Raw genomic sequence first — 70,425 nt, 5'->3', positions numbered from 1 at the left:
CGAAGAGTTGACTGAGACTGATCACTCAAAACCCGTTCTTGTGCTACCACTACCAGGGCAAGATGCATTGCACAAAATGTCACGCACAGGTCAAAGTCAAGGTCAGGTCAGGTCAGGTCAGGTCAGGTCACCATAGACGAACTATAAAATAGGATAGGTATGTACGACACATGTTTATTATTACGGGACATTCTACGCATAGAAATCAATGGAAATATTCTATTAATGTTATAAACCATATTGAGATGAGGCTCAGGTCGAGGTCAGGTCGAGGTCAGGTCAAGTTTGATCACATTTGAAGTATGGTTTTAGACAACAAAGGGTACCCATCTGATGCAGTTTTTCATGGCGAATCGAACGAATGGCGCTATTTTTGATCTTGTGCAAGATCTAGAAATCTAACAAAGTTCATTTTTGAAATTTTCTGGTCCTAGCGTCTCTAAACTTTGAATGACTCCTACAATTGTAAGCTTATTCCTCTAAAAATGGTTATAAGTATATGCACATATCGTACTTTTTAACGTATATTGTTTTTTTTCGATAAGGTCAATTTCTTATTTTATTACGATTTTCAAATAAATAAATTATTTGGGTAAAGATCTGAAGGTTTCAAAAAATCAAAAGAGAGATTTGAAAGGCAAACTTACTCACGCACATTTTTTTTTTTTTTAGTCTTGATTCATTGAAAACTGAGGATATTAGAGGCGGTTTATAAAGTTGTGCAGTTCTTGAAGTGTAAATTGAGTGGCATGATGTTTCTTAACCCGGCGGCCGCTGGGCCTCCGCGCCACCCGCCGGCCGCTGGGGGGGGGGGGCATATAGTTGCCCCCCCTTTACTTCCGCGGCGATATCGTCGCAACGCGAAGAGATAAAGAAGCGAAACTTTGCACACATCTTCCTGAATACCTAGCCGAGGTTGTGTCCAAATTTGGTGTCGATCCCATTTGAAATGACGTCACAGTGACGTCATAAGTCAAATTATAGATTTGCGACTCTCAGTTTCCTCACGATACATCAGGTATATGGGACCGAATATAAAGGGCCGATTATTGGTTAGCAACTAGATGGAAGTGTACTTATATGTTTTAGGATGACAGCAGGTGCTGTCTAGTTCATTTACAGTTGAGTTTCATGCTCAGCGTCATCAGAAACGGTCCATATCGGAAAACGACAGAACTTTATGACGTCACTGTGACGTCATCTTAGATGCTACAACCACCAAACTTTCTTCAAACATTGCCTAGGTATTCATTTGAAGCTATGCCAAGTTTCACGTTCGTAGCTCATCAGGTTTCGGAGATATTCCACAAAACGTAAAGGGGGGGCAACTTTATGCCCCCCCCCAGCGGCTCGTGGGTTAAGTGTCATTTAAAAAAACGACGGATTTCGTTCACATTTTCAGAGGACATGTTATGGTGATGTTTTAAAAGGTACTGAAAGTTAAACGTCGCTGACTTCACGTGTTTAGAAGCTATTGCCTCCCCTCCCCTAGCGAGGCGCACATTATCTGTCAAACGAGGGAGGCTCATCCTCTTCCACACGTCATCTCAGTCCCACGCACAAGGGGGAAAAGCTCAAATTATTGAGCGCTCAAAATATTGAGCGTGTGACGTCAGAGGCTTCCATAGGCGTAATGCTGAGGGCTCAAAAAATTGAGCCGTTTCAGGAACACGTTTTGCAAAAGCAACTCGCAACACCTAGGGAGAAATGGCAACACCCTAGGAGAATCACTAATGGTGCAAAACAGATTAGGCTTTCATATTTTTCACTGCTCAAGCTTCAATGATTGGGGGAACACCACTTTATAGGTCGAAATCTTACGGCATACCAGGATGACTTAAAAACAGGCCAATATTTATGTCGAAATAAAAGTTATTTTTTGTCCATTCACGTTTTTTACTAGGGTTCTGTTGGAAAGAGCATTTTTCATACTACCCAAAATGATTGCGATTCAATTTCACATTACCCATATCGGAGAATATTTTTCATTTGGCGGCGCCGTTTGTTTATTTCGTCGCGACGTCTCCGGTCGCGTGGTTGTCGTCGTCCTTGTGTTGAAGGTAAGTTTTTATCGTTTTAGTTGTACTTAGATGTTAAAAGGTACACTGAAAAGTTTGAATATGCTGTAATTTTAAATTTGGAAACACGTAAACGTCAATCAAATCACGTTTTCCTCGATTTGCGTGCAGATAAGTAACTGTCGACGAAAGTGGCGCCATCCGATATGATGTTTTGAAGGAAGGAGACACAACATATTTACGTGAAAATTTTTGTTTTTTAGTGGTCTAAGTGCTTCAAAGAGGCTGTGAATGTTTTCTTCACACAATTTTTCATTAGTTATGACGAGGTAAAAGGTAGTTTCAGTCTTAACTTTCATATAATTGACATTAAAACATATGATAGTCCACTGCCATCAGTGATTGAGTACCTTGATATTTGGCATTTCTTATTAATTTGAATGTATTCTCTATCCATATGTCCTGATAGTAAGTGACAATACTCTGCCAATATGTTTCCATAGTTTTCACATTCATTTTCCAGTCCTTTACATAACATCACAATTTATAATCAACAAAACTCAACTCCTTCATTACTTCACAACACTGACAGCATGACAGACTGACAGTCAACTATTGTGTGGGTGAATGCTGAAACAGGATAGCCACTTTGCTAACTGGCTCGCTCATATGATCCTTTATATCATTTCCATCTGAAGGATCGGAGTCAACGGAAAAGGAAGGCCACTTTCAAGCCTCAAGGTCTAGGCCGCCAGACGCCAGTCGGCAGTCACCACCAAATTTATAATAGATTAATTCATTATTATACTTTGAGACCCTTAGGTCACTGCATCAGCATCACATTTTCAGTTTCAATATAGTAAAGGTTTTTATTTGTATGATGTGAAATATTTTCCTGAATCAGAATTTAATTATCCCTAGGTACCTGGTAGAGGTTTTGGATTTAATGCTCATTGTTGGTGTGCAGTCAGGATTTTTTGACAGGTCCAGATAGGGAATCCTGAGCAATTTTATAGTAAAGTGGTCTCCTTATAATCACCACACATTTTATCAAAAGCATTTGCAGAATTCATTCAATGAAGAATTTTATCAATGTTCACCCATTTCTTAGACGACCTAGGCTGCATCTTTTTTTAGTTCCTGTTGTATGACATAGTTTCCGTTTTGTTCCACTGCATAAAGAAAAAATCGTTTGAGATCACCAAACAGCTTTTCTTTTTCTGGCAGGTCTGCACAACCAAGCGGTCGCTGGCGAGGACGTCGGCCGTCCCTGTGGGTAAGGTCATCTGCTCAGCCTTTGTGGAGATCAGCAAGACGTCACCAAGATGAAGACTTCGCTGGAGCAGAAGCCACTGACCCGTGTCCGATCGGGCAGGTCATGCTCGACGGCACGAGCCACAACTCGAACGACTCGGTGACATCAACAACATGGTGGAGCAGGTGAATGAGTTTGGCGACGTGTTGTGCGACTGCAAGAAGGGTTGTCTGCGTGTTCTGGCCGGCGGAGCGGCGACGCTGCGCAGTCTGTGCTGGCGGTGAGCAGCTGGCCGTGGTGACCGCGCGCGCCCACATGCGCCGACAACCTGTGCGGCTTCGACGGCCCGGGACAGCCCGATGCCGCCCACTATGCGACGCCGACCGCGCACTGTCTGCACGGCCACATGGAGGTGTGCCCGCGCCTTTTGCCCGCACGCCGCTACCTCGCAGCTGGTCTGCAACCACGCCGTCGCCGCCTGTAGCCCGATAACAAAACGGCTGTCTGATAATGCCGCTTGTTCTTTGTGATGTTGCTACTGTGATCGTTGCTACTGCTGGTCTGAGACTCGATGTTTCCATTCGTCCTTTACATGTTAAAGGGACCCTCCCACCTTCAAAAAAGTTAATGAATTGGCATGAAAGTGATGTCGCTCGGTTCAGAAAGAGCAAAAACGAATATCTACCAAATTTCATCGAAAAATATTCACCGGTTTTCAAGATATTAGACTTTTACTTTTGTTTACTTTTTGGGATCTCCGCTGTTCCTAGCGACTTTATTTGAAAGTGCGACATTTGTTGCGCGCAAAGCAGCATATACCACCGCGTGCTACAAAACGTTTTAGTCAAACATTTAACGGACGTTCGAAAGCCTGATGACGTCATCAGATTCCCGTAATGGTTAAGAGATAGGGACCACGCTGGTCCCACCCTGCAAGTAAAGGGAAGAAATTTCTTGAACACCATAAAGCTGCGGGGGTTGCGACCAGGATAAATGGTGGTTTCTGAGCCTGGCCGCAAACTTGGCTATCTCAACTCAAAACTAATGTTAAGGTGGGAGGGTCCCTTTAAGGATTTGATAATGATAAGCTTAGTCCGAGCTTAGGTTGTTTATATCATTTGTTATATGGCATATTTTGGATCAAAGCAGTACGACACTGCCTCCTGCTTTTGTGATGTATGCTGGCAAGACGCAGGTTCCGGTCGCAGGTCACCCGGACCCGGTTCCAATGTGGTTGGGCTGGCATGCGATAATGTGATGTTGTTTTGCTCGTCTCTGTGTTCCACACTTGATGTTTGTGAATCTAACCCACATTGTATACTGTATAGTATTTTTGTTTGTTTGCGGCCGATGGCCTTGTAAGTTGTAACCGTGGCAATACAGTTTTTCCTGCTATAATTCTCCAATATTCAAGCGTGGGTGGATATCTTTCTGTATTCACGTATTCCCTTCTCCCAGTACAGTCAGAGAATATCAATTACAGTATTCATACGGATTATTCAAGCCTTGTATAATTATTTGAGGTGTGCCGAATCCGAAAGACCGATAAAACTACTAGCGGAAATGTGACATGATGCCATGGGTTTGTGAAAAGTTTAGGTACCACGTAGCATTCAACTTCCTGCATTTCTGTTTCAACTCAGTTTAACGTATTTCAACGAACATAACATCAAAAATGGCAGCCAGTACCGGCTTCACCTGTCACGGAGAACGCTCAAAAAATTGAGTGTAGATGCTGGCCGGCACTCAATTTTTTGAGCGCCAGCTGACTGCCGTCTGTCGTGGCGCTCAATTTATTGAGTATCGCGGTCCCGAACGACAAGTGGCGCTCAAAAAGTTGAGCGTCTTTAGGGCATTTTCTTTCCAAAAACACCGATATAAATTATCACGGCGAGTGTTCGAGAAGAAACCTTGTTGCTCTCTCTTGCCATTGATACCTTATTTGGATACGATATTTGCCGTAGTGTGACGCTAAAGGCATTGTAAAATACCATCGTTTCGCCTATTCCTTCATAATGGGGCCCGCTCAATTTTTTGAGCGCTCAATTTTTTGAGCTTTTCCCCCTTGTGCGTGGGACTGATCTCCCCTCGTACCGTTGGCCCGGAGTCCGGCCCAAACGGTAGGTGATAGCGCAGTGGTGTCGCCTGACGCCGGCGGCCGGCGGCCCACCGTCAGTGGGTCACAGGGCCGATAGCAGGCCCGCGGGGTCGCCTATCGGAGCGGGCACGGCAGACCCCCATCAGCCGCCACGCTCCCTCCGCGGGACGGCAGTCGACCGCCGCCGGGACCACATCTGAGGCGGCAGCGACGATAGTTCCGCCCCGGTTCTCCGCACGTGAGGGTGCGACGAGAACGCGCACCTGCCAACAACGCGCCACTTCTCCAACACACACCGTTCCGTGCTTCTATCCTCAGGATACTGAAATCCTTCTCCTCCACGCCGCAACCCCCCTCCGGGCTGGACAGGCAACTTTATCTCATGCGGGCTGCTCCCTTGGAGCGGCACCGCTGCTCCCGAGGGAGCGCACCCCGTAGCCGGGTGCAGTGAGTGCCTTGGGGCTGGGTGGCCTGTCCTCTGGACGGGCTCAGCCCCGGCGACTCACTAGGGTGCCTGCCCAGACCAATGTCTCCCCCTATATCCTATCATCCTCCCGGCTCTGAAATGGTCTCATTGGACCGAAAGGGCCTAACCCAACAAAACAAAAACTTCTCCAACACAGTTCATATAGCCGCACCAACCATCAGTCCACCACTGCTCGAGATCATGCTCGCAAACCATGCCAGCAGACATATCACTGACAACATCGTGACTTCTCCACCACTGACAGACCGTGCAATCTGTGATGGTATTCTCGAGTCCCCGTTGAGGCCCTTAGAGGCCGCTGGGTCTCTCAAAGACTAGTTCTCAGAGGTCAGGCCATTGCGGGTCTTCGAAGGCCGACGTCAGTATCCACTCCTCAGATATTGGCGTGAGGCCCTATGAAGCCAGGATAAAATTCAATACGGTAAAGCATTTATTTCCGACTATTAGTGAAAAGTGCATTGTGCCTATTATTTATCATTGCTTGCATTTATAACTTGAATCGCTCATTTTTAGCCAACTTTACAATCCAACCTTACCCTTCAAAAGTCAATAAAAACGCGTTAGAAGGTAAACAGAAGCCACCTCTGCATGGCCGAAGCCCTAAGGGCCCGCTGCGATTAAGGAATTCAGGTGTTGTCCATCTGAACTGCACAGTCACGTGACCCATTTGACCTTCGGATCCAATTCTGGTAGTCAATTCTGGCGCTTTTGTTACCATAGCGAAAAATATAACCCCGTGTTCAAAGTTTTGCTGACGACTAAGATTCTGCGTAATCTGGCCAATGACGTTCGAGAACCGCGGCCAAGCCCCGCTGATCTTGAACGTGATTGGTCGGACGGCGTTTAGAATCTTCGTCGTCCGGGAGACTGCGAACACGGGGTAAGCCAAGGGGTAAACAATCTGTGCGTGGAATGGGGAGTGGTGAATGTGTAAGGGCGATGATAGGCTGATTCGTCGATTTTTATTTATACTTTTATCCTTATTATACATTCTGATCATTTTGTTTATGTTCAGGAGTTTTCTCTGTTGATTTAACATCAAAAACTTTGTGTTTTACTGTTAATGCCAACTGCCAAGTGCCATGTTGATATTGAAATTGGGTTACAATTCCATATTCACCTGTTTTTCTATGGCCTGTTGTGCATCATATTATTGGTAATGTGAATATAGGTACTCCATACACTGCTATTTTTGGGTATATATTAATGTCTGACCTGATTTTACTTCACGTCTTCACTTCACCTTATATTTTCTTGCAGCAACAGTTATCACACCATTATTGTGCAAAAATAAGGGTGGTGTTTCACGACACTTGCCAGCCACTTTTGATTTCCATAGAGACATCAACAAGCCTATACCTCCAACAATACCAGAGGTTGACGCTAGCTCACAGATTGCGCTGGCAGCGCCAGCGCGCCCGTGAAACACAGCCAGGGGTTTCCTCTGTAACGTCATTGTTGTCTAGGTACTTGGGCCTTCATCAATTGTTAACAACTACAAAAATTGGAATTAAAAATGTCCAGGTATTGTGAGCATCAGCCGAACAGGGAAGTGAATTTGGCTACAGCCCATCTTGCAACGCCTCAGTGAAATTTAACGAGAAACTTAAATTGAGGGAGCAGCTACATAACTGAGGTAAAGCCCATCAATCCTTGTGGATTTACCTACATAACTGAGGTAAATCCACAAGGCACTTTGAGTTCAAACTATGAAGTGACTCCAAGCGAAATATAACAGAAATTGGGACTTTGTGGAGCTTAGAAATAATCTGCTTAGTGCTGGATGAATGTTTTCACTTAAAATAAACACCACCATATTTGAGTCATGAAAAAGTGTTTGGTAAGCATAAGCTTGTAGCATAAAAGATGTTTGTGAAATGTCACTAGATTTTAAAGTGTTAGTCTCTGCACATTGATTCTCAGATTGTTTGAATGATGAAGTCTCTGCACAGTCTCTGATTGACTGAATGAGCTCTGCAGTCACAATAATGAAGTTCATGGGAAGATATGATTTGTAATAAAAGAATAATATTTTGAGTTGATTTTACCTATTCTGTGAAGATCATAGCATGTTAACAGCATTCCAAACAGGGCATGTCAAAGGTTGGATGGATCTTGCGATTTCCTTGAAGTGTGACTGTTTACCATATGTTGTTTTTTATTCAAAGTTATTGTTAAAGTCAACCAACTTATGCAACATTGAGGATCATACTTGAGCTTTGGAAACAAGACATATTATGTAGTTATGCTGATCTTCTTTTCCAGTCTTTGATTATCACTTAATTTCATTCACTTTTGATGTAGTGAAATTCATGATCATTTTAATGACAAGCTACATTTGAAAGGGGAATATTTGTTTCTGGTCCCTAAAAAGCTGTTTCTGGCACCTAATTGCTGATCAGCCCCAAAATGCTTATTCGACCCTAATATCTGAATCTGGCACCTAATTGCTTCCACACAGCCTAAAGTTGCCAGATCGTCTAGTTGAACTCCGTATTTGCTGTTTGCTGATTCAGCACCAAAACCAAAACATCCAGCACCTATTTTAATCCACGTTTGCCTACCTAATTCGCGTAATCTTCCTGATTTTATGTATCCTAACAACATGAACGTTGCATTCGGTGATGTCAAGTGCCATTTTCGCCAGTGGAGATAATGATTAATGCCATTTCTAGCCAAAAGAGAATCACTGGCCAGCTATGGTGCAGCATAGCAAGACGCTCCTATACCAGCCCGCTATGTAGAGACTAGAGATTATTGCACCCTCAGCCATTTTAACGTGAGAAGTTTGGATCCGTCACTTCCAGCCAGGCTCTCAGGTCATAAACTTGAGTAAAGCAAAATGTCAACTCTGAACAGACACGCCACGCAACCGGCCCTCTTTTCAATATTATTAGCTTTCTGCAATCATCGTCTGACTCCATCTCGATCAAACGCAGCATCCGGTTTCTACAGGGGCGTTTGACTGACCGGCCACACAATAACCAAAAAAAAATCAAAGCTTCATGCACACATATGCCATACGTAAGAAACGGATGAAAAAGGCACAACCACGGCACAACTCTGCGCGGCAAACAACGGACAATGTCCCACGCAAGATCCCGCGTTTCTTCAGCGGCCTTGAACGGAATGAAAACATTACATTTCTTTTTTGGAGCTATTTGATGACGTCAAAAAATACAATACCCGTTTTAATGGTCAAAATCGAGACAATTACTCACAAAAATGTTTCCCTTTAAGCATTACAAATAAATACTTTTAAATATTTAAATGACATTATTTTTTCAAACAAATTAATATTATTTGCTTACTTAAACGTCATATACAATGCTGAGATCACTACGGGGCTGTCTTAGAGTGTAGCTGCACTGGCAACCTTTAGGCTAGACTCCAGGGGTCATTATACCAGAACAACATGATTCTACCAGCCAGTAGTTCATTTTTCTACTAGATTGGTGCTACGCTCAGCATTTAGGTGCCAGATTCAGAAAAAAGAGTAAGGCGTACCGATGAATAGGTGCCAGAAACAGCTAATTAAGGTCATTTTCCATGATTGGTGCTGGTATCCACCAAATAGGTGCTGAGGACCAATTTTAGGGCGAGTCAGCTTTTAGGTGCCAGAAATAGCTTTTCTGGGACGCAATTAAATGGCGTCCCATTTGAAATGTATTGTTGCTCCCTTTTTTACCATGCATATTTTTGTGTCTTGTGAGGTCTCATATCAATATAGCAATAACAAGAGCAGTAACATGCATAGTTTGCTTGTGTTGTCATAACTTTGTACAATATTTCCAGCTTTATAATATGCAGTTACCTCACATTGGGCATCACACATATATTTTTTCCTGCAGGAGGAAAGACACAGAGCCAACTAGTGACTCATGTTTGTGCTCCTATCACTTCACCCCTGGGGAATCAGTGCCTACACCCCTTGAGTATAATGGTCATCGAGGGGTGCTGTCCTGACATGTTCACTTTCTGTTGAGAAGGTTAGAACAAATACCATGTGTGTCATTTAGTTGCATATATAATACCTTCAATCTTCATGTTAAGTCTGCATTAAGTCTAAAGTCTGTAGCCACCCTTAATCCTAGGTTGTTGTGACCTTAATCTAGCCTGGGTGAATATCTTGCTGTACTTAAAGCACAGACTGCGCTACGCCCCGGCACGGCGGCCGGGGCGCCTCCCCTGGAAGAAAACGGCATCGGGGAGAGGGGACGGACGGCGAGGAGCCGGGGAAGGAGCGCGGCACCGTCACCCCACAAGCCGCCCGCAGCACCGCCGTTATTCTTGTGCCTCTTGGGCGCCGCCGACGCCCTGCGGTTGGGGAGCGCATCCCAGACGGGCGGGAGCCGGGAGGGCCGCCTGCGCCACCCGGCCGGCGAAGCAGCAGCCCGGCCAGGCGCGGCGGGCGGCTGGGTAGCGGCCGGACTGAGACGAGTCCCGAGTCGCTCCATGTCTGTCCCTTGCGAAACTAGTACCGCCGCCGCCCAGCCTTGATGGGTCACTACGAGGAAAAGGCGAGCCCGCTCCCAGTACCTGGCGTGGAGCTCCCGCGCGGGTACAGTCGTGTACAGGTTGATGGTCCCCTACTCTTTATCCACCGGGTTCCTATGGCTCAGCATTGGCAGCAGCCGCCTGGTACCGGTAGGCTGTGCCGCATGACCCGAGAGTGAAGCGGCACAGTCTACCCACGCCATTTGACATCGGCTCGGGTCGCCGGGTGGAGCGCTTTGTAGACTGTCGCGTCAGACCAGCGCGGGGGGAGGGGCTCGTCTCGGTGGTTGGCGTGGGCTGGCGAGTGGTGTGGGGCGTGTTGGTGGACCATGGGGGCTGGGCGGGTGTGTGTGGTCACTTGCTGCATTGCACATTTTGCGTCGCTTAACAATTGCATTCCTGTTTTTACTAAGCACAATGCACGGAAGATCCAGCGAATATAATTTACTTGTGCATTGTGCAAAACGTGATTTGGCACGGTATCGAGGCAACCATAGGTCTTGTGCCACATATATGCATGATATTTGGGCAACGCTTATGAAAATGGTAGATTGATCGGATTGATACTGGATGTCAATTCGTATGCTAAATGTCGACATGTATTAAATGAACGAATGAATGAATCAATTAATCAATCGACGATCGACATGTAGATATAAAACCGTATAAATGGCTCGCAACCACTTAAATCAAACCAGATCCTAACTCGGAAAAGTAGCCGGAGCCCCGATGAGGCTCGAACCGGGACTCCACGTTGAAAGTTCTGCCAATGATCCATCATCATTCCACCAAGCTAGAGCGACCGGCACCCGAAACCACAAAAACATTCATTGACTTTGCTGCCGACCTCCCGGCCCCGCCGCCCGCCCGGCCAGACTTTGCCCCGGCCGTGGCCACCATCCGGTGTAGCTCAGCGTAGGTGTGCTAGACTGTCAAACTGACCGGTAGTGAGAGGCCCGGTTCGAGACGCTTCGCGTGCTGGATGTTTATTTCTGTGTCCGAGGCTATGCGATTAGTCCACTTTTCAGAAAGATTATTTGGTGACAGGTCTGTTTTCTTTCTTTGCTGCAATTCATGAGGAGACCGTATGGACCCTTACCTGTCCTTCCGCACCCCACTTGGGAGATGGGTGTTTGAACCCCCCTGGGTTTTGTGAATATCTCTAAAGAGATTTTTTGGAGGGTGGATTACGATCGGTTCTACGCGACAAGTGACCACTCACACCCAGCCCCAGGTCCGCTCACTCCCTCCCCACATCACTCCCGCCCCACACCACACTCCAGCCCGCCTCATCCACCGAGCCGAGCCAAATAGACAGGCCTGACCCTTCCCCCCCCCCTCCCCCAGCCGGTGTAACACAGCGTCCGGTCAAATCGCTCTACCAGGCGACCCGAGCCGGTGTCATACAGTGTGGGTAGGCTGTGCCGCTTCACTCTCGGGTCATGCGGCACAGCCTACCGGTGCCAGGCGGCTGCTGCCAATGCTGAGCCATAGGAACCCGGTGGATAAAGAGTAGGGGACCATCAACCTGTACACGACTGTACGCCGCCTCACCGATGGCCCCTGGTCTTCTCTCTCTCTCTCTCTCTCTCTCTCTCTCTCTCTCTCTCTCTCTCTCTCTCTCTCTCTCTCTCTCTCTCTCTCTCTCCGTCTCCGTCTCCGTCTCCGTCTCCGTCTCCGTCTCCGTCTCCGTCTCCGTCTCCGTCTCCGTCTCCGTCTCCGTCTCCGTCTCCGTCTCCGTCTCCGTCTCCGTCTCCGTCCCCGTCCCCGTCCCCGTCCCCGTCCCCGTCCCCGTCCCCGTCCCCCCCCCCCCCTCTCTCTCTCTCTCTCTCTCTCTCTCTCTCTCTCTCTCTCTCTCTCTCTCTCTCTCTCCGACGCCAAAACCGGCTCACAGCGGCGTTCATGTCGGCCGGGGCGAAATGATTTGATGAATTATTTCATAAAGGCATTAACAGTGACAAAAGACAAAAGTTCAACAAATTCTACGCATGAATCATCCAGTAGGTACTGGCTTCGAGAACAGTTAAAATGAAGATGCACAAGAAATCGTAATTTCCCAATGACATGACATGGCTGTCGCAATGCTTAGCCGCAATCACCTCTTTTTGTAGTTTAAATGGTAAGTAGTTTTTGAAATTATCCGATAAAAATCTAAAATTGATACCATATGAAAGACCAATCAATTCTACACATGAATCAGGGTGTATCTTTGAGAAAAACTTGAAAGTTTAGGTGTGATAAGAAAAACAAATAAAAATGAACCATTTCCCCATAGACTTTACATTGGCTCCAAAATCGCATGGATCCAGAATTTCTGGAAGTGCCCTCGCCACAACTGCACGTGCGCTGCGCTCGAAAATGATCACGTGACCAAATCCAGATGAGATCACCGTATTTATAGTCACCGTGAAGGAATTGAGCCCCTCGAGCCTGTCAAAAAAAAAAAAAAAAATGCCACCTTCCGCCGCCGTCCGCCGCTGCTGACTGCTAGCATGTCATCAGCTGCCCCGCGCTGGCGTCGTCGGTGGGCTGCCACAAATGACGCTGTCCGTCAGGCGACTCGAGTCGTTTTTATAAGGCGGTAAAAAGCAGGGCGCTGTGTCTTGATGACCACAAAGGGCAACGCGTTGATCTGAACTAAAACGAGACTTTTTTCTGAACTCAGATTAGCGCGATGTTGATCGTTCATTAAATGCCTATCCACACCAGTAGGTACTCTGTAGGTTTGCAACTGCAAGACTTCATGCTGACTGCTGTCTTTTCTGATCGTCTGCCATCGTCGGTGAGCATGAACCATCTCGGACCGACGGGCATTACCTTATGATAACACTGGAGTGTCACTGTGAGCTACACCAGCATTGCGTACTAGCATCAATGGTCAACATGCGGCAACAAAAAATCGATGGAAGTGAACCATACAGGTACCTATTGGCATCGGCATTGCGGCAGACCGCAGTTATGGCAGCTGCTCGATAAGTGTCGCCCGCGATGGCCTCGGCAAAAGATGGCTGCACGAGCCCGTATACTAGTTATCTCACTGGAATGGTGATGGTCAAATAGGAAGCTGTGAAGGTCGATTAGAGAGCATGTGAGCCACTGTCCATTATAGCTCGGTGTAGCAACTTCTCGCGTCTCTCGGTAGTTCAAATCAGCAGCTGAGGCGCGGCGCTTTATGCCAAGAGCCAGAAAACTGCATCTATTGCGGTGCGTTAACGTTCGATTTTTGGTAATTGGTGAATTGGATCGAAGGAAATAGTCGCGGTTTGCTACACAGGTGATCGCGGATCCTCTTTAGCGGGAACACAGACTTTTATGCACTCGTAACAACTGATGAATCCCTGCTCTCACAGCCGGGTTTGTCCTGTCCGGTGTCACGGGACAGTCTAGTGTTGTGGATGTTTGGGCGCCCTGTTCCGCAAACGGGACTGTTCTGTCCGGCGTTACCGGACAGTCTGGCGGCAGGCGGTGTCAATCTCCGGGCGGCCGTTCCGGTCCCACTCGGCGTGCGAGTCCGGAGAGACTGCTCCCGGCCGTCACAGGTGCCGTATTTGTATGCGCATATCAGCTGGCCACGACGTGTCGTCAGGTGGCACGGTCACCTTCAGGTCACTGACCTGGTGACACGCTGACCGACGGGCCCGTGCCGTGCGCCCCTTCTGCAATGTCGTCCGACCGCACTGGGCCCCCTTCCGTATTGATGATGCGCCAGCACGGCTGGATGGGGCACGGGTAGAGCCAGCGAGGGTAACCATCGATATTGACGGTCGGCTGCTTATTCATTATCACGCCATATCATAGCCATAATGCTCAAAATTTAATATTCACCTTTACAATTAATGGGGCGAGGGATCGGATGGACACTCGGACGATCGCAACGAAACTCTAAGCACCCTCAAGTAAGTCAGATTAACAAATACCCCGAAAATTTCATGATCATATTCCTGACCCACGCGACCTTTGACCTGTGACCTTTTCCTTGAGACTATACGAGGCCGGAATTTCAATGCAGCGTAAGCAAATGCCGGCACATTATTCGTGCATTTCCAGATTTCGTGGGATTAGAAACGTGCCAGCATGAAAAATGACGTTTGTCTCATGCCTCATGGTGGGTGTCAAGTTCACTTCAAGGTCAGATCAAGTTCATTGACCTTTGGTGACCTCTGGTGGTTTTTTTTCGTGTTTTACTTTTATGGTAGCCAATTTCTTAGCTGATTTCGAAAGCGGTACTCAGTTGCACACTACAAGCAGTTTGGGTGCCCACGCCGCATGTTACAAAGCTGCTATTGGTGGTCACTGTTTTACATCTAACCTGCTATGAATAGCTGGCGGGACGCCTACTGCAGTTGACCTGACCTGACCTGAGCCGACCCACCCCAAATCCAGGAATGCATTAGGTATCTTTATCAAAAAATAATATGAAATCCGAAATCAGGGCCCCCAAAACACAATAACAGCATCGCTTTAAGAAGTTCTAGCAGGTCACGATTTTTCCGACTGCTGGGTCATCGACCATGCCCGTAAGTTCAATCATAATTAATGACCCAGGACATTGAAATTGGGTTTTATCGTCTCGGGGGGTCCAACAGACTCTCCAGTATGTTAGCGGCTAGCAAAACACCAATACGAGAGAATGTTATACCTAACATCCATTTCCCACCCGGATAGGATGTGAGTCTCACACGAGAGCTTGACGTGTTTTCTTTTCGGCTACCGCATTTTATAGGGGAAGGTGGGGTAAGACGGACCAGCTAAGGTTTGAGGACGCATATCTTGCTACACTGCTCTCGTAATTCATATTATTTATAGTCTTCGGAATGCTCAATCCTTCCTCTGTTGATATGTGTAAAGACTAAATTTCAAATTAAAGACATCTAGGTGGTGGATGCTCTTAAAGAGGGACATGTCAAAAACTCAGACAAGAAAAAACGTGGGGTAAGACGGACCACCCAGCAGTGCCTGCTATCCGTTCATGTGTGTTACACTTCTGCTCTGTACTCTTGTAAGAAAAAGTAACCAGAATGGTAAAATAACAAAATGAGCCTTTATTCTTTACTCTTGTGTGATGGAAGTGCATCTAAAAGCTGGGAACATGTGTGTTGATTGCCGTTTGGCATGAATGCATGCTAACTGAGCACTTGCATGCATGGCTCACATGCAACAAAGACTCCTTCCTGAAAAATTAGCTTACTTAAACTTGTGTCAATGTTTTGGAAAAAAACTTTCCATATGCAGGGTACAATGGACCACCGCAGGGTAAGATGGACCACAGTGGTCCGTCTTGCCCCAAATCTAAATTCTGTCATTATCATGACGTATATGTCAAATAGCCCAACATTGCAAAACCTTGCCTTTCCTAAAATGTGACTATAACTAAGTTTATAACTTTGTTCTTCACAGTTAAGTGCAAAATAGAAACTAATCATGCAAGAAAGGCGCCGTAATTGAATCACCCGTAGACCTCTTATATTAGATCGGTTTGACGAAAAACAACATTTTTCTCAATAACTCAAAAGCTATGCATCCTAGCAGCATGAGCTCAAGGTGGCCATTGTTACGAAGGAAAACAAACATAGTGAGTGCATAAAGCAGTAGATACCAGCAGCGGTTCAGCCGGGAGGGCTGGTGGTCCGTCTTGCTCCGCTGGGCCGTCTTACCCCACCTTCCCCTACAGCCATCTATCAATTGACATTAGCGCCAATGCAGTAAAAACGATAGGCTCTTCAAAGCCAAACCATCCTAAAAACAGTTCAAACTATTAGCTGTGCAAATTGGATAGGTACAAAGCAGTTTGTCATACTGAATCAGACCTCATGATGTGACCCGAGCACAGGCGCTGTGTGGAGGTGCTATGGAGGTCACTAAGTCAGGGGTCACTCGCACCTATACACGGAAGGATGGGGTGGCGTCGACCGAGGACAGGGCGCCGTCGGCCGCTAACGGGACCGTCCTATCGGGCCAATCGGCCGGTCCTGGCTCGGCAGGACACCGCTCCGGCCGGACGGGAGGGGCGCAGCGCGGCCCGCATCACACGGAAAGGACAGACTATTTAGAGGAGAATAGGTGTCATTACCTTCCGAGAGCAAGCGTTACATTTTGAGACACATCCCTCAAGCTGAAGCGATTGGAACCGATGGCATTATCGTATGTCGTAAGTCAAGTTACCACTCATCCTTTGATAACATTTAACGTGTCTTATCAACCAGTTAATGGACGAGTATGGACTACGAAGCATGAGCCATCATACGGGAATATGCTACGGGAATTGGCACCAATTCACCCAAGCTAAAATCAACATTGTGATGCAACCAACACGGAACCTCTATAGATAGGTATACTTACACAAGCAGTTTTACACCTCGCCGTGCCATTTGCCGTGCATGACAATATAGTCGGGTTGTGGCAGTGTCGCGCGGCCCGGCCAGCGCGGCCGCGGCTGGCTGGTCGCGGTGGCCCCACCCGCTCATGACCCGGTCAGCAGTGCTGTGTTGCCCCTCTGATTAGCACCAGCCGTGACGGCGGATGTGGGGTGGCCCGCCGCAGTCCCGCAGTTTGCCCTGATACGCTCGACGCCTGCGAGCCGAGCCGGTGTAGCGCTCCCATCACTCTCACACAGGGCCTCCTCTAAGGATTTTTCACTGGGTGGGCAATTTTTTTTCGCTGCTCCATTGCCTGAGGGCGGATCCAGCCACTTGTTTTGGGGTTCAACCAATTTCAAAACCTGTGCCGGGGGGGGGGGGTGAGGGGTGAGGCGAAATAAGCTGTGCCATTATCCCGGCAGGCGGTGGGCCTCCCGGCCACCTTCCGCGCGGTGGGTGGGGGGGGGGGGGCATTTTTTGCCCCCCCCGTATCTCCGAAACTACTGGACGGATCCGGAGAATTCAAACAGCGTTCGATAGCCCTGTCAAGTTTGTTGAGGGAAACCAAATTTCATTGACCTCGAGGTCACCGATGACGTCACAGGTCAGGTCAAAGATAAAATGTTTCACCGTTCACGGGGCTTCTAGGGAAAGCGCTATAACACCGAGTAAAACGCATTTTGTCGATAATCAGCGATAAGGCGTCAATTGTCTAGTACATATGTTGCTATTAGAGGTCACTGGTCATACCAGGTCAGGGCACAGGTCAGGTCGCCAAGGGTCACCACATGAACCCAACTTTACTAAGGTTGTGCGATGCATGTTTTATGGCCAGTTTTTCATTTCCAACTCAATGGTATTGGCTATAAGACCATCAGGTACGGTTTAGGTCACTTTCTGGTGGAGGTCAGGTCAAGGTCAGGTCAAAAAAGGTCAAATTTCAAAGTTGATATTTTTGCATAAAATGGGTATCGATTCGATGCAGCTCGTCACGGGGAGTCTAATGGTGGTCTTTGTTTTGCGCTATGAGGTCTAGAATTGCTAAAAATTGAGTTTGCAAATTTGACGCCATCAATTTTGAACAGTTTTTTTCGCTATAACTTAGCTAAAAAAAAGAGGTATTGATCTCAAATTTGCTATGTAGATAGAAGGCGGTAGGGACTATCAGATAGGTATATTCCGGTTTTTCCGAAATTCAAAAAACTTTTGGATTTTTCGGCTATTATATTTAAAAAAAAAAAATATTTTTGGGGGTCAAAATCCAAAAAAAAAATCAAAAACCGAAATAGCAGTTTTGTAGCCCTCTTAATTTCACACCTTTTATGTCGGAACATTTTTCTGTATCTCTAAAGCTGTAGGCCTGACAGCTCTTCCCGCGAAACCTTTTTTTGGGTCGAAAATGGCAAAAATGGCGTCACTCTGACGTCATTAGCGGCGAACCTATCATAGCCTTTGGAAAAATTTTTGGTCACCATGTGCGCTAGCTACTCCCGGGATGGTACTGAAAGTTTGGTGACGATCGGCGCAGCGGTTCTCGAGATATATCGAAAAAACTAAGGGGGGGGGGGCAAAAAATGCCCCCCACTGCCTGGAGGGGGATTGGAAACAAGATGATAGTTTGCAAAGATAACGTTTGTCGTGTGTTTTATTTTTATCCCTCGCCGGCACAGGCCGCTTTGCGTCCTTCGACGGCGCAAGGGGGGGTCGAACCCAAGCGCAAGGGGGGGGGGGGTGTTTGGCCCCTAATTGAGCTAGAGCCTCGCGGAAAAAAAACATCGTGTAGGTCATCACAAGACGAACCCAACGGTACCCAGTTTTAAGGTCATAGTTCAAATGGTGACCTCTGAGGTGAGGTCAGGTCGTCAATGAACCAAAAGTCGAGAAAATCGGGATCTGTTAGAACGTCGTAGTGTGGCTGTTATGGTTTTTTTCGGGTTGCTGATCACGAATATCATGTTATTTGTGATGACAGATGATATCTTCATGCATTTAGGCCAGGTCGGGTCAGGTCAGGTCAGGTCAACCAGTAGGGGTCCTGCCGGGTATTCGTAGTACGTGTCAAAAGCCTCTGACAGCTTCGTAACATATTATGAAGGCACCAAAACTACTTCGTAAATGCTCAAATGGTTGCCTAATTCGAATTCAGCTAAAAAAACTAGCCTAGAAACATATAAAACTCGAAAAAGTGAACCGAGGTCATCAAAGGTCAATAACCTGACCTGACCTTCAGGTGACCTTGACATCCAACCTAATGCATGAGACCAACATCATATCACATGTTTGAAAGCCTGCAAAACCACGAAAAGACTGCAAACGCTCGGCTAATGCGAGCCGAAGTAGGCCGAATTGCGATTCCGGCTAAACCTGGTCTCGAAAAGTAACTCACAGGTCAAAGGTCATTTGGGTCAGGGTCATGAAATTTTCAGGGTAGGTGTACAATTGATTAACTCGAAGGTACTGCAAGTTTCGTCGCTATCGGCCGCTTTCTACGCGATTTATTTGCGAAAAAAAGAAACTTAGGGGTTTGCAATGCATCACCCCGCCCCCTGTGACGGCTAGGGTTATAGTTAGCGATGCTCGTGACGTCTATTTGTTCCAGATTACATGTACATTGTACATGCCTATTCACTCACGAGACAATTACTTTTTTACAAATACCGATTAAAACCCAATGCCGTGAGAGGGATGCTACCTGGGCTTATAGATGCAACAGCGAGTTAGAGCTCCTAATTTACAAGCCTCACCGGTCGGACCTTTATTTTTACATTTGCTTCTGGGTGGGCAAATCGACGCCACTGGGTGGGCAATTGTGGTGACTGGGTGGGCATTTGCCCACCCAGTGGGTATGTTAGAGGAGGCCCTGCTCTCACACACGGCGTCAGGAATGCATACGGTGTATTCTGAGATGTCGACACACAGGGGGCGAGCAATGAACAGGGACAGGGATGATAGCGATGAGTACCGCGGAGGCCGCGGACCCACCGGCGTCTCGGTCTGACGATAGAAGACGGCCCGCCGCGGCCGCCTCAGGCCGCTATCGTCTCCACCACCCCCTCGCTATTGTAGCCGTCGAAGAGGAAAAAGTTGCTGAGCGGCTTGTCTTTCTGGCTGACGGCCTTGATGACCTCCTGGGCAAGGACGCCGCCGACCACGGCACACGCGGGGCTCAGCTCTCCCAGACACCGGCTGCCGAACAGAGGAGGCACAGCGCGTCAGTCACGTGATTAGTTACCATGGATACCGCCTGCAGAGGAGGACACGCTGACTCACAGGCTGCTCCTTCACGTCTCGCTCAGGGTGAGGACTGAGGCGGGTACTGTTGGGCGGACCGACCCGGAGCAGGCTCGCTCGCTGCTGCGGCGGTGGCCGTTCGTTAACATGCGGTCGTGTGGCCCGCCAGCCCTCCCTGATGATCGGTCCGTCTGCCCTCCTGACGGGCAGCCCAGTGGGCGGCCCGTGGCGCGTGACCGCTGCCAATTACTTATACAGGCCGGCCGCTACCCGGCTCCGGAGGCGGCCGGCGCCGTGGCCCCCTGCGGCCCGCCACAAATGGTTCGGACCTCCATCTGCCGCCTCCTGAGTGACGCACGCAGTCAAAACCGACTAACAATTAACGGCATAACAAACAACACAATCGTATCTGATCGTATCCACCTCCTCCACAGGTGACACTGGGCGTTTGGATGTCAGAATGTATGATATTCAGACATTTTTTAAGGCTGTAGCTAAGTCTTCGGTGCTGTCTGAGAATGAATGATTGTTCCCTTAACTACAATGTCTTTGGTTCTGTGGTCCATCTATAACTTATCGTTGGTTAAGTTTTGTCCATCTATGAAAAACCACTGGTTTAGTTCTGTATCTAATTCCAATCGCACCGGTTGTGTTTTGTATAATGCAGTCAGTGACCGGGAGCAGCCCGGCCGGCCGGCCCGCCGAGCGGACGTCACGTGACCTGCTGCCGCTCCACCGATCCCCGGCCCTTGCACTGTGCACGCCTCGCCTAGCAACACACCTCGGTCTCCCTGAGTTACCATTCGCTTAGCATTCAATGAGAAAGAGTCTAAAGCGTACGAGGCGGTGGTCAGTACAATATCTGCATTTTGTTTACCCTCGCCAGAACGAAATAGTGGATTCTTACTTCCTACAGCCAGCCGACTGCGGGCTAGAGGGTAGGATTCGTTCACCGCTTCGACTCTAACGGAGCCCCAGATTCACAGATAAACGAGCGAATCAGTCGTTACAAGACACGAGGATTTCTCCTGATCCCAAGGTCTCAGGCCACGCCGCACAGCTTTGAGGTCAGGTCAAAGGTCATACCTACATGGAGGTTCGGATGGTCATTGTTCATTGAGACAAAGGACGCGCCGACTGCCGGGAGCATTTCCTTGGAATTCGGGCCATAGCTCAGGCAAACAAGTTCCCAAAACAACACATTTGTTGCGTCACGGATGATTGTCGTGTCCGGTCACATCAAATGCTAAACTTGTTGAAAGCGCTCAGCATGGATGTTGACCTCAGGTCAATTTCAGGTCAAATCGAGTCAGGTTACGAACTTTGTCGAGGGATGGTAGGTAGCTTACTCAAAGCTCATGTTTGTCTTTTCAGGCTCTAATATTTAACTAACTATGAATTGATTGACGCAAAACTCCGGTGACCTCGTCCTCAAATGACCTGAGGCGGCATATATGACGCAAACAAAGCCAAAAATAAAAAGCATGCTCTGTACGATACAGACAGTGTATGTATGAAAGTGCGATGCAACGTAATTAGATCATCTGCGACGCCAAAAACAACAGCTTATTGAGTCATCATTTCAACAATAGTGGGAAAGCCTATAATATAGGTAATATAATCAAGAAAGGACCTGGAACCGATTCGGTTGGCGCACTAAGGCCCTAGTGACACTTGATTTCAAGCGTCACTATGCGATTTCGGTTCGCGCTGAGCCACTAGCCGATTGGTGTAAAATACCGCTTAGTGTCACTACATTCAAGTGTCACTTGGCCGCCTAGTCTTACTAGCTTCCTAGTGCGCCATCTCGAATCGGCCCCTGACCTCAGGCGAACCATGTAAACAAAAATCCGATGCACCAGCTACCAAGTACAGTGACTTGACTCAGAACACCTAAAAGCACGCCAAGTCCTTTCTAACTGTTCCAAACTGCTTGGCTGGACCATTTCTTTGCGGTCCATAAGCAGCAAAGCTCATGGGGCCTTTCACAGTAGGTATGCACTGCGAGTGTTATCATATCAATTATCAGCTCGCTTCTATAACCCGCGAGCAGACCGCGGGTCGCGGCGCCGGTGGCGACATCTCGCGGCGCTCGGCCGACCTCCGGCGAGCCGCGAGGGTCCGACGAGGGACCGTTAGCGCCCTATCGGAGGCCGGGCGGCGGGCCGGCCTCCGTCGGTCCGTCGGTCCGCCGGTCCGGTCACCTCTCGGACCTCCATTCGGCACAGGGCCTGGCCGGCCTCAATTCCAGACCCAGACCAGCCACTGTCCACCGACGACCTAAAATCCCATTCAACCTCACGGCCGGGAGATTGAATCACGACAGAAACACCGGAACCAATCACGTCACGTTTAGCGAATCAGTCGGTGATACACCGGATAACGTTTATAATACAGCGTTCAGACTCATAAGCTACAGTGGTACAAGCACTGCTAAAGTGCTAACAGTGCTAGAGTGTGCTCAATACGCAGTGCATTCGTATGGCATTTTCTTCGGTGCATTTCACGTCCTGTAATATTTTTAGATTAACTACTGTTAACGCCAGACCCCTTGAGACCCTATTTTTTCGCGATTATTTGTAAATGCGCGGAATAATTTCAACCATATTTAGAAAGTAGCTGTTTCAAGACCTGCCGAAACTTTTTCTTCAAATACATTTTGTTGTCACTTAAATATTTGTGGCACTTGTCATTGACTCGTAATGTTAACTGTTTTTCCATCCTGGATAGAGGCTTTCTACGTCATATAACATCAGGCTCCGCCCACGACTGCGGCATTGACCCGTGCCCATCAGCGACCTCGGTACAAACGACACCCCTGCCATCTGTAAAGGACTATGGATTTCGCTGACGCTTCACGTGCTATGAATCAATTGCAGCAGACGGTCAAGTAAATGTTATGCTCTTGTTGATTCTTGTATATATGACCAAGAGGACCATCACTCCTCAACCTACTACTCACACCTGCTTCGAACAAACGTTAACGATTCCTAACAATTAACAAATACGATTTTCGATGTAGGGTATCTGTTTGAAATACGAGCGAGCCTTATGATGTGAAGCGAAGGCAATAGGGCTCGGACCTGAAAATTCAGACTCATCACCACTTTATGTTATTGCCATCGGTTAATTCAAAAATGAGCATAAAATTTGTATATATTCTCTAGTTCTTTAGATATTTGAGTTTTAATTCATGCCCCGGGGCTATTTAGCCGGCCGACGGTTGTGTGACGTCACAACACAGCAGCCCCGAGCCGGTATGGCATGGCCGGTATGGTATGGAGTTCTCTATATACCGTGTGGTATGGCGTACCTTGAAGGCATTTAGCCGTGTTTAGAGAGGCGATGTTTTCCAGTTAGCTGGGACCTTTGCATTTGTTTGGTGCAGTAATATCGGACTGAAGATAGTGAAACGGCTTGGGGAAGCATTTTGAATTAAAAAAACCAACATGTCTAGTGCTAATAGTGGCACTGATGAAGTGGAGTCTCTGGTGCAGGCTGAGGCTGGCGATCCGTTGCTGTCCCTAGATCAGGATGAGGGATTGGGACCACGGTCTGCCACTCAAACTGGGAAAAAGAAGAGATGGTGCTTTGTGCCAGGCTGCAAGAGCTCCAGTGCAACCACTCCAAACAAAATATTCTTATATGTACCCAGAGATGTCAAGAAACGGAAGCTGTGGGCTCGCTTAGCGAGAAGGGAGGATGCTGGCAGTTTGACTTCAACGAATCACTGGTTCTGCTGTGAAGATCACTTTGATGTGAGTAAAGTAGTGAACAAATATACCAACCTTTAAATAGGTAGCATGACCCCAGCTTGTTTAAAACGGAGATTACTACCTAACTTATGTGTGTAAGACTGTTGCCTATCATCATCGCCCATCAGTTTGAACTGTGAAACTCTGCAACAATAACTGTCATCAGTCATCATTTGTTTGTTCAAATTCTAATATTGTCTGTGTGTAGGAATGTATGCTTGCAGCACATACCTACATATGTGTCCATAAAGGTGTGTGCCTGCCTAAATTTTGAGTCATTGTCATCCAAGAAACTCATTCGGTAAATGTGTTAGCATTTTTGTCATGCATATACTAACATGCATTTTTGCTTTCTAGTTGGAGAATGATGCACAGAACTACAGGAGGTACTGCATGGTTGGGGGTAAGCTTCTTCTGAAAAGTGAAGCTGTCCCGCATAAATTTGCATGCCAACCAAAGCGCATCAAAGACAGTCGGGAGAGAACTACGTCCGTCAGGCGAAGCCAAGCAACACAGCTGGAGGCTGCACTTGCTTTAGATGATGAGGTAAGTGAATGTCAACTATGCTAAGTTTATGCATATCTGGACTCGCTGCAAATGTTCCCTAGCAAATTAACTGATCGTGTTTTCAATGCTGCATATTGGTGGTTCAGGTTCAGAAATTGTGTTGGACTTTGAGGCCCGGTGATGCGGAGGCTTTATATCTTGTTCCTTGGCATTGCATTAGGTACTAAGTAGGTACATCCTAGGTTACATCACTGCTATTTAATATTTCACACTACCTACCATGTAGTCGCAACTCACAGCTAGTACCTGTCTCAGTATCATTAACACCTCGAAGAGTAAGCCATTGCACCCAGCCACTCACCCTCAGCATGTCGTGTCTAGTCCCCACATCATATAACTATAGACATTTAATCATGACAAGATGGACTCTCTGTTCTTCAGGATGCTTCACCAGCAGATACTGCCGAGCCAGTTGAAGACCCAGAGGTGCCTGCTCTACCATCCCGGAAAGCTGTCGGGTGCCAAACGGAGACAACCACAACGACCTCGGCTTCCCAGACAGACATGTCTTCATCAGCACTGGAAGGTCCTTCTACACTCCGTGCCGAGGAATCAGGTGATGATTCGAGTTCTAACCAGGATATCACTGATGTACAGGACAAAGACTTTGAGGTTGACAGTGGTGGTGATGAAACTGATGCCGATCTGGAGTTTGACTATGAGCATTTTGTTCGTGATCGAATCAGAAAGCTGTGTAAAAAGGACCCCAAGAGATATATTGGTGTTCCAGCAGGGTACCTCAAGGTCATTGAAATTTTGGCTAGGGATCACATCGAGCCAGAGCACGGAGGTGGGTCAAAACTCACAGCTTTTGATGTTTGCTTGCTCGTTTTAATGAAAATCAAGCAAAACAAAAGCTTTGACCTGATCGCAGATGATTTTGGGATTTCACGTAGCTATGCCAGCAGGCTGTTCGCGAAACATCTCCCTTTCATCGCATCAGCAATGCGAGAACTTGTTTACTGGCCAAAAACTGAAGCCATCAGGCAGGCCCTACCGCTGGCCTTTAAGGCCCGGTTCGCTCGAACAACTTGCATTATAGACTGCATGGAAATTCAGGTGGAGAAACCAAGTGGCTCCTTCAAGCAGTCTATGACGTACTCATCATACAAATCGTGCAATACTGCAAAATATCTGTTGTCCATCACGCCGAACGGATTTGTAAATTTCATTTCCAAAGGATGTGGGGGCCGAAGCTCTGACATGGCCATATTGGAAACGAGTGGGTTCATGGATAACCTCGAGCCTGGAATGATTGTGATGGCTGACCGTGGTTTCAAGAGTTTGGAACCACTGCTGGCGCAAAAAGGGTGCACGCTGGTCCGCCCGTCATCTGTGAGCAGTAGCAGTGTTATGACAAAAAAGGAAGTGAAGTGGTCAAAACAGATCGCTAGTCTGAGGATACACGTAGAAAGAGCCATAAGACGGGTGCGTGAGTTCGAACTGCTTCGACCGAACGCGTGCATAGAGCATCAGTCACTGGCGGATCCAGGGTGTCAGCGCGGGGGGGGCATACCAGGTCACGGAGCCAAACCTAGGGTACCCCCAAATCCTGTTTTCTCATCGGATTTAGGCCACTTATTTTTCGTCATAGCCCTGACACGAGTTTTTTTTTTCTAAAAAAAAAACAGAAATGGTAGGACACCTGACCCCCATTGGCAGATCCAGGAGGAGGAGGCTTTTGGGACAAACACCCGGGCAGCGCCAGAAATCGACGAAAATTGGTGGGGCCGGTGGGGCCCTCAGAATGACTGGTGTAGGTAAAGAGCCGACCCAGGGTCGCCGGTGTGGAACCTTAAGAGGTACTGGCGTGGGACCATCAAAGGTATCGGTGTGGGTTCCCCAGAGGCAGTGGTGTGGGGCCCTCAGAGGCACTGGTGCAGGAACCACAAAGGAGCCGGTGTGGGCCCTCTAAGGTGCTGGTGTGAGGCCCTCACATGGACGCCGTTGTGGTGCCTCAGACACTGGTGTGGCGCTAAGCCCACACCATTCACAGATGGCTGTGTGTGGGGCCCTTGGAGTGGTTGGTGCGAAATGCGAATGCTTAACCCGCGCCCGGCTGGGGGTCCTGGATTTCCACGCCCTGCTGGGGGGGGGGGGTGTTTGAACACCCCCCCTTCTAACTCGGCTCCTGAGCCACGTAGCGATACGCGGAAGGCGGCGTTCGAAAGAGCGTCAAAAATAATGAGGAAATCACTTCGGTCAATTTTTTGGTCAGGTCAAAGGTCAGGTCACCAGAGGTCATTGAAGGCAAAATTTCGCCGATTTCCAGGTCGAATGTCGACAATTTCCAAGAAGCCAGCGCATAACTCGGGAACCAATAGAGCTACAGCGCCGCGGAAAAGCGCATTCGATAGCCCTATTAACGCCCTTTCTGAGTAATTCTCTCAGATTTGACCTAACGTCAACGGTTTTGCCTGCAGGGGGCAAAAACTGCAAAAATAGCCGATTTTTTGGAAACAGTTTTTCTGCAATAACTTTTGACCCAAGCCTTGTACGAGCTTACTTTTACCAGCATCGTGTTCCTCTCGTCAAGACGCATCGAATGAACTATAACTTGACCTTGAAAGGTCAACTTGAAAATTTGACCTCAGGTCAAGGTCATGACCTGACCGGAAAGGGTCATGTTGCATATCAGTCGATCCGTATCGTCGAGCTGAACACATCTAAGGCGTTTTCATCGCTCTAGCATGCCTCTATCAACAGTTATTTGCGAAAAACTGTTAGATACCATTCGTGACCTAAGATGACCTCAGGGCATAAACAGGGGTCACGGACACCATTTCCATGTTCAGTGTGTCTAAACAACTTGTAATTCAGTGTTTAGGAGTGTTTATAATGTCTTTCGTCCAAAAGAGGCGCATTTCAATTTTCTCCCATTGACTTATAATGGGGAGGTCGCAAAATTGACCTGACCTTAGGTCATCGATATCAAAATTCTGAGATATACATTTTGTACATGCTATTGCTCTTAGCAATCGCTGAAAGTTTCAAAGCGATCGGTCACTCGGTGTAGCTATGACAGACATTGAAACTTTTTATGAGGTGAGGTCACTTCAAGTGACCTGGTGACCTGACCTTGAATGACCTTGGTCTGAAATTTTCACAACATGTGTAGAATTGATGTATGATAAGGTGTACCAAAAACGGCGGCGCTCCGCGCCGCCGTTTTTGAGATATTCGCGAAAAACCACAAGGGGGGGGTGTTCAAACACCCCCCCCCCCCCCCAGCAGGGCGCGGGTTAATAACCCAGTAGAACCTCTCAGAGACCGACAAAGGGCCCTCAGAGGCCGGTAACGGGCCGTATGATGCCAACAATGGGCCTTCACAGGCCGGCAAGTGAGGGCCGGCAGTATCTTCAGGAGCCCTGTGGAGTCCTTAGAGATCGGCATGGTACTCTCAGACGCCGGTGGGGCCCTCAGAGTCACCGGTGTTACCGGTGGCTGACTGCCAGAGGCATTGGTGTGGGGCCCCAGAGGCGCCAGTGTGGGACCCTCAGAGTCGCCTATGTGGGACCTCAGGAGACACTGGTGTGTCAGACGTGGCGGTGTAGGGCCCTCAGACGTGTCTGTGTGGTGCCCTCTCAGTCGCCGGTGAAGACTTTCAAAGGCATCGTTGTGGGAGTCCTCACTCCTCAGAGACACATGCATGGGGGCAAGGGGTCTTCAAGAGACCAGCAAGGGCCAGCAGAGGCCTTCAGGAGCCCTGTGGGATCCAGGAGACCGGCGTGGTACTCTCAGGCGTGGGAGCCCTCAGAGTCACCAGTGTGGGGCCCACAGAGTTGCAGGTAGGTAGCCGTCAGATGCGCCTGTGTAAGACCTTCAGAGGCGCCAGTGTGGGGCCCTCAGAGCGGCCGCCGATGTAGGGCCTTAAGAAATATTGGTGTTAGTCCCTCAGATTGGCGGTGTTGGGCCCTCAAAGGCGCCAGTGTGAGACCCTCACAGGCGCCGTTATGGGCCCTCAGAGGCACTGGTGTGGAGCCGTTCCATGCGGGTATGGGTCAGGACCCTAATTAAAGCTGAGCTGACGCTTAATGGGTCAGCAAGGTCACTCAGAGGTCAGCACAGGGCCCTCAGAAGCCGGAGTGGGGCCCTTATGGAGATGTGTGATGTGTGGCGACTCAGGAGGCCGTGACTCCGTGAGGTGCTCTCACGAGTCCTGCGGGTCTTATCTCAGTCGAAATAAGGCATGCTTGGACCCTGAGCGGCCAATTGGCACTGCAGGGCCTCTCGGGCCCATAGGGCACCATGCATCTAATGAGGCGGCACGCGCCCCTTGTGCCCCCCCCCCCCCCCGGTTACGCTGCACTGGCTGCGGCCATACTGATAAAGGTAAATCATATTCTAACCGTCCCTATTCTCAAGCATAGGCGGCGGCCGATACCTGGTTTGCGCAATATGAGTGCCATCGTTAGACAATACGGTCAAAAGTGTTGAAGCGGCATGACTCCCCTGTGGTAAGAACTAAGAAGCAACATACTTACAAAATAAAGCAATGACAACTAAATTGAGGCTACTAAAACGACTCTGATCACAAAAGTAGTTACTAGGAAGGATTTCTAATCCATTTTTATTTAGTTCCTCGTTATAGGCGTAAGAAGTGTAAGTCTGAACGGGGGGGGCATACTTGTACTGAATGCCCTCCCCAGGCTCCTGTCGGGGGGGGCATATGCCCCTAATGCCCCCCCCTGGATCCGCCAGTGGCATCAGTTGTGGTCACTGTTAGATGAGTGTGTCCTTACAGTATGTGCACTTACCAACCTTCAACCGCCTCTGATTAGGGTGTAGGACCGCAAAGAAGTCGTGACTAGACTTCCCTACGTAAAAACACAGGTCTCGAAGGCTAGTGAGCAAACTCATGTTGACGGCGAACTGTTCTGTAGTTACCTCGGTCATTGCAGATATTCAACGTCTTTTTGCGTTCCTCCTATGTCATGTGTACATGTGTTAATGCGCTTGCGTCGCAGACCGTACCCATACTGTAGCTCCGTCTGTCAGGCACGAGACGTGCGTGTGTTCGTACTGATGTGATGACAGCACGTACGTGGCTGTTCCCGCAAATCGCGACCGTAACGCTGTGTAGCAGTTCCCGTCTTCAATGACGAGGCGTCGTTTTTGTCGCCTTCTTTGCGCGTTAATGCTCTCGCGAACTTTGAGCTTTGTCTTGTGCATGTGCCAGTCCCGGAGAGTGTTCGTGTTATGCATGCATGTGAAGATGTCCGCGAATCTCGGGCTTCTCTCGAGCGCCAGCTTCTTGTCTCGTTTAAATGTATTGTTTACACATGAATATGTACAATGAAACAATACATGCAAAATCAGTAGAGCGATGCTTTTCAAGTGCGTCCTGCCGTACCAACCAGAGACGTTTTGTCAACTTTTTAGCCACTTTATTTGGTTTATCCAAAACATCGCGAAGCGTAAACAGCACAACAGTATCCAGGTGGTTACATTGCGAGGAGTACCACAGCATGCTTGCATCCAGTGGACAACGAAATCAAACAGGACCTATATCCACATTCACGAATGCAGGCCTCTTATTCACGGGCTTCCGGGGCCGGGTGCGTCCATTGAGCGTACATATTTCAGCAAACGAATCTTATCACCAGTTCTAATAAGCACTGGTATGCGCCTCGAAACAGACACACCGTCCGCGACGGAGACGCCCGTCACACCGGACGCCGCAGGAACGCCGGCTGCGACAGGCACACGCGTGTCACCGGGCACACGCGCCACACCGGACGCCGCAGGCACTCCGGTCGCGCGCGTCACACCGGACGCTGCAGGCACTCTGGACACGTGCGTCACGCGAGACACACGCGCCACGCCGGACGCGCGCGCCACACCGGACGCCACAGGAACTCCAGACACGCGCGTCACGCGAGACACAGCGGGCGCGCCGGACGCCACAGGAACTCCAGACACGCGCGTTGCGCGAGACGCAGCGGGCGCGCCGGACGCGCGAGACACACTAGACGCCACGGGCACTCCAGACACGCGCGTCACGCTGGACGCAGCAGCCGCGCCGGACGCGCGCGCAACGCTAGACGCCGCCGGCGCACGCGTCACGCTGGGCATACTAGGAGGCCCGTTTTCTGACGCCATGATAACGGGCAGTATGGCACGTTTCCAGAAAGCTATGGCCCTGTCCAAAACTTCCATGATCAGCTCCTCATCATAGTTGACTGTTACGATATGCACCTCCTTGTTTGTTTCGAAAGAAGGGTCTGCAACACACAGAAGACCCTTTTGAAGACCCAAGATCTTCATCTGCAGCTGGACCTGTGCCAGCACCTTGGGTGCTGCCTGACGGTTCTCATCCAAGTAGGAACCTAAAGTGCGCACAGATGAGGGGCACTTCACCTCTACGACCACCATCTCTCCATCCACTTCACACAGTCCATCAGGGCTCGCAGCGAGCAGAGGGATGTCACCATCTATCGACAATCCACAGCCACGTATCTTCACACTAAGGCGCTTCTCCACCTCATCACAAACTTCCCTTTCAAGGCGCCTTCCTCTCAAGGTATGCACGTTCCCCGCGAACACAGTGGCACCGAGAATCGACTCCACTAGCGAACCATTAGTCATCGAGCATCTTGACACATCGTAGATCCTTGAAGCCGTGAGCCTGCCAGAGCGCAGATGATGCCACAATGGGCTGTCTGCTTGCGCCTTCGTGGCAGCTTCAACAGCACGAATATCTCCAGGAGATATTTTATCCTGCATGTGCAGGATGATGTCAGACCCAGGCGCATAATCTTGCAGCATATTACCGACACAGAGACCCTTCAGGTCCTCTCCACCGCACTGCACGTCAGTAAGAACTGACCTGCATCCTTTCACCTCGGTCAGGACTGCTTTCAGCAGACTGTTTTTAGGGCCTACCATCTTACTTCTCTGCTCAGCCTGTCTAGCACGGAACATCACGCTTATTTCTGCAGGCTTTGCAGATGGCACCTCAGCCAGCCTCGGTCGATTCCAGTAACACTTCACCTCTGTGGTGGACTTCTCAGAACTGCGCCTCTGCAGCCAGAACAGAAAAGCAACAACATGCTTACACCCACCATGTTGAGCTTGACACCCTTCACACTGAGCCATGGTGATAGCACCTCCACAGTCCAGCTGCACGGTGACAGGGTATGACCCCTTACTGACGCGGTGCTCTGGGATGATCTTCGCACGAACAGTACTCCCTTCTGTGGAATTCCTCACTTGCACGTATCCCACTGCATCATCTCCATAATCCGGACGTGATGACCTGCAAAAGAGAATCACAACTTGTTAATGTTGATGAATGAAATTGGAACAGGGATCTGGTATTTCCGAAAACCGAACACTGAACCCTCCATCAATCAAGCCCAATATCAACACTTCCTTATCATTTGGGGGTCATACTATTCTTTTACCTTATTGACAATAAACATGGTGACTTAATAAAAAATACTGATAGCACTCATATTCACCTTTCAAGCTTCTTCATCCTGAATTCGGCCGAGACATATGTGTCGCGCGTCATGAAGAAGTTGTACACATCAAATATGTGCACTAAGGGCAAATTTTGAGATGTCGCCTTCTGAAAACCTGCCTCCATTCTTTTCCACAGAAAATATCGACTTAAATGCCCCAAATGCAGCAAAAATACTAAATTAATCAAGCACAAATATCCGGCCTAGCGCGCTTCACAATAAGTAAGCAGGCGCCATACTGCGGGCTGCTGTGTTGTGACGTCACGACCTGTTCGGCCAATGGAAGCCTTGGAAATTCGAAAACATTTTTAGCATTTACGTAAAATATAGAGTTATTTAGAAAACGAAAATTTGAAAATCGGCAATATAATTAATGAGCTTTCAGAAGACATACAGGTCTATGGAGGAAAAAAATTAGGTCCGAGCCCTATTAACTTATTATTGCGTTGTTCGATGGTTGCATAGCGATGTACAAATCGGCAGCAACTTGGTGACATCCGACATCCCATTATCGCATTATCTGCAACGCCATAGGCTTTAAATACAGGTGAATATTTCCTAACCTTATGTCAGTTATATGCCATCTGCCCGTCATTTGCAGCTTATAAAAAATAAAACAAATATCAGCGAACATATCAGCATTGTACAAGCAATGCGCATTGAGCATTTATGGCTCCTCAGTCATCATGTCGCTCTCTGGGCACTGTCAGCCAAGACGCTACGCACAACTCCGCCGGCTTTCGGCACCTTTCGACCGTCCCCGCTCCCCGCCACAGCGAGAGTGACCGCGCCAAGGCTATAGAGACCGCGCGCCGGCCCGAAACCGCCGCAGGCCAAGACCACAGAGGCGGGGCTTAGCTGTGACGTCATAACGTATCACAGACTGACTGGTGATAGCCTCTACACACCGGGTGAAAATCTTGCTCGAAATTGAACATTACGAGTCAATGACAAGTGCCTGAAATATTGAAATGGCGATAAAATATCTAAATTGTAAAAGTTTCGGCAGGTCTTGAAACGGCCATGTCCTGAGCTTGGTTGAAATTCCTCCACGCATTTAAAAATAATCGCGAAAAATTAGGGTCTCAAGGGGTCTGGCGTTAACAGTAAACTAAACAATAAGCAGCCTCCAATGACCCTCGGAAAAGCGTGCAATGTCTGGAACCAACTGATCTCCGTGTATCGACATGTTTGCACTGTAACGCCTAGATAAAAAACTGAAATCAAAATGAAGAACATCCATTCCATAAAGCTAACAAGTTGTTACGAGCGAGCCAGCGCAGCGAGCGAAGCGAAGTCTTTTCAATATAACGGAAAAAAATATCAATATGAGTCGAGCGGCCCTACCCGGCCCGGCCTGTAACGCTTTTCAGAGGCTCATAACTCAGCAACCGCTGGGCCCATTGACATGAGGTGTTTTTTGTTGGGTAGCCCCATCCCTGGTATTATTAATGCTCCAAACAAGGTTTGCTGCGGGTGAAACGTTTTAACTTCTTGATCCCAATGCAGGGTTCTATTTGATTTTAATGATAACAACAAACAAGCCCGATTCGTTACACTATACACAACACTCACCAAAATAACTCAAATTGCTTCCAATGGAGGCCCTGTAAGCGCCATATCGTGTTTTTGGAGCATGATGAACCTTAGAAGCACAATGGGAGAAATATCTGGCCCTTGGAGATGGATCTTTCCCACTCCATCGCGACCTCATAGGTTTCCGATGAGATAGAGCACACGAAACTGCCATTCAGATTCAAGCGGCGGCAGCTGTCCGATAGTAATGTGACAAACTACCTGATGGTATCAGAGAGGCGGCGGCGGCGGCCGTGAGTGGGTCAGCGCCTGGCCGTCGGGCCCGGGCCCGGGCGCACACCGCGTGGGTCAGTGGAACGAGCCGAAATCGACGCCCGCCCGTCGAACGTCGAGCGGCGGCGCGGAATCCGACAGTTTGGAATTCATCAGTCGTCTGGCGAGCGACAGGTGTTTGCCGGAGGCGGCGGGCGCTTTTTGTGATCTCGACACCCCGTCGGGCGCCGTTAGACGTACAGCGAGCACCTTCGAGCTCAGTATCGACCGCTCATCTGTGGGGCGTCTCACATGGCCCGACCAGACAGGCACAGAACTGTGAGATGGCCGGGCTTGGGCAGGAATGTGAGATGGACCCGGCCGGACAGAACTGTGAGGCTGACCGGACGGGGACGAACTGTGGATCAGCCGGGGATCGGGCCATGAGATGGACCGGGCCGAGCAGCACTGTGAGAAGGGCTGGGCGAGGGCAGTCCTGTGTAATGGATCGGGTGAGGGTCGAACTGCGGGGTGGACTGCGCGGGGACTGACTAAAATGGGCCGTGTGAAATGAGCAAGTGAACGGAGCTGCGGTGCCTCAGACCCGTACCTACTCAAAACGGTAGGTCTGTCAGAATCACGTGACCCAAGTCAGGTCACACCAGGTCAAAGGCAAAGGTCTGGGACGTGACAAAACCACGGACAACCAGCGCACACAACCACACACAATCATAGAGCAAACCAAATATAGCTGGACACCGCCATTCAGCCTCGGTTTACGGCGAAACACCGATTTCAATAATTCATTCTTAAATAAGGTAACAGTACGTATGAGCGACGGCCAGCTCGATTTATCTCTGGCAGAATACATTATTTGGTCGGGCATGGGCCACACTGGCGGAAAGCTAGCGATGGCTCGAGGTAATTGATTTGTGAGTAATTTACAGTGTTCACGTCCCTAACGAAAACACATTTCACGTTATAACACATCGCAAACAGAATTCGTGTTCTAATTCCTGAGCCTACTACAGAGTAGTTGTGCTAATTATGCAAAAAGTAGTCGGGACCACTGATCGCGAGTAAGCGAGAAAATAGCACGAGCAGACGTAATATGTCACGCGACGGCCGTTTCGTTGGCATCAGGTAACTCAAAAGTGGGCCCATATTAACGCAGTTAACCCGCGCCCTGGTGGGGTCTGTTTATAACGTGACCTGGTGGGGGGGGCTATTTTTTGCCCCCCCCCCCCCCTCGTATCTCCGAAACTACTGGACGGATCCGCAAAATTCAAACGGCGTTCGAAAGGCCTGTCAAATTTGTCGAGGTAAACCAAATTTCATTGACCTCGGGGTCACCGATGACGTCACAGGTCAGGTCAAAGATGAAATGTTTCACCGTTCACGGGTCTTCTAGGGAATGCGCTATAACACCGAGGAAAACGCATTTTGTCGAGAATCAGCGATAGGGCGTCAGTTGCCTAGTAGATATGTTGCTATTAGAGGTCACTGACAATACCAGGTCACGTCACAGGTCAGGTCACCAAGGGTCACAGGTCAGGTCACATGAGCCCAACTTTACTAAGGTTGTGTGATGCATGTTTTATGGCCAATTTTTCATTTCCAACTCAATGGTGTTGGTTATAAGACTATCAGGTACGGCTTAGGTCACTTTCTGGTGAGGTTCAGGTCAAGGTCAGGTCAAGGTCAGGCCAAAAAAGGTCAAATTTTAAAGTTGATAGTTTTGCATAAAATGGGTATTGATTCGATGCAGCTCGTCACGGGGAGTCTAATGGTGGTCTTTGTTTTGCGCTACGGGGTCTAGAATTGCTAAAAATTGAGTTTGAAAATTTGACGTCATCAATTTTGAAGTTTTTCACTATAACTTCGCCAAAAAAAGAGGTATCAATCTCAAATTTGGTATGTGGATGGAAGGCGGTAAGGACTATCACATATATTCCGGTTTTTGCGAAATTCAAACAACTTTTTGCATTTTTCGATCATTATATCCCAAAAATTTATTTTTTGATTTTTGGGGGTCAAAATCCTAAAATTTCAAAAATCCGAGATAGCAGTTTTGTAGCCCTGTCAATTCTACAGCTTTTATGTCCTTATCATTTTTCTGTATTTGCAAAGCTATAGGCCTGACAGCTCTTCCCGCGAAACCCTTTTTTGGGTCGAAAACGGCAGAACATGACGTCACTCTGACGTCATTTCCGGCCAACCTATCATAGCCTTTGGAAAAATTTTTGGTCACCATGTGTAAAATTGATGTCCGGGAGGGTACTGAAAGTCTGGTGACGATCGGCGCAGCGGTTCTGGAGATATATCGAAAAGTCTGGAGGGGGGGGCAAAAAATAGCCCCCCCCACCAGGTCGCGGGTTAAGGTCGGGAGAAGACGTCAAACACCTTTCAACCATCCATCCTTGGGAGAAAGAAGGCCCTCGCCCCCCCCCAAAAAAAAAGATCATAGATTTGCACTTGCGGCTTATGGAACCGCAATAAGCGTCAAAAAGCCAAAATGTTTGCCTTAGCTAAAAATGCAGAGTTTTATTCAGCTCATGAGTAGGGTAGTCTAAAATGCGTCTTATAGCTTCTCAAATGGTCAGTACGACCGCCATGACCCACAATACGCACGCCTGCACCTGTCCCGGATCCCCAGCATTTAGTATTCCTGTCAGTCTCAGCTGAGGTGCCGCGTGTCGTATTTCTGTCGCGGAGTCAGACATACCCTCCACGGCTTTAGCGACAGCTCATACGCCAAGTTCGATGGACATCAAAAGCTGGACGTTGATGACGCGGCCCACGGGTGCCACGTGTCGGCGTGTAGGCAGTGTTAGGCGTGTAGGCAGTGTGGTTCACGCAACGCCAACGCGAGAACGGGCGAAGCCACTTGACAATTAAGATGTTTAACTCCAAGCGGAATAATATTGTAACAAGTTCAATTTCACTAATACGCAGCACCTCTGTAATTGCCCACTGTATTTCAAATTCTGACCATCACTACCAACCGGCAGCAGAATTGCCATTGGCCTTACAACTCGAGAATCGTTTTCCATGTTCTTTTAATGGGGTGTAACCATTCTGGATGATGTCTGTTATTTTGTTATTTTGATGTGGTGTGATCGCTCACCACGGTGGCACAGTTCACACGCGTCATACGAACATCTAAAGCAGGTGACCGCGGAATGGGCGATACGGCCGCGCCGGGCGGAAGGCGCCGGAACTAAAGAGGTGTTTGCCGGCCACAAGTGCCGCGTGAGCCGCGGCCGGCGCGCCGTGAGAGGCGACTCGGGTGGGCCCGATGGCAACTGGGCCGGCGCCGCCAGCATGCACGTCCGACAGCTAACACAACACAAACAGAGCCCGGCCGGCCACACACGCACGCGCGGCGCTTTTTACAGCGGTCATCCCGACGGGAGATCATTGTGCCGCTGTCGGACACTGCCGACCTGCAGACGGCAGACGGGCGCGTGCCCAACAACCCGCGGAGCCCGTCCCATCGCGAGCTGTTGGCGCTAAAGAGATGTCACGGTTCGGATTATGACGCCAACAAGCTACATACATATGTACCTATGTTAGCGTTCATCTGCACATAGAGGGTAACATCTCTCTTGATGACGATGAACGGAATAGCTAGACGAAATCATACTGATTCGGCAAGAACTTGGCACTGTTGTTCTGGCAGTTTTTACAATACGCTAACAACAAAATTGTTTGTGCAAGGTAGTGTCGACAGTCGATTCATTTTTACGCCATGGAAGGCGGCGCCGCTGTCAGGTCCCAACAAAGCTGCTGTCACATTGACGCCCAAACAATGTTATCTCCCAGCATTGTGACTTGTGAGCTGCCGCCACTGTACCCCCTCCCTCCCCCCTCCCACCGTCCATGAGCAATAAATTTTCAACTTATTCGATATTTGCAGCATTTATCCAACGATCCAACCAAAGCTTTAAAAACAATGAGCCAATTTGGAAATAACACGCATCACTATCATTGGCCTCTATACTTCCAATACCTATACAGAGTTTAAGAAGTGCTGGTACATACAACCAGTCAGCAGCCTAAAACCAGTGCTGCCGGAGCCAGAACCGACCAGTTTGACCGCAACTTTGTCATTTGTCAGCATTCTGAAAGCGACAAATGGAGCACATTCGTCCCTGGTACCGACAAATTGGTATTTCGTGAAAAAGAAAGGTTATCTGAGACCCACGAGTGATTTACATTGTAAATTAGCGACGTTTCCCATGTAAATTTACAAGAGTACAATACTGCATCACAATAGTTTTTCCAAGAAAATGATGTCTCTATTGCCATATTTTTTATTGGACAGAGGGCTGAGAGCCAGAAGTTCTGTCAGGGTCACCAGTCCATTACATCATCGAATGGGACGGACCCGTAGCGCCGCGAACTCTGTCAATTTCGTGTTTTCCTAATCAGCTGACCTTACGCTGAGCGATGGGCAGCGATCCAGAGGTTGAGTATCATGAAAGATGGACCCCATAAAATGATGCCACGTTGTATGTAAATATTAGGATTAGCATTAATACAGCACTGTCTACTGGCTAGCTAGGAAAGGGCTCAAAGGCATTAATCGTGGGAACAATATATCAACAAGACCTACGCAACACTCAATTAGCATAATCCCTCACGATTGCAACGCACAATGTTTGCCTTCCATTTAAATGACATTAATAAGTTTCAAGACTGTGCAGTGTGCGTGCATGACATTTCGCTCTTTTTCGGTAATATTCCACTGTCAATCGTCATAACTACATACAAGTCAACCGATCGTCAGCATGCCAGACAAAACATTCGTTTATATAAAAAGATAATCCTGAAATGAGCTCCATTCTAGCTAGTTTATCACCAATGTTCAGGGTTTACCGTTGCTCTATTTTTAATCCTGGCTGAGGCCTATTTTGATGTTATCTGAAACCAGGACGAGCCTTTTTTATCCCGCTACATCCAGGCCACACCGGCACGCTAAAAAAAGCATCGGGTGGCTTCTCAGAGGGCACCAGAGGCGCCCAGTGGCCGGAACAGGCGGCCCAGCCGGTGCGCGAGCCAGGCCGAGTCGAGAGGTGCTACCTCGCCGCCCGCGCGGACAGGGCACCCGGGCGCCAGGTCACCGCCGCCGCGCCAGTCGGCCGGCAGGGGACGCGTCCCTCGCCGACAGGGCACAGACACCTGCGCACCCGCTCGTGGCCACGTGGCGACGGGTCACAGCGGAGGGCCATTCACCCCGGCGGGCGGCCGGCCTGACCCGATCGCCCGTCACCTCCACACACCACCCAACGAATGCGCATCCCATTACCACGCGGCGACACGGAACGATCGCACTGGCTACCTCGGCGACATACGCGAGTTCGATTGGACGCGGAGACAGGTGATCAAGTCACTGGTGCTCCAGGCTAGGCGCCGGGACAGTCCTTAGTTACCTAGTCGCCTGGGCACCGGGCGGGAGTTGGCCTCAGGAGTCGACCCACAGGCGTGACCTCAACTATACCACATCAACACCTGCAGGCTGCAGCCACAGCAGCAGTGGTAGCTGCGGTATCGAATCCTATCGACAGCTGACCTGATTCCCTGAGCCGTCTGACAGGCCATGCCTCGGTGGTGGATATGTGGCCTGGCTTCGGACAGGGTCAAAGGGTCCAAATATTTCGGCCGTACGGTCACACATTTACGCTGTATATACCTCATCATCCAGTCGAGGGGATTGAACTGCCCTCATTCTGTGCCACAAGCAATATGTGCGGCGTGGTGTCCGCAGGACGAAGTGCACGCGTGCGTTACTGTTGACAGAACACTCGGCAGTTTCGTCGATGAGATGCATATCTGCCGGCCTGCATCACAAGGAACTGCCGTATCCCTTACGTAGCGGGGCGGGTCGCGGCGGTCGGGTGAGGCAGCCGTCCCAGACAGCTCTACTCACCTGGTGAACGCATCTCCAACTTTGTCGGTCGGCAGGCCCTTCAGCGAGTCGCGCAGAGCTAAGAGCCGCGCGGCGTCCGTGTCAGCAGAGGTCGCCAGTGGTCTCCGTCCCTCCTCGGCGCGGAACGCCTGCAACACTGGCGGACAACGTCGGGTCAGGTGGGGGTCGCAATGGGTCAGCTGGGGGTCACACTGGGTCAGCTGGGGGTCATAATGGGTCAGCTGGGGCTCATATTGGGTCAGCTAGGGATCGCAATGGGTCAGCTGCGGGTCACGCCGGGTCAGCTGCGGGTCACGCCGGGTCAGCTGGGGGTCACGTCGGGTCAGCTGGGGGTCACACTGGGTCAGCTATGGGTCGTACTGGGTTAGCTGGGGGTCATATTGGGTCAGCTAAGGGTCACAGGGGGCACCTGCCAGGCCTAGACGTCAGGCCGCTATGGTGAATTAGGCCTTATTGGGCATTTTTACTATAACGGTTTAGCAATTATCAAACGCAGGCATGCACAACGACTTTGTCAATTGTGCATCACATAGGTAGCGACGTGTAATGACATGGTGAAATAAGTGTTGGTAGTGATAATGATAATGGCTTGTGATTTTAGCCGGACCTCAGAGGTCATCGGCGGGCATTTATAAGTGTTGGTTGGTGGCAGCATGTATTCAGCTTCGTAAATGGGGATGCCTGTGGGCTGAAAAGAAATATGCTGTTCTGTAGGTTTGAATAATAAGTAGGAAAGTGTATTGCGTGTGCATTCTAAACCATAGGTCGGATACGCAAAACAGTAATATCAAAGCATGATATTGGTCATTAACTACTTTCAATAGTACAATTCAAAAATGTATCGCAATGATAATGGTCATCAAATTATTGCTAAGCTGTTAGCTTCTACAGCACATCAACATCCATCGATCGTCGATAAATCAAAGAAAAGGCAATGCCCAGTGCCCACAGATATTTAGGAACCAGTAAAACGCCTTTTGGGCGAAGAACGAGCGAGCGAGATAGTGAGCCCTGCACGTGCAGAAGGGCGAGAGGGTACTTCCAACGGGCTTGTGCAAAGCACCCTTCTAACAGGTCGCTAGCGGTGTACCAAATTTGAACGCAATCGGCCCAGCCGTTCCTGAGATCTGGAAGCGGCATTCTGCATGTGCGCACGTGCAAACGGGGTCCAAAATGAGTTTTGCACGGCACCCTACTAACCGGTCCCCCACCGTGTACCAAATTTGAGCGCAATCGGCCCAGCCGTTCTCGAGATCTGGAAACGCCCCCTGCACGTGCGCACGTGCAGTAGCACCCTAACCGCAGCACATGGGAATGCATTGCCTGGTGGGTGCCTACCTGTATGCCAAGTTTCAGCGAAATCGCCCCAGTAATTACCGAGTTACTGAAATGGGAACAAATTTGGCACCTCTTATTGTTGTATTTTGCACGTGCAGTGGGGGTCACTCACATAGATGAAGAGTATCCGACCTTTGGTAGAAGGGATGCAGCTACCCTATAAAAATGACCGCAAGACAATCGCTCAAGCCGCTGCTGAGATATGGGCCTCTCAAAATCATTACTTTTGCAAAACTGCTTGAACACCCTTGACTTTTCACGTGGCACGTACCACGGCGGTCACTGAGATGTATCAAAAGTAGTCAATTACGAGGTAGAAGGGATGGGGCTAACCAGCAAAAAAGACCGCAGGCCATTCGGTCCAGCGGTTGCTGAGATATAAGCCTCTCAAAAGCGTTACAGGCCGGGCCGGGCCGGGCCGGGCCGCTCATACTGAGATTTTTCCGTTATATTGACCAGTAAAACGCCTTTTGGGCGAAGAACGAGCGAGCGAGATAGTGAGCCCTGCACGTGCGGAAGGACGAGAGGGTACTTCCAACAGGCTTGTGCAAAGCACCCTTCTAACCGGTCGCTAGCGGTGTGCCAAATTTGAACGCAATCGGCCCAGCCGTTCCTGAGATCTGGAAGCGGCATTCTGCACGTGCGCACGTGCAAACGGGGTCCAAAATGACTTTTGCACGGCACCCTACTAACTGGTCCCCAACCGTATACCAAATTTGAGCGCAATCGGCCCAGCCGTTCTCGAGATCTGGAAACGCCCCCTGCACGTGCGCACGTGCAGTAGCACCCTAACCGCAACACATGGGAATGCATTGCCTGGTGGGTGCCTACCTGTATGCCAAGTTTCAGCGAAATCGCCCCAGTAATTACCGAGTTACTGAAATGAGAACAAATTTGGCACCTCTTATTGTTGTATTTTGCACGTGCACTGGGGGTGACCCACATGCATCGAGAGTATCCTATTTTTGGTAGAAGGGATGCAGCTACCCTATAAAAATTACCGCAAGACAATCGCTCAAGCGGCTGCTGAGATATGGGCCTCTCAAAATCACTACTTTTGCAAAACAGCTTGAACACCCTTGACTTTTCACGTGGCACGTGCCACGACCGTCACTGAGATGTATCAAAAGTAGTCAATTACGGGGTAGAAGGGATGGGGCTACCCAACAAAAAAGACCGCAGGCCAATCGGTCCAGCGGTTGCTGAGATATAAGCCTCTCAAAAGCGTTACAGGCCGGGCCGGGCCGGGCCGGGCCGCTCATACTGAGATTTTTCCGTTATATTGAAAAGACTCGCTTCGCTCGCTGCGCTCGCTCGCTCGTAATAAAGTTTAAGTTATGTAGGGCGAAAACAGCCTGGGACTTTCATTGCGGACGACTGGGTCGAGGTGTGTTATAGCCGATACACGGGTCCGGGACAAGGCCTCTTGATATGGCTCCCCTGAGTTACCACCACGGGGTGAGACAGTAGCGCCAACGAAACATCTGACAGGCGTGTTTAGAGTCCACTCTAACCCAACAGCCCGGACGGTAGATACCAGCCCGCGACCGTTGGTTGATTGTGCTGCCCTCACGCTTCTGACTCAATGCATTCAAATGCTATGTGTCGCGGAGTGTGCACACCCGCTGTAAATATGCCATTGCGCCTTGATCCGCGAGCAGACTGGCACGGTTCAACTAGAACTGATCTGCAGAGTGCATAGCTGCATACACTCAATGACGACCTGTATGTGCCCGTGTTGTGAGCACGCTCATATGCATATCTAGCTACTTTAGAAGCGGACGTTGCTTCGGAATCAAATGCTGCATGTTTGACACAGAGTTCGTTCAGAATGTGAGTGCAAAGAAAATGTTTCTTTAAAGGCAAAAAATGAACGAGTCAATACAAATAATCAGGCTGCTGTACCTCTACGAAATGACCACAACTTTTATCGCCAATTAGGTATGTTTTACAACAACAAAAAATACTGATGAAAAAATGAGGTTAGCTGCGATTCCGGTTCCAGCCTCAAAATTCCGTCGAATGCGAACTGCGTATTCATACTCACCACGCATTATGAAGTAGACGTCCGACGTCCTCCTGAGCGTTTTGCGTCGGTCCTCTGCGTTCCAGTCGACGCCGAGAGCGTCCTCTAGCGGGGTGAACTGCAGTGTGCGTTTCACCGTACGGCTCTCGGGCTGCTCGGTGCGGGGTCGCTTCTGCGCTGGCTCGCCACCCGGCCGGGCCAGCACGGGCACCTCTCTGGGAGGGGGAATAGGGAGTCAGCAGCGCAGCAGATGGGAACGGGGGCAGCACACTGCAAGTGGCGGTTGGAACATTTCAGAAGCCTGGCAAACGGGAACACAGTGCCAGCTGTTCAGTAGCTTGGAAAGCGACACATCCACAGAAAAAAGAGTCGTCACCGACCACGCAATCCCTTCCACTTAGAGGAAAGCACAGCAGTGTAACTGATTCGTCAAACTGCAACCATTGCACTACGCCGTCGGCAGCAACGTCCGAGTAGGCGCACCCCCAGGGCACTCACTCGGCAAACTCATGGCGCCCCAGGTCGGCGAACATGAACCCGTAGAAGCCGTACACGTCTCCGGCCAGAAAGAGGACGCCGCGTCGCCGGCAGAGCGCGTTCAGCCGCGTCAGCTCCGAGTCGGGGCAGCCGGTGGCGACGAGCACATCGTACCGCGCCACCTGTTCCTCGGTGAGCTCGGTGCTGGGAGTCTTCTCGGCCGTGACGGAGACCATCGGGTTCAGACGCTGGGCGCGCTCCACCGAGACCTCGGCCCGCTGCCGGTCATATGGGGGACAAACGAGTTACGTGGGCACAGGGAGCAGGTCACGGAGCGAACGAGTCACCAGGTCACGAGTTGGCAGGTCACGAGTCGGCAGTTCACGAGTTACGTAGTTACAGGGAAGAGGTAGCCCACGAGTTACGTCAGCTAACAGTCACGAGCTACATGGGCAGAGGGAACGACGGACGTCGACACATGGCATGGGTGCAGGGCAGAATGGCTTATGGGAAGTCCATTGTGGGACATAACATTGAGGGACATATATGATTATAGGGAACATTCCAGGTCAAAGAAGTAGGACCCATGTATGTACCTGTACCGTAACAGACACATCGATTGCAAAAAAAAAACTAAATCACAAAAAAACTTAAGTGATTTGCCACATCACACAGCCCCCCCAAAAAAAGTTTGAAAGCAGCGCACTAGAAGGGGAGTAATCCCTGTCTCCAGCTGGGCACAGAACAACTCACGTTGGCTCCGATCTGTCCGGCAGGCACAAAGAACTGGCAGCTGGCCTCGGAAGACGTCACCGGGTTCGGGTCGAGCATGGTGAGCGACTTGACGCCGGCCAGGATCAGGTTTTTGGCCACCTCCGCTCCGAGGCCGCCCATGTGTATCAGCAGGACGCGCGCGGACCGCAGCCTGTTGGAGGGCGGGAGAGTCACAGCGAGAGTAGGGGGAGTCGGGAAGGACCGGTGGCGATCGAAGTCAGCCGGCAGAGCTGGGCCACAGATGGGATGGCGGTATATAGACACTGAAAATACAGGGTGATTTTTTTTACTTGTTAAAAAGTAATGAGGTTTAGTAGCGTTAAAATGCAAATATATATTGCAAAATTATATACCAGCAGGCAGCATGACGAGCATTCTGGGACATGTGATTTCATGCAGACACGATGTGAAGGAACGTCCATCGTGTATTTTACTTGTGCTTGAAGCTACCCCCTCTTTCACCGACACGAATCAGCCCGCCTGAGCACGTGTTGAACAGCACCGTGGACTCCTAGACCCTTTAGGCGGACTGAAAAGACTCCTATCACCCATTTTTAGCTCTGCCAGGTATTTCCACTGTTTTCTTGTTATATCTGCCATACCTGGATCTAAAAACTAGAAGTCTAGAAAGTGCAGGTCGAGGATTTTGGTACTGGCGGCCCTGGTGGTGTCTGATTCGCTGTTTTTGTTTCTCCCCGAAGAATGATTCTTCAGAGACTGCACATACGCCAGATGGACCGTTTGAAGGTTATTTATGACTACAGGCTTGTTCGTGCATTATTTAACGTCTTTCTGGGGTAACTCCTCGATGATCGTATGCTTCGAACTGCCTCAATGCTTCAAAATCATCGTTTTGTGTCGTTCCTTACTGAACGGCGGTGGACCATGCGTGCCCGATTGGTGGGACATTTTCAGGCTCCATTGGGGCCGAGGCCTTCGGTTAAAAGGGACAAATCTATCTTACTATTCAAACAGAATCCGTCTGTGAGTCTGTGAGTCTGTGTGTCCGCACATCGTGTAGTGGGTTCAATTAACCTCGCCTACAGGGCAGACGGTAAGTCGTAGGAAGTTGAAATTTGCACACCTTCTAGGTGACAGAACGGGTCAGCGCCATTTCTAGGTTCCGACTCGCTGGGGTGCACGGTTCGCGCGTGGGGCGCGCTGGAAGAACGCCAATGAAATTTTCATCGGTTCGTATATCTTCATTGAGAGCCGGGGTCGACAAACTTTGTGGACTAAATGCATGCCGATCGGTGGCGGGTGCCTCGCATTGGCGGAGGGGCAAGTTTTAATTTGAATAAAAAGTGGCGAGAGAATGTGTTGATTTTCGTTCAATGGGAACAATTTGTGATACGAGTTTACAAATGCACCGCGTTTGCCGCAATGCGTCACAATTATCTGAGGGCGTCATTTTTGCCGCAAATCGCACAGTTTTGTCAAATATGGTCCGATGTGGGTACAATTTGGTGCCAGGATGCATGCTCAACCAACAGGTTCAGATGCGCCGCGTTTGCCGCAATGCGCCACGTTTGCCACAAAGCGCCATTTCCGACAAATTCGATTAAGGGTAATGGAATTGCACGAATAGGAACAGGGCTGGGAACACTTTAAGTCTAATATTTTAGTACTGATTGGATCCAATTATTCTGTGACCTGACATGACCCAGCGGTGTTGGTAGGGGTAGGGGTAGGGGTAGGGGTAGGGGTAGTGGTAGGGGTAGTGGTAGAGGTAGGGTAGTGGTAGTGGTAGGGGTAGGGGTAGGGGTAGTGGTGGTGGTAGGGGTAGTAGTAGGGGTAGGGGTAGGGGTAGTGGTAGGGGTAGTGGTAGTGGTAGGGGTAGTGGTAGTGGTAGGGGTAGTAGTAGGGGTAGTAGTAGTAGTGGTAGGGGTAGTAGTAGGGGTAGTAGTAGGGGTAGTAGTAGGGGTAGTGGTAGGGGTAGTGGTAGGGGTAGTGGTAGGGGTAGGAGTATGGGTAGTAGTAGTGGTAGGGGTAGAGGTAGATGTAGTGGTAGGGGTAGGGGTAGGGGTAGTGGTAGGGGTAGTGGTAGGGGTAGTGGTAGGGATAGGGGTAGGGATAGGGGTAGTGGTGGAGGCAAAAGTAGAACAGTGGCCCGGGCTGATTCCATCGGACGAGAGGTGACCTTTGTGACCTTGCCTGACCCAAATTGACCGGGGCTGACCCCTTTGACCCGTCTTGACCCCATATCAGCCAAATTTCATCCAACAAAGCCCTCAGAACAGTTCTTTTTTTTTAATTCCGTTCACATTTCCGTCCATATCTATGCTTTTAGACGACACATCGACTTGAAACGAACACCATTCGAAAGCAAATTGGCTGGTGCCGCAATTTTTCCTACCACGCAGCAAAGCAAGTGGCGCAGCCGCTTGTCTATATTACTATTTGAGGAGGGTGCGTCTGTCCGTTACCGAGGTCCCGACTTGGTCGTGCTTTGCGTGGACTACAGGCCAGACCGTTGCACCTAGCGCGGTGAAATTTGCACAACTTACAGATCAAGGATGCGCGACGTGCCTTTGAGGGGTCTCAGCTCGATCGGATTGATAGGGAGCGCGTGGCGCGTGCTCAAAAAGTGCAAATTCGCGTCATAGACTTTACATGTATAAATCGGCGTGCGAAATCGGGCGAAAACGGCTAATTTTGGCCGACACGGGTCCAGTTCCCGTGCAATATCTTGGTGACCAGGGGTCCGACCGGCACGGGGAAAACAGCATCGTGTACAGAATTGAACGGGCTATTGAATGGTGTGCAATGCAGAGGATAGCACGCGCCACGTGCACCGGAGAGGGCACTTTTATTTGAAAAATTGACGTTTTGGACGGATTTTGGAATTGATTTTATTTTTAGGTGACCGTTAAACGGAGCGAGTTGGAACAACGCCTGTTGGCAAGAGAAATGTACCGCCTCTGATATAAAAATTGTGAAAAGCTGATTGATCCAAATCAAGGTGGTACAAATCGCGGGAGAAAATGGTGTTTGTCAATTTTGTGTCACTTTATAAATCACACGGGTTTTGCTCCATGATCTGATATCTCTGGCAATTAAAAATAGCACCGTTGGAAAGAGCATTCAATTCTGTCCAATATTCACTCTTCATTTTTGCATGACGGGCAACAGTATTCTTAAAAATGTAAATGTTCTAAACCATTACATTGTCATTTTTAGCGAAATTCATCGATGGCCCTCAAAAGACTTCACGCCAGTTTTCGAATCATTCTAAAGTAGAACGCATGACAATACGACACGGGCACCTCGATGCGATGTATCTTTTTGTTTTCTTACAAAATGCTTGGCCGTCAAAAAGCAATCGAACGAAATGGATATCTACCAACCAAATCGACACAGACCAACCCAATACCCACGGGTCAAAAAATCCCCCCTTCGCGTTGCGGAGCACGCGGGTAACCCTAGTCATGACATCATACAAAATGTCCCAGATTTATCTATCACGTGCATTACTTTTTTGCACACGATTTTTCGATTTAGGGACCACCATTGGCGTTTACTTTTTAACAGTTAAAAAAAATCACCCTGTATAGTGCGTGACTGAAGATGCATAACAAATTTCGGCTCGGTGTGACACTAGACCTAGGGAAGGGATGTACTGAAATGTACTGTCGTTTAAATTCATACCGGCAAAGGAAGAATTGCAAACGGAGAAAAACATTGCGATTTGATACCTGATGCAGTATAATACTAAGACAGTGTGTATGAAACATGGATGCACATGAACACCCACACTCAGATTCTGTGATGCACTGCAGGTACAGATTGCCTCACCGTTTTTGGGCATCCAGTCCCCAGAGTCGGATCTGCCGGTCATAGAGGGCAGCCTCCTCCTCTGTGATGTCGCCTGACTCAAAGGTCACCATGCTGCCCAGTTGTGTCTGAAAAGGATTCAGTGTCAGCTTTAGTGTCACTTTGCAGGAATCTAGTGTCACTATGCAGGAATCGAGATAACCAGGAGATTTTCAAATAGCACCGTCAACATGTAAAGATAGGAAAAGGCTCAAATTGCAGGCCACTGTCCAAAATAGACCGCTCACTGGCGAGCGAGAGTCGTGAACGAATCAAAGGCACCAGCACCGAAACGGTTATCACCATGACAATCCAGATTGATCGCGAATGTTCGATATGATCGAGCGGCACATCAAAACGTCTACAGTAAGGATGCGGAGCCGTGAAAATTTTAGACATCCCCGCGCTGGATTAGTGTTTCACCTTCATCTAATTCGAGTAAAAGGCCCTGATCACTGATGGCTCCGGCCGGCTCCGTGACGGTTTCGGCAGGCTCTGGGCCGACTTTGACGTCTCCGGCCGGCTTTGACGTAGGTATGTCGGCCGCCACTATTATGGCCGCCACCGACGTCTCCGGCCGGCTCGTAGCCGAACGCACCAGTGTTGACCCCAGCTTCTCACTTCCAAGTTTGATCAATAAATTAGTATTTGGAATATGAAGAGCATGGCCAATGTATTTGGACAACACTAGCACCACAATCAGGCAATGCAATTATCATAATTATTAGATAAAAGTTAAAACTTTGCACACAAAAATGACTATAGAGGATGAGGCAAAATCAGGAGGGAGAACCAGGTACAAATGTATCATTAATCAGCTTCCAGCAAGCCATTTAAATAAGTTCTTGTATTTTTTGTATTGAAGTCCTTGACTTGAGACTTAGTTTCAGGGCAAGTAGGACTTCATTCACTGCTTCAGCTTGACCCCCACGTGTGAGTATGTTAAGTTGACTTAAGAGTTAACCATCTCCTGGTAAGGTAAGGTATCTCCATTAAGGTAAGGTAAGGAACCATTAAGGTAAGGTAAGGTATCTCCATTTTAATTTACCTGATGCTGCCAAAAATGCTCAAAATTCAAATTAACAAACTATCACTTACAAGTTACATGCTTCAATGAGACATTACACTATTCCACTCCAAGCTGCCTTATCAATGCTTACTTGCAGAAAATCTGGCTAGCCTCCTAAGTCAATGGTAATGGTAGGTAGCACTGTTTGCTGTTTGGACTCAGTCTTCTTTTTTGAACAGCATGCTGCCAGTTTTTCAATCAGAGAAGTCCTTTGCTGGCATTTCAATTTCTCAGCCTCTCATTGAGATTGGTAAGCCACTTGGACCACCAGAATTTGGCCAATGGGTTTGTTCCCGTCGCTCCTCTAACCTCCTCCAAGCTCCTCTAACCTCCTCTCGTTTCAAAAAATCGTTCCCGTCGCTCCTCCAAGCTCCTCCAAGCTCATCTTGATTTCACATCTCACCACCACTATTTGCCTCCTCCCTCATCCCAAACGAAAGTTGGTTTTTTGGAGGAGGCTCTTGCGTAGACATATTTGGCGCACGTAATACAAATTTGAATTGTTTATAAATGAGATTGATATTAATCTAAGGTTATTTTATTAGAAAGCGATTATAATATCTTAATTTATGTTTGCGCGCCATAAATCGCCGACCGTTACAGCCCGCAAACAGCTGATTTCCTCGCGAAAATGTTCCCGTGGCTCCTCTGAAACGGCTCTCCTCCAAGCTCATCCAACCTCATCCGAGATTTTTTGGGAGGAGCGACGGGAACAGACCCAATGAGAAGCTAACGCCAGTAAGCTTGCAGCCTTCTAACAAAAACAACAACCAACTCACCTGTTCAACTCACCTATACAAAACCTGTACACCTGTTGAAACTGTACAGGTGTTTCTATTGGGCTTAACATTAAGTCAAGTGCAGCTAAAGGGTAAGCAAGGCATCACGTTAAAGGGACCCTCCCACCTTAACATTAGTTTTGAGTTGTGATAGCCAAGTTTGCGGCCAGGCTCAGAAACCACCATTTATCCTGGTCGCAACCCCCGCAGCTTTATGGTGTTCAAGAAATTTCTTCCCTTTACTTGCAGGGTGGGACCAGCGTGGTCCCTATCTCTTAACCATTACGGGAATCTGATGACGTCATCAGGCTTTCGAACGCCCGTTAAATGTTTGACTAAAACGTTTTGTAGCACGCGGTGGTATATGCTGCTTTGCGCGCAACAAATGCCGCACTTTCAAATAAAGTCACTAGGAACAGCGGAGATCCCAAAAAGTAAACAAAAGTAAAAGTCTAATATCTTGAAAACCGGTGAATATTTTTCGATGAAATTTGGTAGATATTCGTTTTTGCTCTTTCTGAACCGAGCGACATCACTTTCATGCCAATTCATTAACTTTTTTGAAGGTGGGAGGGTCCCTTTAAACTGAAACAGATTGAGACGATCCCTCGGAGAGTCGGTGATGGAACAGCTGAATTATTAGCACAATTTTTCTTCTTGTACCATTTATAAAAATTGAAATGTTATGAGAAGCAGTTATGTAGTGTTATTTAATTCCAACCAAAAAGTAGGCATTGAAATAAATTTTATGAACCAGGTAGGTAGGTAGGTATTATAGGTATTATACATGCCTCACCAACCACGATTGCCCTACAAAACCAAAAAAAAACTATGAAAATATATCTTAAGTCAGAGTATTCAGACCCAGTAAAATTAAAGCGAAATCAACAATAATAACCAGTATCCTTATAATTATTATTCCCCGTTCAATACATACATACACACCCCACCACAACCACGACGCGCACGAACATAAAAGCCGGAGGGGTGTTCACGGGCACCGCACACTGCTGCGTGCGGTGTGTGCGGTGCGTCCAGCAGGCGTGGGGGTAGGGGATGGGTAGGCGGCTCTGACGTCACGGCTGCGTGCGGTGGACGGTCCGCTGTGGCCAGTCCCGACCGGCCACAGCGATCGCTGTGTGCGGTGACGGAAGGCTGACGTAGGGACGCAGTGGGCGGAGCTTGGAGGCTGTGTGCGGTCCTACCGCACACAGGGCCCGTGAACAGCCCTCGGCTTACTACAAACGACTACAAACAATGAATGTTATTCGGAAGCATATGTCGTCATTAATCTTTTGACAAGTGATTTGGCAATAAGCGAAAATAGATGAAGTATTTGATGTACCTATTTTAGAAAAAAACCTATTTTTTATGCATAACAATTTAGAAACAAAATCGAGTAAAAAATAAAGCAAATACATCTTATAAAGAATAAAAATTTGAAAAATGATATTTTATTCAATGACGTCAGAAGGGTAAGCTGGCACAAATACAACAAAAAGTTGATGCTGGGCCTGACGTCTTTGTTGCTGTTGCTGAAATTTGACTGTTGGTGGGAGGAGTGTGGGACGGGGTTTTATCGAGTTCGCGAGTTTAATACGTTATACTTTTTAATGCAAGATAAGGGAACTTTGCTTATAAGGTCTGTAGCAACTTCTCATCAAGTTTTCTTTAATATTTTTAGGCTGCAGGCTGAGTTGATTGCCTGTTATCGTGCGCCATGATTGTCCCGTGCTTTGTGCTTTTATGTATCTTTTTCTTGTCCCAGTTTCATAGCCTTATACTTATAAGTGATATAATTAAAGCACTAGAATATACATATCAGCATTGCATTGTTTTATGCCTAAGCTCTTGCTTGTATCCATTTGATCTGAATTATTCTTACAGGTTTCAACAGATCCTTCTCGAGGATTGACCCGTCAGCTTGAGGTACCTACCTAATTTTGCAACAAAATGGTGATTATTTTTTGCTTCTCCAAATGCTCTTCAGGTAATTTTGCTAAATTTTGTCATTTGTGACATTTAAACTACTATCAAGGGTCAGGCTAAGGCTAAGTATATGAGGAAATATTATTTACCAGCTGAAATTATTCATGGTAATGCATAAGAAAATTACACTGATAGTCAGTTGTAAATGTGTCTATTTATTTGGCTCACTAAGATATGGGAGCAAAATGCACATTAACATAATTCAAGCAGTGCATGAACTTAACAAATTCCCAATGTTGCTACACAGTCAAGTCCCATCACAGACTTTTGTTGTAAAATGCAGTAGGTATTCAAGAATTTTCTAAATATGGGGCAAGAAATCCATTTTTTGAATGAGCTTTGCCATTGTTAACTTTTCTTTGAGGGACAACAATGATGAGTATCATGTTTTTATTTGTGTCAAGCAACTTTTGAGCAATTATCCTCAGCAGTTTTGTGCCAACTTTTTGTCCCATTCCATCATTAGTACCTCAGGACATATAGATATAAATACAATAGTTTGCTGAATTGTGTCTCCTGTTCAGTGAGATGAGTATTTGTTCTATCTAAGGTTGTTTCACTTGTACATTGCACTTTATCCTTACAGTGTGCATCATTGTCAGAGTTCAACTTTATTATGTCTCCCATGGAAAGCAAATGTATCATAGCCAAGTCATTTTTAATTAGCACTTTTCCTAGAAAAAGTTTCTTGTTCCTGGATTCTATCCATTATTGTGTTAGCTTTGCACTTATGCCTAATCAGCTCATCCATGAGCCATTGTGACTGTAGTTGCATTGTTTTGCAGTTCAGAGAATTCAAGTGATATTTTTTTTCCTTGGCTGTGGCATTTTGAAGCCACAATTTCAGACTGAGACATGTTAACTTTGTGTGGGGGGAGCAGGATGGGCCAAGCTGCTATAAAATAATAGTGTCTTTGATTAGCAGATTGTACGTAGATAGCTTATTTCTTGTAAAATATTCCCATTCCAAAGATTGTCATCACTATCAGCCTAGCTATTTGTTGTCAGCCGGCCAGTGACTGCCATTTGGTTCCATGAGTCCTGGCATGTCTGCGGCTCCAGTGACGGGTCCGGTGCCGCCTTTCCCGCGGTGGCAGCGGCCGGCCGCTCGGTGCAGGCCCTGGACGGCCCTGGTCGTGGTACATGACTCACCCAGGAAAGTGGCGGACTTTTCCTCCATGGTAGTCGCTCGGCAGAGTCGCCGATCCTGCATGTCGGGACGCGGATCGGCAGATCAGCTGCAGAACGCTCGCACGTCACGTTATAAAGAACCTGTTTGAGCCGCCAATCGCCGCTGGTTGTAAGCTTTTCATGCAGTTAGGGATCAGAATCTGCTTCTTGCACGCATTTTGTGACTATTTACATCACATGACGACACCGTAAATGGTTTGACGTCATATTTGTTTCTGCAGGAAACAAGCTTCGTATTGAAGTGCCTGTCGATCCATTTTTACGCAAGTTGAATGTTTTATGTAGGCGATATGAATGCAGTTCGTAATACCTTCGTTACATTGTTTGTCGACCTGCGTAACCGCAGTTTGAATCAAATTATTCATTGGGCGATATGATTAAAAATTTCATATTCATTGCCTGTCGGCCGTCGGGCGAATCTTTTCTCGTTGATGAGCGGTGCTCTGAAGATGACGTTGAATTTAAATGTGCCAGTGCGCATTATAGCGTAAATTTCGGTTCAGACTTGATACACACGGCTTACGATTACCGCGTTGCGTTCGCCGCCGTGTGCTTTTTACTCACCCTGCAGATTGTTGCTTCAGCTTGTTATCTGTTGCCCTGGTTTTGGTGGAACATTTTTTTTTTTTTTTAGCGAGGGCCGTCGTTATATTTGCTATTTTCCTTACACATTACCTTTGTATGGGGCAAACTTGGCGCAGCTTTATCAAGTGACTGCTATACATAGTCGCTGACATTATCTGTTGCAGCCACACAGAGACACCCGTGTGAGACGTCACCGACTGACAGCTACTGTCACACCCTTCCACAGGCGCTCGGGATGAACTTCTCCGCGCTGACAGTATCTGTCGTGACTGTCAACAGACGCACCCCATCGATGTCATTGCCGAAAGTAACTGTCACAACAGTGTCTACAAGTTGGATGTGCTATGTGTTTAGCCATAGCGGGCAGCCACTATCACTCCTGTAATGTTCGCAGGCGCCTGTGATGGAAGTGGGCAGGACCGCCGAGTATGATACGGGAAATGGCACAGTCATGGACAAGGACGGAAAGTCGCCCAAGGTAAACGTGCTTGCAGCTTGTGTGGCACTTTTTTGCGCAGCTGACGTGAAGTTGCGGTTATCTGTTACAGTCATGTGTACTTTACTGTTCACTGTAGCTACATCTTTCGATAATGGCGTTCCTTTTTCTATGGTGTGATGAGGGGTGTATTTTGCCACACTGCTCTCTGTTGTCTCCATCTCGCCTTTGTTCTGCGCGGTGCGGGCGGCGAGCCGCCAGTCGGCCGTCGCCTCGCTGCTCGCCGTTTGTTTTTGTTGGCGCCAGCTGAGGACAACACCCTGCCCCTCCCCCTCCCGTCCCTCTTGCCGCTGCAGAGCGTCAACTTTGAGCAGGGCGAGGACCAGGCCGATGGCCGGAAAAAGTACCTGACGGCCAAATATGGCAGCCACCAGATGGCGCTCATCCGAAAACGGCTGCACGTCGAGATGTGGCTGCTGGAAGAGATCGCCAAACTCTACCGCTCCGGGGTGAGTCTACTAAACTCTTTCGGTCCTGGGTGAGTGTACCAAACTCTACCGGCCCTGGATGAGTGTACCCGATAATATAAATCCGGGACCAAACTCTACCGGTCCGGGGGAAGTGCACCACACTCTGCCGGTCCTTGGTGAGTCCACCAAACTCTACCGGTCCGTGGTCAGTGCTCCAAACTCTATCGGTCCGGGATGAACTCGTTAAAAAAAAAAATCCTTTCACAAATAGTGCTGTCGGGGCGCGGACGTATGTTTGGTATCCAGGATAGAGGTGGACCTGGGTCTGTTTCGTCCGACAGGGATAACCGTGAGCGGGCTGGTCCGATTTCTGTATATGGGGACAGACTGGTCCGGCTTGGATTATGAAGGGACAGACTGGTCCGACGACGTGGGCAATGTGCATTCAGTGTGGTCCTCCGCGGCTGACGTGAAAGCCAACTGTCGTGGTCGAGCGATCCATATCCCAGGCGCCGCCGGAATGCTTTCCTTTGCCAGAGTCAACATAGGAAGTCGTCTATAAGGACAGCTGTCACCGACACCGCTAAAGCTGCTCTTTTTCGTCGCCGTTCAATGGTGCATGCTAAAAAGTAACAGTGGATCAATGGCTCGTTGCACTGTCTCAGTACTTTCATGAGAATCGTGCTGAAGACGCCGAATCGCTGTTTCAGTAATCGTGCATTTGGTATTGAATCTTCTGCGTTTTTTTTTTTTTTAATGATTCACAGATTTTCGGTCATGCGGGATAACGCCCGAGAAGCTCAATAGATGTGAAATCGGCTGAGGAGGCTAACAGCCACCGGGAGAATCCGTTGTCTTATTGACTAATCATGGATTGCCTGTGCATTGAACGTCTTGGGTTCGGTACAGTATCCTATAGTTTTGTTTTTATCCTACATTTTTGAAGTTAATATGCCTCGAAGCCATTCAAGCTTAAACCTGACCTTAATATTGTCAGCAGTTCAATTATGGACGTCAACACTACGACATTGATGATAATACATTGGGCTTTAATTATCCCGGACTGCTGAGGTCAACGGCGCTACGTCTGACAAATTAAACTTATAAATAGAATCGCCGGATTATTGGCACGACTCGTCACTATCCGAGCTACCCCGGTATGCCGCGCTGGTGTCCCGAATGGACAGTTGTATTCGCTGCAGAAATGGACGGGATCCACAGGACTGAGCTGTGACCGGACCCGTGTCTCCAACTCTGACTTTGCCTATGTCCCCAACCCTTGAATGAACCCTGATGTCCTCGCCGCTGACTGGGCGAGGGTACCATCACTGGCCAGACCTCCACGCCGCTACCACCGAGCTCTGACGGAACCCTTCTGCCGCCAGGATCCGGCCGGCGCCGCGCCGGAGAAGGAGCTCGACTTGGACGAGCTCCTGGACCTCGATGATGACGCCAGCCGGCGCGTCTTCCTGCAGCGTTTCCTGCAGGACGCTGCCGCCGCACCGGACGCCGTCACGGTTAGTGTGAGACGCCACGGCTGTCGCGGTATCACGGCTAGACAGTCGTTCCTGCCCGCGCCAGTCTGTGTCCTATGACCCGACTGAATCTCGAGCTGCACTCTGTACTGGAACCGACGATGAAATGGACCTGCATACACATCCTGACTCATTATTATTCTGATCTCTGTCGATCCACCGTATATCATGCGCCGATTTCGCGCTGAAAGGAATAACTGGCTGTTCTCGTTGTATGTATTAACAATACCTAATGTCTAATGTCGTAAAAGTTTTTATGAGTGACGTTCATGGATAAACATAGATGTTTTGTGCTTCGTCTTTTTGTAGCATTGTGTGCGACGCATATATCCATGACAAGCGTTGACAATGTATCGGACCAGCGTTGACAGTGTATCGGACCAGAGAACGTTGACAGTATATCGGACCTGCGCTCATCTAACGTTTCCCTCGATTCTGCCGGCAGAGGTTTATCGAAGAGCTTCTAGTACAAGCCAAGAAGCTGTGATGTCGGCCGGCCGCCGTTTTAGCAGAGGTTAGCTCAGCGCGGTACACCGTCCGGCCCGCAGCAGGTACGATCTCCGGGCGCTGGGCCGTGCGCCGGACCGCCACAATCAAACTCCCTGGATCTGCCCGACCGGTCTCGTCCGGCTCATCTCACGCTCAGATCTGGTGTTCGGCAATCATGGCGTTTGTAACTGATGGGCGGTGGGCCGTCTGCGGCCCCTGTGTAACGCAACTAGAGTCATACCACGACCGATGGGCATCGCATGTTGGTGTGTTTATTGGGGAGAGGCAGTGAGATGATGTTGCCAAGAATCTGGGCTGCACGTGCGGCAGCTGTGTGACGCTGCCGCCCTTTGAGAGCGGTGCCGAGTCGCCCCTGGAGGTGGCGCCGTCGTAACTTTATACGAGGACGCCACCGCGCCCGGCCACAACCTCAGAGTCTGTGGCTCGCGCTGCGTGTTCAACTCCCATAGATGATAGCGTGTCTAGTCTTTCTTCGTTCTGTCTTAACGAGTGGTGGCGCCGTTTTCGGCGCGGTTCGCCGCTAGTTGGCGGTGCCATTTTCTCTCGCGCGTCGTGGCGCGCCTTTATTTGATACCGTCGGGAGCGCGCGGCCGGACGGTCGGCGCAGTCGAGCCAAAGTGGTGACTGAGCGGTGCCACTCGCGCTGTGATTCGGCGTCATTCCAGCCGACCGCCGTCTGATTGCTCACGGGTCTTCCGGAGAGGCGGGGCGGACCCGCGCGCGCCGCGCGATAACATCCGTGTGCGCGAGTGTGACATACATTATAAATATACGTGACATTGAAACAGCATCTGAAACTAGAACAGACATTGCAACAGCCAAACCCATAGAATAGCATCTGGTGTCTCTCGAAGAGCCTCTTTGACTTGACTCATGTATAATAAGCTATTCACAGTTGTACCAAATGTTCAGTGTTGACTTGTTTTCGGTTTAAAGCCGTTTATTTAGTCATCTATGGATATTTCTCTAATTATACCTTCCAACTAAATACAATCCGCGATGAATAGCGCGACTGACTAGCTATAAGAGAGTGATCCGAATAAGGACCCGTCGGAAACTGACACCCTTCTCCCCCTTCCTGGACCTCACCCCACCCTGTTCATAGACGTAGAAGTACTATTAATCTCATTGCAAGTGAACACTGAACAGGTATGTCAACATTCAGCGCCGTTCCTTTATCGGCATGTGGATAGATGTCATCCGTTGAAAGCGATTAAAAAATGGGAATATTTGCGGCAGGACCGGGGACATGTAATGAGGCCGCCACCCAAACGTATTTACGTTCATCGCGATAACGATATATATTGTCCATTTGATACCGACTATTATGCCCTTGCTGCTCCGCATACCTGCAAATGTCGTGTAGCATATCTGCATATATCGGCGACCGTAAGCCTGTATGACCGATGAGGGTACGACATGCAATGTACATACCTAACTGGACCTGAAAGTGTAACGGCTGGGCGGTGAGCTCAGTCCGACCTCAAACTTCAAAGGGGCAGCCCATTCGACTTCAGAGACACACCTTGATCCTCCCCAATTCAGGCGCCTCGGTCTGACCTCTGATGCAGCTCGGCCTGATCTCGGAGGGCCGTTTCGGTCTGACCCCAGCTCAGTCTGACCTCAGAGAGGCGTCTCGACCTCTCGGATCTCGTACTGGAAAATGTGCAGCCGTAGCGCCGAGTTGTCGCTGCCCGGTCGGCTGCTGGCTGGTGCGGCATACCGGAGCGCCCGCCGGCGACGACGGTCCTCCAGCACCGCGCCGCAGACGGTCTCGGCTCCGCACGGACCCTGGCACCGCTCCACCAGCAGCGCCGCGCAGCCGGCCAGCATGCCGGCGAACCAGCAGAAGAAGGCGCCGCGCAGCGCGTGCAGGTCGAGCGTAGGTGCCGGCGAGCCGGCGTGGCCGCTGCCGCTGGCGGCTGTGTTATCCGCACACCGGGACGGGACGTTACGACGGTACAGGTACTGGATGATCCCGAACTGCTTCAGCCACCGGATCGAGTCGTCCAGCAGCGGCGTGTACATGCTGTTCTTCTGCAACATCATGGCGTAAAAGTCGCGCCGCAGGTTCTCGCGAGCCAGGTGGAACGGGCAGCGGCCGCTGGTCTGGCCTGTCCGACGCATGTATTTGTGCGCCCGGGCGGAGAGCGCACGAGGACTTTGGAATAGTGTGGCTTCTCCGCTGGCGATGCGCTTCAGAAAGGACATGTAGTATGTGGACTTTGATAAGCGGTGAACGCAGTCGGGACAGGCGGTCATTTTGGCCCAGATGCGTCCGCGCGCTCCGGTGGTCTGGTTCTGGAACATGTGGAACTGGCTGTGGCCGCGCACCACGTGCGGCTGCACGTCCGAGTCGGCCAGCTGCTCGAGCGAGTCGAGCGGCGGCTGCCAGCGCGGCAGCGACAGGAAGGCGGTCAGGTTGCCGGCGTACACGGCCGCCAGCGTCACCGTCACCACGTACAGGAAGAAGACGAGCGTGCGGCCGGCAGCGCCGGCGCCGCGCGCCGACACGCCCTGGCCGGAGAGCAGCGCCACCGACTCGAGCAGCAGCGGCGACCAGCGCTGCCGGCGGCTGGGCAGCCGACAGCGGCGCTCGGCGGCGGCCGTCAGCCAGCGCAGCGCGGCCGCCGCCGGCGCCAGCGCCAGCACCAGCGCCCACACCGCCGGACGATACACCTGGAAGATGAGTAGTGGTGGTCGCAGCGGCTGTGGCGCCGCCGTCATGAACGTGGTGGTGCCGGTCCAATGCCACTCGGCCATGTCGACGGCGCGCACCCGCTCGTACATGACGGTGCAGCTGCCCACCCCGACGTCGGCCTCGCCGCGCTGCAGTGCCGCCAGCCGACCGTAGGCCGAGCCGTCTTTGTAAATCATTCCGCATGACGCCACGTCTTTTACGACCATTCGGAAGTGGAGCTTCTGGACGAGCAGCGCGAACGTCTCCCCGAGGTAGCCGCAGAGATCGGCGCCGCCGTCTGGCAGCGGCCGGTACCCGAGGAGCGTGTTGGTGCAGGGCCGGTCCGGTTTGCCTGCCGAGTCGAGGAGAACGGTGAGCTGCCGTCCGCCGAGGTGCCGCAGCCGCCAGTCGGGCGTCGGCGCCGACAGTGTCACCCGGCCGTCGGTGACGGCGCCCACCGCCGACAGACGCACCGAGCCGTCGCCCGGAGAGGAGGAGGCCAGCAGCGCGCACGGCGAGCCGGCCGCCGACGGGCACAGCGCCACGGTGACGCGCTGCGACTCGTGCAGCGCGCCGGCCAGCGGCGCCGCCACCTCGGACACGTTGCCGAGCACGGCCACGAACCAGGCGGTCCGGTGGACGGGCCCCGGCGGCCGCACGCGCCGGTACGCCGCCGCCACGTCCCGGGCCGTACCGAGCACGGCCAGCGTGCCACCGCCGTGCTCGGAGGACGCCGTCTCGTGCGCCGTGGCCACGCCGGCGGCCCAGAGGCGGCGCGTCAGGCAGCCGGCCGCCTCCCGACCGCTGTCGGTGCCGACGATGGTGACCTCGGACGGCGGGTTCAGCGTCAGGAGGGCGGCCAGCGCGTCCGACAGCGGCTCCGAGCGGCACCCGCCTGCGGAGGGCAGAGAGTGTCAGTAGCGTATTAAACACTCGTGTCAATACCTTGTGGGACACCGTCATCAGTTCCGTCATCGAGATGAAGTCAATGACTTCGGTACCGAAGTGATGACTGTTACAGTGATAGAGCGCATCGTGCTTCGTTCGTCGCCTGCGGCTGCACAACTCGTTTCCTCGATAGCTGTTTAACGGACAATGACGTTAGTTCCTGCCACTTCCCACAAAGTGATGTCTGTGTTTATGTAGACCCGTTCATATGACGTTTTGATCGGTCAAACGTCGGCACCACTTAGTAAAACGGCCGGTCGGACATCGGCACCTGTTGAATGTCTGATCGCCTTTCAAGTGTGTCGAGAGTCATTTGGTGAGAGTGGTCGGTGCATTAGCGCGATCGATGCGTTTATGGCTAGCCGGTGGCCGTGTTACTCCTGCTACCGTTCTGTCGCATGGGCCATCAACCGCGTTATATGCAGGCAGCACCGCCTGTTCGGGCTTCGTCCTCACGGTGCATTCTGTTAACATGCTCGGAATTATTACGAACGGAAACATCAAACAACAGATGTAGGCCTCGAGTTCCTTGAACGCATGGCAAGAATGGGCCAACTGCGAACTGCCTTGTGTTTATGGTGACGCTAAAACGCTCGAGATCCATTTTTCGTAGTACCTATCATCTATTGGAAATGTCGACTGCACTTCGAAAATGTATCGAGCAGTCAATTTATTTAGGTAGGTCTGAACATCTTGATGTCACTTTTCCTCTGCAGCGCTTGTTGAAATATTTCAGAGACATGACACCGGTACTTTTGTTACTCGATATGTTAATAGTTTTACACTCTATGTACAGTCAAATAATTAAACCGCATTATGAAATGCGGCACGGGGTTTTTGTCGTCATGTCAGGTCCTACTGCTACGACCTGACACGTAAATGACCTTAGGTCATGGCGTGACCTTAAGAAGTGACATCGATGTTGTGGGAAAGTAGGTAAGCTAAGGTCATGGTCAGTCGTTTCGGTGTCTTTTTCAGCGTTCTAGCTCTTCTGTTTGGGCCATAATCATGCTGTGAAACTTTGGGGACCAAGACCGTTCTTGACCTCTACGTCAAACTGCTTCGAGAGCTGCTGATTCAATTCACAATCCAAGCTGCTGATCCACGTATCCCAAGAGCTTTGTGTAAGCGAGCTGTCGTTCGAATCGTCGAATCCTAGGCATCTCGAATCGGGGCTGAATCCGCGGTGAGGTCTGAATTGCACTGATTTCAGACATTTGAACATACCCTGGTCAAACAAGATCACACATTCACTATCGGTTCGTAGGTAGAGTTATTAATTATCGGTCTATCTCTATGGTATTCGAATAATGTTCCAGATGATTTTTCTATATAAAAAGTAGGCATTTTATTTAGCTGTACTCCGGCATCGGTAAGTTACTCACCCCCTCCCCCTCCCCAGCAAACAACATATAATATAAAATTATACACCTACCTTGATTTCCATCCAGCTGCAGTGGTGTAGTCGCCGTTGCCAGACTCAGCTGGAAGGCGCACAGTACGGCGCTCAGAACCAGCAGCGCCCGGGCCGCCGGGGCCGCAGGTCCGGTCATATCCTCACGCTCGATCGGACGACGGTCGTCTGCTGGCGTGACACGGCCGCCGCCTGGGGCGCCGGCCGCCGGCCGCCCCGCTCCCCAGGGAACGACCGGCGGCGCAGGTGTATGGACGGTATCGACGAATAGACGGTCCGATGAACAGACGATATATAGGTGCCGCGCGGACGTCCGATAGGGATGGGTTTGGGGCGTATGTGTAGCGATACATGTCAGGATCAAGTTAGAGGTAAGGTTATAATTATGTTCAACATATACCCTCGGCTCTCTAGCGGGTGGTGTATAAAATTCGGCGTTTGGCCGTTATCGTTCGAAGGCAAATTGCTTTATGTTATTGTTGTTGCGCTCCTCCGAATGTTACCCTGCACATGCAGGCAAGTGGATTCCTTATTCATGTGGCCGTTTAGATAAATGACATTTAAAGTGAACTGCACCTAAATTCCGGGTCTTATGATCACGTGTGAGCTTTTGTGGGGTCACACAGAAAGCTTTGTCGATGAATTAAGCCATTAGGTGGCATCATGGGCCATTTGACCCCAGGTGACACTGTCGACATTTACACAGCAACATTATATTCATGGGTGTAACTTTGTACACTTTCGAGGTCCCATGTGGGACCCCAATGCGAACATTTGGGACCCCAATTGTCATTTTGGGACCCCAATAGTGGAGGCCCCCGAGACGCATCAGCTTCTTTGCAAACGGAGGTCCGATATTCATATAAAAGGTTCTCTGTTTAAATAGGAGGCCCCTTGGACAAATCGGAGGCCCTGTTGGACAAATAGGAGGCCCCCTGAACAAGTAGGAGGCCCCCTGAACAAGTAGGAGGCCCCCTGAACAAGTAGGAGGCCCCCTGAACAAGTAGGAGGCCCCCGGAAAACAGGAAGTCCCCTGGAGAAATAGGAGGCTCTCTGGACAAGTAGGAGGCCTCCTGGACAAATAGGAGGCCCTAGACAAATAAGAGGCCCCTAGACAAATAGTAAGCCCCATGGACAAGTAGGAGGCCCTCTGTACAAATAGGAGGCCCCCCTGCAAAAATAGGAGGCCCCCTGGACAAATAGGAGGTCCTAGACCTAGACAAACAGGAGGCCCCTTTCACAAAAGGAGGCCCCTGGACAAATAGGAGGCCCCATGGACAAGTAGGAGGCCCTCTGTACAAATAGGAGGCCCCTGCAAAAATAGGAGGCCCCCTGGACAAATAGAAGGTCCTAGACCTAGACAAAAAGGAGGCCCCTTTCACAAAAGGAGGCCCCCTGGACAAATAGGAGGCCCCTTTCACAAAAGGAGGCCCCTGGACAATTAAGAGGCCCCCTGAACAAGGAGGCCCCCTGGATAAAGAGGAAGCCCCCTAAAAATAGGAGCCCTCTGGATAAATAGGAGGCCGCTTGGAAAATAAGAGGCTACTTTAACCAATAGGAGGCCCCTTGGACAAATAGGAGGCCCCCTGAACATGTAGGAGGCACGCTGGACAAATAGGAGGCCTCTTGGGCAAAGAGGCCCCCTAGAAAAATAACAGGTCCCTTGGACAAATAGGAGGCCCCCTGGACAAATAGGGGACCTCTTGAACAAATAGGAGGCTCCATGGACAAGTAGGAGCTAGAGGCTCTCTGTACGAATAGGAGGCCCCCTGGACAAATAGAAGGCTCCCTTAACAAAAAGGAGTCCCTTCAAAAAAAGGAGGCCCCGGGACAAGTAGGAGACCCTTGGACAAATAGGAGGCCCCTGCACAAATATGAGACTCCTAGTCGAATAAAAGACCCCTGGATAAATAGGAGGCCCCTGGACAAATAGGAGGCCCCTGAACACGTAGGAGGCCCCCTAGATAAAGAGGAGGCCCCCTGGAAAATAGAAGCCCCCTGGATAAATAGGGGACCTTCTGGAGAAACAGGAGGCCTCCTGGACAAATAGGAGGTCCCATAGACGAATAGGAGGCCGCTTGGACAAATAGGAGGCGCCGTTAACCAATAGGAGGCCCCCTAGACAAGCAGGAGGCCCTCTGTAACAGTAGGAGGCTCTCTGTACGTACAAGAGACCGGCGCTCGACCTGTAGAAGCTTAGCCGTATGTACGCTAGGAGGCTCTCTGTGCAAGTAGTCGAAGTAGGAGGCTCTCTGTACTGTACCTACAATTACAAATAAGAGGCCCCCTGGGTAACTTAGATGCAACACAAATCGGAGGTCACCTATAAAAAAGCGGGACTCTGTTGGAATACCTGATTTAATAAATTATTTTCCTGATATTCAAATTACTTAGGTAATCCTCGTCCGCACATGGGGGGGGGCAGTGGTTGCCACACCCCCCAACCCGACCTAGGTAGTTTTTTTCTGCTCTGCACTAAACATTTTGATTGCTAGAAGTCGGATATTTCGTATAGCTGCTGCTCTATCCTTTTTTAGCGTCCACTGAAAATTTCAAGTTTCTGTGGTTTTTGGTTTCGGAGATATGACCTTATTCTTCAGGTAATGTCATAACCCAAATGACAAATACCCAATATCTTGCGTTGGCGTTGGGTCTTGTGAGCTTTTGACACCTTGATTTCGGCCTTTTTTGTCAGTCTTACCTCCCACCTATCATGGAACATGTTGTTCAATGATGTAGAGATGCCAGGGTCAGGGTCAAGGTCAACCTAGGTCGTCTAAAAATATTGCGTTTTAGGCAAGCTGAATTTACTTTCGTGAAGTTTCTTTGACTGTATTTTTGGCAAAAGCTTCTCAGTTCATGATCTCATGTAATATGGACACATTCACAGTCGGTGCACACATCAGTATACTCGTACACACAGACACACACAGACATACAAACACATGTCATTGACCTTGAGCTAACTTGACCTGAAATGACCACAGCCAGCAAAAACCTAGTCGGATAGTGTGACAAAGAGGTTCTAGCTGGCTTGGCACCACAATACGGCAGCGTCATCGGTACATGATGAGCAGCGCACGTGATATTCCAACGGGCAACGGTGACCCCAAACAGCAACATTCTTTAGTTTGACCTGACCTGGAAGGTCAATGACTGACCTGATGAGGTAAAATTGGTATCATTGGATTCGTCACTTCCCAAAGAATCTGTTGCTCTTGACCGCAAGGCTTAAAATCTTGTAAGAAAAAATTGTGGTGATGTCGAATAAGATACCTACACAAGCAGCGGGCCAACCCATCATATACCGATGACGCTGCCGTATTAGTGCCAAGCGAGCTAGAACAGCTCTTTGTCACACTATCCGACTAATTTGCTGGCTGTGGTCATTTCACGTCAAGTTAGGTCAAGGTCAATGATATGTGTTTGTATGTCTGTGTATGTCTGTGTATGTACTGATGTGTGCACAGATCGGTTTGTGTGTCCCTATTACACTTGATCATGAAGTGAGAAGCTTTTACTAAACATACAGTCAAAGAAACTTCACGAAAAGTAAATTCAGCTTGCCTAAAGCGCAATAATTTTAGATGACCTAGGTTGACCTTGACCCTGACTCTGACATCTGTACATCGCAGAACAACATGTTCAATGATAGGTGGGAGGTAAGACTGGCAAAAAAAGCCGAAATCAGCGTGTCAAAAGCTCACAAGGCCCATAGCCATCGCAAGATATTGGGTAGGTATTCGTCATTTAGGACATGACATGACCTGAAGAACAAGGTCATATCTCCAAACCCAAATGCCGCAGAAGCTTGAAATTTTCAATGGACGCTGAGAAAAGATAGAAAAGCAGCTATACAAAGAAAATCAGGTTTTTAGCTTTAAAAATGTTAAGTGTAGAGCAGAAAAACTAACTTGGGGGTGGCGACCCTCCCCCCAGGTGCCGGCGAAGGTTAACCCTCACACTTTCTGGGGTCGGCTTACGGCTAGATTCCTTGCGCAATGCTGTGCCGTTAATTTTTTTTCTATTATAAAGGCATTGTGTTTTATTGTCAAAAGTGAAAAAGCCAGAAATTTTCGTCGATTTCGGATGCCGCGGGGGATATTTACATACAATGTCACCCTGCTGGCCTGGATCCACCAGTAGGGTCAGGTGACCTACCATTTCTTTATCGATATTAAAAAAAAAAAATCATGGCATCAGAGCTGTGACGAAAAATAAGTGGCCTAAATCCGATGAGGAAAACTGGATTTGGGGTACCCCATGTTTGGCTTCTGAGCCTCTGGTCCCCCAATGAAAATTTCTTAGAGGAGGCCCTGGCGTGGCTCGTAAATTACCGCTTCCGCAATTGGAGGCCCCTAATTGCTTGGAGGCCCCCACTAAATGGAGGCCCCCTTGGACGTTTGGGACCCCAATGGTGATGTCAAAGTTTCACCCATGATTATATTTATGGAGCTGTGACCCACAGTTGCAATAAAAGACGGCGAACGACTTTTGGTGGGCCTTGTGCGACATCTTCTTACTTTCCTAACAGTAGAGTCAAGAGTGCCTAACAGGGAGAGGACAGTCTCAAGTTGTTGCTTCGGTTATTTGGCAAACTTTGTACGCCTTTTGTACGTACAGTCTGTCTTAAAAGTACCGCGCAAAGTGACGGTGGATCCATCAAGCTTGACCGAGGAAGGGCCCTCTTTAATTTGAAAGTTACCGAACCAATTGACCTGGGGAATGGACGAGAGTGTCAATTGCTTCGGTGACTCAAATTTAGCAGGCCCTTCCTCGGTCAGGCTTGATGGATCCACCGTTACTTTGCGCGGTACTTTTAAGACAGACTGTACAAAGTTTGCCTTTGTACGACCGCATGATTGAAGAAGCGAATTAGACACAAATGAGTTGTTATTGCGGAAGACTGCGACAAGTGACGTTGGATCTTCAAAGGGTTGTTTTTGCGCGCTGTATCGATTGGTGAGGTGAGCCATAACCATGTGTCGGGTAAAAGTCAATTGGGACTCGGGTGGCCTGGATGAGCCTCCAACCGTTTTAAAGGGACCATCCCACCTTAACATTAGTTTTGAGTTGAGATAGCCAAGTTTGCGGCCAGGCTCAGAAACCACCATTTATCCTGGTCGCAAACCCCGCAGCTTTATGGTGTTCAAGAAATTTCTTCCCTTTACTTGCAGGGTGGGACCAGCTTAGTCCCTATCTCTTAACCATTAGCGGTTTTTTGATGACGTCAGCAGTCATTTCAACGCCCGCCATTCCTTGAACCCGAGTTTTGCTAACCTTGAGCTCCCTTCTTTATCAACGTGAAATCCGCGTCGTCGGCGCTGATAGTAGGTTCTATGACCGTGGGCGCTGAGAAAGCCTGTTGCTTTTCATTTTAATTTGAATATTAGAAGATACCCACCACTGGAACTTGGACTGATATTATACCCAAGGCCATATATATTATACCAAGGCCGAAGATGATCAAGCTGCCTGCTATATCTGGAGCTTGGTGTTGAACTTTAACATGGAATAAAAAACAAAATATCAAAGCAAACTGGATATGGTACTGCAAGTTAAAGTCCAAAGAAATTTGAAGAGCTGACAATTGACATTAATTCTTTTCCTGCAAGGCTTTCATATGGAGATCACACCATGAAGAAATATTTTTGATGTTAACAGTTGAAAGGGGATTGATCTTCCAGTTTTGACGAAAGACGCTGCTGACTGTCTTTGGAAAAGGATGTCGGCATGAAGTGCAATTGTGCTTGTGAAGTGGTTATAACTGGTCTTTTCACAGTATTAAATTAAATGTGCCATTGCAGCCAAGTGTGTTATCATGTAAGGTAAAATCAAAACTACAATGTTGGTTTTACGAGCATTGAGAAGGCTGGTAGGTAACATCTGCCTGTGCTCGTAAATCATGCTGCCAAAGTATTCTAAATTAATTTTATCATACACTTTTGTTGTCCAGAATGGTTGCACTATTGTTTGGTATCATATTATTCCATGTAAATATGGTAGTGTAAAGTCCGACCAACATGTTACCAGATTTGAAGCTGTTACGTTACCTAAGTACCTGTTTTTTTACTGGCGTGGTGAATGTCACCTGGATTTTGTTTTGAGGTGCAGACCTAGTAACTCTGACTACATGGGTTTGAAGCTATTATCTATTCTGTTTTTACTGGCCTGGTGAATGGCGACTGATGTTGTCTGTGGATGGCACTGAAACAAATTTTGAGTGTCATGTACAGTGTTTTATTTAATACAATGCTGAGGGCTGAAAGTTGTCTTGTTTAGAGTGGTGAAAGTTCAGGATATGCCAGCCACCATGGTGGGTCAGAGTTAATGTGTTGCAGTCAGTTTGGCTTCGGCAAGCACACGGATGGGCATACGCATCAAGACCTGCTCTGCCATACTTTCAGCCAATTTTACCTAGGTAAGTCTTTTTTCTGCCAAAAGCTATGACATTGTGAATTTCAGTGCTGTGGCCTGTGTGTAGCTTTCAGGAAAGCAATTCTAAATAAAGCTCTGATAAAGTGCAAAATCAGCAATGCAGCCCTCTAATACATTTTCTACAACATCTTACTTGTTCCTTGCATGAAGAGAAAATGCAATGTTATGAATTCGTTTATTCACATAATTTGACAAGCATGCAGTTACCTGCTACTATCACTGCAGAAAACATCAGTTGATCAAACACAAGACACAACAGAAGTTACAACATAGGGCTGCCGAACCTGCTTCCTCCCACCACAGTTGCCATATCCTAGCCTGGCTTGATGTGAGCACTGAATAGCTGCTTTGTCTAATTACAGCTCACTACCATTCAACTTAAACTGCTCTCTTTAAAGTAAGAGTGAGAGCGTTCAGTGTTCATAGCAGCTCGACAGACGACAGACAACAAACATCTTGACAAACCAACCAGTTTTTGATTTGGCTAATGATTTATGTGCTTGTTGTATCATGGCCAAACTACTTTAACAGCAATAATCCCTATTTCATCTTGATCTTGCTTTTATTTCCATTTGAACTCAGATCTTGAAACAATCATCTGAAGTGATATCAGATACTGGCTTCTGTTTCTCTTGAAAGCAAGTTAAAACAACAATGATAAACTAAGGCAGGAGATGTGAGCTGTGGCAGTAGATTTTTGATTCAACATATGTCAACCTTATATTGCTTGAGACCTCTGTGACAGACAAACAAATATTTATAGTTTTTTGATAGTTTGGATTCTTGGCTTGATTTAGCAGATCAGCTGTGAACCTTGACTTTGAAATCACATAAATGTCATGGTACCCGAACGAATCCTCGCATGACATTTCTTCGTAGCACAATTTTTCGTCCGCATTTCTTCGTCTACAAATCTTCGTCGGTGCATTTATTTGTCCCTCAATGCTTACTCTTGCATATATTTGCGTTGAAGAAGAAATGCGAGCCGATTTTCATATACCCTGATGCGAGACAAAGTAATGCGATACGAATAAATGCCCTGACGAAGATTTGCAGACGATGAATTGCGATACGAAGAAATGCCATAAGAAAAATTGTCCTGGAATCTTCTATTGGTCATCATATATTGACCTTGATAAGATAAACGCATCATTCGCGCAATATTTGTCGCATTTTGATACCAAACTATTGCTTCCAAATGCCGACGTAAAGAAAACCTTTATGTGACGTCATAGAAACAGCGGAGTTCCCAAAAGTAAACAAAAATAAAAGTCTTATATCTCGAAAACGGGTGAATATTTTCCGGTAAAATTTGGTAGATGTTCATTTTCGCTCTTTGTGATTCACGCTACATCACTTTTATGCCAATTCATTAACTTTTTTGAAGGTGGGAGGGTCCCTTTAACCTCATGAGGTCAAACCGTTTGACCTCATGAGGTCAATCGTTAGGAGGGGCACGGTCACACGTATCATGCAGGAAGATTTTCAAGTCGCCTTCAGTTTGACCCGCACTCTGGTGCTCATTGGTAGCTGGCTGAATACGAATATGTTTTGTAACGCAGATGCGTTACATTTTTCATATTCCATGCTGAACTGCAAGCTGTGCCACAAGCTGAAACACGGCCATCTGCGAGCGCCGCACAGACACGGTCAGCCGGCTAAATCGGCTGTGATACCCTCTCTCCGTCCCGCTCTGGCGTCCACACAGACGGCGCAGTCGGCTCTGACAAACAGGGGTCCTCTATAGATGACCACCCCACTTCATGAGAACCCGGATCTGAAGCCAACAAATAGCATACCGAAACGCACTATCCTGCCGGTGTCGAGCCATTAATCAGTTTAGCCGTTGGAAAACAAGACTCTGTCCCACGCTCGGCACCCCGCCAGAAGAGAAGAACAAGGAGAGGGGAGTGCAGACCGGCCCTGATTTGAACCAAAACAAGAAAGGGGAGCGGGGACCGAACCGGTTTGTACGAAAACAGGATGAAATGGAACTCGGTCACCGCCATGGAAGAAGGACACCTGGCCGGAGACATTCAAAACAGGGGGGAGCGCAGGACTAAAAACAAGAAAGGAGGGCGCAGAGCCGGCCGCCACCTGGCGCCTCAGGCGGCGCAAATCGCCGGCGGCGAGTTCCATCCGATCGCTGCGTGAAAGGGTGCGACTGCCATGGCCAGAGGGGATGCCGAACTTCAGCAAATCACGAACGTTTGAAGGCGGAGCCAAACGCACTTTCTGAGAATGGAGGACGAAGATTGGACAATGAGATGCTGCCCGGCCCTCTGAAGTATGACGTCATCAAAAGTATAAGTTGATGAAACGGAACTAGAACGCTCTCTCTGGCACTCGCTCGGACGACACATCCCGCGCCGGTGGCACTCTCTCGGCCCACGTCTCTCGTCTGACATCGCGGACAGCCCACGAGACACCAGCGGCTGGCATCACGGCGCCGGCGGCGGCACTGGCCGCCGGGCCGGGCGCTGGACGGACACGACCATCATGT

At 49.1% G+C, this 70,425-nt stretch overlaps 4 protein-coding genes across 14 annotated transcripts; 2 read left to right on the top strand and 2 right to left on the bottom strand.

The window, feature by feature from the left end:
• Positions 1-19,589: 19,589 nt before the first annotated feature.
• On the bottom strand, positions 19,590-50,860 carry LOC122370634 (SUMO-activating enzyme subunit 1-like). Of its 7 annotated transcripts, none has more exons than XM_043346394.1 (7): positions 50,664-50,860; positions 47,861-47,967; positions 44,045-44,216; positions 43,313-43,569; positions 42,836-43,029; positions 39,451-39,586; positions 19,590-19,897 (listed from the first exon to the last, which is right to left on the bottom strand). In XM_043346394.1, exons 2-7 carry the CDS (start codon positions 47,950-47,952, stop codon positions 19,738-19,740), a joined length of 1,011 nt encoding a protein of 336 aa, XP_043202329.1. In that variant the 5' UTR covers positions 47,953-47,967; positions 50,664-50,860; the 3' UTR covers positions 19,590-19,737. The 7 variants fall into 7 exon arrangements, with proteins under 7 accessions (XP_043202329.1, XP_043202327.1, XP_043202328.1 ...); XM_043346392.1 differs by having other exon boundaries at positions 50,518-50,688; XM_043346393.1 differs by lacking the exon at positions 50,664-50,860 and adding an exon at positions 50,591-50,618.
• LOC122370632 lies at positions 23,262-29,587 on the top strand. Of its 2 annotated transcripts, XM_043346385.1 has the most exons (4): positions 23,262-23,700; positions 24,055-24,243; positions 24,646-25,733; positions 28,968-29,587. In XM_043346385.1, exons 1-4 carry the CDS (start codon positions 23,392-23,394, stop codon positions 29,050-29,052), a joined length of 1,671 nt encoding a protein of 556 aa, XP_043202320.1. In that variant the 5' UTR covers positions 23,262-23,391; the 3' UTR covers positions 29,053-29,587. The 2 variants fall into 2 exon arrangements, with proteins under 2 accessions (XP_043202320.1, XP_043202322.1); XM_043346387.1 differs by lacking the exon at positions 23,262-23,700 and having other exon boundaries at positions 23,879-24,243.
• On the bottom strand, positions 29,696-32,131 carry LOC122370631. Its single transcript, XM_043346384.1, has 2 exons — positions 31,728-32,131; positions 29,696-31,522 (listed from the first exon to the last, which is right to left on the bottom strand). Exons 1-2 carry the CDS (start codon positions 31,853-31,855, stop codon positions 29,803-29,805), a joined length of 1,848 nt encoding a protein of 615 aa, XP_043202319.1. The 5' UTR covers positions 31,856-32,131; the 3' UTR covers positions 29,696-29,802.
• A 385-nt stretch (positions 50,861-51,245) lies between the features above and the next one.
• LOC122370630 (protein phosphatase 1 regulatory subunit 14C-like) lies at positions 51,246-57,227 on the top strand. Of its 4 annotated transcripts, none has more exons than XM_043346383.1 (6): positions 51,246-51,368; positions 51,614-51,682; positions 53,886-53,969; positions 54,284-54,436; positions 55,783-55,914; positions 56,378-57,227. In XM_043346383.1, exons 2-6 carry the CDS (start codon positions 51,680-51,682, stop codon positions 56,417-56,419), a joined length of 414 nt encoding a protein of 137 aa, XP_043202318.1. In that variant the 5' UTR covers positions 51,246-51,368; positions 51,614-51,679; the 3' UTR covers positions 56,420-57,227. The 4 variants fall into 4 exon arrangements, with proteins under 4 accessions (XP_043202318.1, XP_043202317.1, XP_043202316.1 ...); XM_043346381.1 differs by having other exon boundaries at positions 51,263-51,368; positions 51,614-51,655; XM_043346380.1 differs by having other exon boundaries at positions 51,263-51,368; positions 51,614-51,716.
• Positions 57,228-70,425: the final 13,198 nt, after the last annotated feature.

This window comes from Amphibalanus amphitrite, unplaced genomic scaffold, assembly GCF_019059575.1.
Source record: "Amphibalanus amphitrite isolate SeventyFive unplaced genomic scaffold, NRLGWU_Aamphi_draft 001152F_arrow, whole genome shotgun sequence".
NCBI classification, from domain to species: domain Eukaryota; kingdom Metazoa; phylum Arthropoda; class Thecostraca; order Balanomorpha; family Balanidae; genus Amphibalanus; species Amphibalanus amphitrite.
Note: the sequence above shows the minus strand (reverse complement) of the source record. Positions and strands in the feature narration are given on the sequence as shown.

Excerpts from the sequence above, each read along its gene's own strand:
- LOC122370632 (XM_043346385.1), top strand. The coding sequence starts at position 23,392 with ATGTCTAGTGCTAATAGTGGCACTGATGAAGTGGAGTCTCTGGTGCAG. Across the intron at positions 24,244-24,645 it reads CACTTGCTTTAGATGATGAG|GATGCTTCACCAGCAGATAC; the intron begins GTAAGTGAATGT and ends TCTGTTCTTCAG. Across the intron at positions 25,734-28,967 it reads CGACCGAACGCGTGCATAGA|GCATCAGTTGTGGTCACTGT; the intron begins GCATCAGTCACT and ends GATCCGCCAGTG.
- LOC122370631 (XM_043346384.1), bottom strand. The coding sequence starts at position 31,855 with ATGGAGGCAGGTTTTCAGAAGGCGACATCTCAAAATTTGCCCTTAGTG. Across the intron at positions 31,523-31,727 it reads AGGATGAAGAAGCTTGAAAG|GTCATCACGTCCGGATTATG; the intron begins GTGAATATGAGT and ends TCTCTTTTGCAG.
- LOC122370634 (XM_043346388.1), bottom strand. Across the intron at positions 43,030-43,312 it reads GGGCGCCATGAGTTTGCCGA|AGAGGTGCCCGTGCTGGCCC; the intron begins GTGAGTGCCCTG and ends TCCCCCTCCCAG. Across the intron at positions 19,898-39,450 it reads GTTGGAGATGCGTTCACCAG|CCGGTGTCTGGGAGAGCTGA; the intron begins GTGAGTAGAGCT and ends TCTGTTCGGCAG.
- LOC122370630 (XM_043346383.1), top strand. Across the intron at positions 53,970-54,283 it reads AGGACGGAAAGTCGCCCAAG|AGCGTCAACTTTGAGCAGGG; the intron begins GTAAACGTGCTT and ends TTGCCGCTGCAG. Across the intron at positions 55,915-56,377 it reads CCGCACCGGACGCCGTCACG|AGGTTTATCGAAGAGCTTCT; the intron begins GTTAGTGTGAGA and ends TTCTGCCGGCAG.